This window comes from Phyllobates terribilis, unplaced genomic scaffold, assembly GCF_046119375.1.
Source record: "Phyllobates terribilis strain yellow unplaced genomic scaffold, ASM4611937v1 Scaffold_5__5_contigs__length_657084704, whole genome shotgun sequence".
Classification (NCBI taxonomy): domain Eukaryota; kingdom Metazoa; phylum Chordata; class Amphibia; order Anura; family Dendrobatidae; genus Phyllobates; species Phyllobates terribilis.
This window is the reverse complement of record NW_027362765.1, coordinates 287065267-287137355: the sequence shown is the minus strand read 5'-3', so window position 1 is coordinate 287137355 and position 72089 is coordinate 287065267. Positions and strand designations below refer to the sequence as shown.

The 72089-nt window shown below is 45.6% G+C and overlaps 1 protein-coding gene across 1 annotated transcript; it reads left to right on the top strand.

The window, feature by feature from the left end:
- Positions 1-33087: 33087 nt before the first annotated feature.
- On the top strand, positions 33088-46479 carry P4HB (prolyl 4-hydroxylase subunit beta). Its single transcript, XM_073684207.1, has 11 exons — positions 33088-33323; positions 37828-38034; positions 38233-38366; positions 41024-41161; positions 44633-44737; positions 44869-44994; positions 45084-45284; positions 45407-45527; positions 45608-45789; positions 45894-45977; positions 46059-46479. Exons 1-11 carry the CDS (start codon positions 33122-33124, stop codon positions 46128-46130), a joined length of 1572 nt encoding a protein of 523 aa, XP_073540308.1. The 5' UTR covers positions 33088-33121; the 3' UTR covers positions 46131-46479.
- The last annotated feature ends 25610 nt before the right edge of the window (positions 46480-72089 follow it).

The following is a 72089-nucleotide window of genomic DNA, read 5'->3' as shown; positions in this document are numbered from 1 at the left end:
CCTTTTTTGAGACTGCAAAGGGGGGGCAACCTCACACACGTGCCTTGCATGGCTCCATTCGTCAACCTGGTGGTACAGCAATTTTTCTGCCACTATCCCAGCCTGGATCTGCTGCTGTAGAAAGCATGGTCGCTGTGTGCTCATTTCCTCCGTTCTCACCCCGCGGATCATTGACTTGCATCGCTACAGAGGCCTTTGGCACTACAAATTAACTGGTTGACATGAGATGTGCTGACACGGTGGAATTCCACTCTGCACATGTTGCAGCGACTGTGGCAACAGCGACAAGCCCTGACACAGTATCTCATGCTGCGTAGCCTGGGCCAACGCAGTACGAATGTGATGCAAATCACGTTTGTGGAGTGGGCACAGATTAAGGACCTCTGCACCCTTCTGCACTGTTTCGAAATGGCTACTAAGATGGTAAACGCTGACAACGCAGTCATCAGCATCACTATTCCAGTCATGTATGTGCTGGAGCACACTTTGCATAGTCTGCGGGAGGAGGTGGTGGTCTCAGAGGAAGAGGAGGAAGCAGAGGAGGATGCAGAAGGGATAACAATATCTATAAGTTCCAGACTGTCGTTGCACAGGTGGGTGCCAAGGGAGAGTGGATTACAGCGATCGAGGGGGGCTTGTCGTAGCAGACAAACTGTTAGTGAAGGTACAGGAGCCGAGGAAAAAATGGAGGAGGATGAGGAGGAAGAGGTGATGGGCACACTTCAGGGGATGAAGGGGATAATGATTCCCTCTGTGTTGTCCATGGTTGGTGGTAGGGGACGGAGGAATCAAGCTTCAGTGTTACCCTGCCACCAACACACCATGGGCTTGGACATCATGGAAGAGCCCGACACATGAGCGCCTTCTTGCTGAATATCTGCAACATGATCCCTGTATTGTTAGGATTCAAAATAGTGCTGACTACTAGATTGCCACTCTGTTAGATCCACGGTACAAGAGTAAATTTTGCCAGATGCTTCCTGCCCTGGAAAGGGACACACTGTCACGGGTGTGTCAGAAGTGACAGACAGTTGCCCTGCAGTTGGTTGCAAGAGATCTCTACGTTAGGCATTACATACTTCTTCTTAGAGGCTGTCTTTAGGACCCAGCGGCTACCTCTCTCTGGCTAATTAACACCCTGGCCTGGGTGTATAAATACCTGCTGTGTTTCAGAGGGAGGTGCCGGTGATATTCATTACTACTTGTGAAGGCTTTAGCACGAGCAGTACTTCGTCGTCTCTGGGGCTTGAGGACGTGTGCGCATTTATCTGGAATCGTCAAAAGCTAAGCTAAGCAATTTCCCCGTTTGTTTACCCTTGTTGCCTATAGTGTTTAGTGGAGATCGACTAGTGCTCATCTCCTCCCTTCCCTAGCCTTAGCCATACGCCAGCGGAAAGACAGGGTGAGGCACGCGTGCGACGATTGGTGAAGAGCCAATACAGGGACGTTAGGGGAGACAGGGTGACGCTAGATCAACCTAAGAGGTCTCCACTTCCCCCCTTTCCCTAGAGTCTGGGCTCCCTTTCCCCCTTCCCTTTGTGTTGCACTAAGTCTTTCCCACACTTTGCGTGACACATGCACATGCTGGAGTCCCGAAACACGCTTTTAGACAACCTTAAGAGTGGTTTTCTCCAAGACAGCAGTGAGGCACACAGTGTGCATTGCAGTTGTAGACTTCCAACCCAGGGAACGTCAATTTAGTCAACGAAAAAACATTAACAGCAGCAGTGTAAGTGGCCGAAGCAATTTCTGTGAGTCGTTTCACACATTTTTTACACCAGCACAACAGAGTACAAGTCTGAAATGTAGTGAAGGACTGGAGAGGATGGTGCAGGAGTATCTCGAGCTCAATATCAATGCCATCAGGGACAATTTGGACCCGTTTACCTTTTAGTCTTCAAAAATGGAAGACTGGCCTGAGCTCGCCTGTTACAACTTAGAGGTTTTATCATGCCCGGCAGCCAGTGTTCTCTCTGAACGTGTGACTATAACAGGTCACAGACACTGCTGCTGACGCTGCTCCTGAATACAGAGAGATTTTAGCTAGTTAGATAGGCGGTTGCTTCTAAGTCAGATAGTTTAGGTAGCTAGTGTCCTGTGTGGCTGTGAAATCAACAATCCAGCAGATGTTTTTTTTTCTTGTGGCATTACTGAGGTCCACGCAAAGACTGCAGGGCACATGTCATAGAAGTCTGTTGTGCGCTGCTTCTATTGTGCTCCATGCACGAGTACACCTTTAAAAATCTATTTTTTTCAGTTGCTAACGTGATACAGCAAGGCATAGTAGCTCACCTTGTCATTTTGTGGGGGTTAAATTCAGCTGTATGAAGAGTAAAAAAAACTATTTTGTTTCTGTGAGTAATGCCAGCATGCCAAAGGTTACCTTGTCATTTTGTGGCGTTGAAATTCAGCTGTATGCAGAGTAAAAAAATCTATTTTTTTCAGTTGCTAACGTAATACACCAAGCCATATCTCACCTTGTCATTTAGTGACGCTGAAATTCAGCTGTGTGCAGAGCTGTTAGAGTAAAAAAAATCTATTTTTTTCAGTTGCTAACATGATACAGCAAGCCATATCTTACCTTGTCATTTTGTCACAGTGAAATTCAATTGCATGCCCTGCTCATGTACAGTAAACAAATCTATTTTTTTCTGCGACAAACGTGATACAGCAGGCTAGATCTGAGTTTGAAATTGTTTGGAGCATATCTTGTATGTTATACAGGCCTCACCCACACTAAAAAAATACTTTCTTCTGTTACTAATGTGATACAGTATGCGAGATCTCAGTTTGAAATTGTTTGGAGCATATCTTGTATGTTATACAGGCCTCATCCACACACACAAAAATATTTTCTTCTGTTACTAATGTGATACAGTAGGGGAGATCTGTTTGAAATTGTTTGGAGCATATCTTGTACAGGTATGTTATACAGGCCTCATCCACACACACACAAAAATATTTTCTTCTGTTACTAATGTGACAGTAGGGGAGATCTCAGTTTGAAATTGGCGCATATCTTGTATGTTGTACAGGCCATATTCACACTAAAAAAATACGTTCTTCTGTGACTACAGTAGGGGAGATCTCACCTTGTCATTTAGTGCCACTGAAATTCAGCTGTGTGCAGAGCTGTTGCAGAGTAAAATAAACTATTTTTTCAGTTGCTAACATGATACAACAAGCCATATTTCACATTGTCATTTAGTGCCACGAAAATTCAGGTGTGTGCAGCGCTGGTGCAGAGTAAAAAACCTAATTTTTTGTGGCTAATAGCGTGCTCTTTCCACACTATCTGAGCAACATGAGTGGGAAAAAGAGAGGTCGTGGTGGAAGGGGGAATAGGTTTGGTGTTCAAGGTATACGTGGGGTAGGTGGTAATGTTAGTGAAAGCACTAGTGAACCAACACCGTCACGTCCTATCCAAAGACAACTGACAACTTGTTACTGGACGGGCTACTCCACTCCCTTTCTTTGCAAGCCGCACAGCGGTACACCTTGTTGATGAGGGCCAGAAAGAGCAGGTGCTCCAGTGGATGGCAAGCGCTGATGCAAGTGGCCTCTCCCCCTCTTCCTCTACCTCAACATCACACACAGTACAGTCCACAGAGGTGGCACCCCAATTACCCTTGCTTCCCCCCACATCACAACTGTCCAACCGCCCAACTGACTGTAGGGAACCACAGATGGGTGAGTCTGCAGAACTGTTCACACATTGTATGCCATGGGCATCAGAAGTGTACACCAAAGATTCACAGAGTTAATAGGAGGAAAGCATCTGCACCGATGACCAAATTTTTTTTAGGTTGGATTCGGGGCAGGACTCAGATACCTGAGGCTCACACGGTCTGTACTGTGCTGTCAGGGCAAGAAGAGGAGAAGGGTGACTCTCAGGACGAGGAATGGGATAACACATTGGATGATAATAAGGTTGTAGATTCCACTTGGTGTGAACCCAAAGGCACGCAGTTGAGTAGCTTATCTGAGGAGGTGGAGGAAGATGAGGAGGTTACGTTGCATCCTACGGCACAGACACGGAGTGATGTAAGCACGAGGAGCACTGCATCCTTAGCTACAACTGTGACTGTGGCTAGCAGTGGTCACGGGTCTGCAGCTCGCAGGGGTGGCAAGGGTTGCTTAGCCTGGGCCTTTTTTGACACTGCAAAAGATGAGCCAACTCACGTTATCTGCAAACTTCGCAAGAAAAAACTCAGTAGAGGGAAAAAGTGCAATAATTTGACTACTACATGCATGAACCTTCAACATGCGTTACTCTGGCAATCTCACTGCGATAAAATGCGTATCAGCGGACCTCAAGTACCACCAGCCGCCCCATCAACCGAATCTGCTGCTTCTTCCTCCTCTGTTACCATGCCAAATATTGTCACCCAGGTCTCCAACCGCAGAACCTCTGGTTCTTTACCCGCTCCAGTCAGGCTGACAGAGTGCCCGTCAGCTGTAATGGAAGTGGACATGCCTGCTGTGTTTGTTTCACCAAGCACACCACATCTTTTGATCGAGGGGGGCTGGTTATACCAGACAAACTGTTAGTGAAGGTGAAAGAGCCGAGGAACAAATGGAGGAGGAAGAGGTGATTTGTGAGCAACAGTCAGAAGATGAAGAGGATAATCATCCCCTCTCTGTTGTTCGTGGTTGGCAGGGGGGGATGGAGGAAACAAGCATCAGTGTTACCCAGCCTCCAACACAGCATGGGCTTGGACCTCATGGAAGAGCCCGACATATGAGTGCCTGCACTATCTGCAACATGATCCCCGTATTGTTAGGATTCAAAATAATGCTGACTACTGGGTTGTCACTCTGTTAGATCCACGTTTTAAGAGTAAATTTTGCCAGATGCTTCCTGCCCTGGAAAGGGACCCACGAATGATGGAGTATCGAGATAAGCTTTTACACAACCTTAAGAGAGGTTTTCCCCAAGACAGCAGAGAGGCACACAGTGTGCATAACAGCTGTAGACTTTCAACCTCTGGCATGTCAATTCATCAATGCCAAAACATTAGCAGCAGCAGCAGAGTAAGTGGCAGAAGCAATTTCTGTGAGTCCTTTCACATATTTTTTAGACCAGTTTGTGCACCAGAACAACAGAGTACAAGTCTGATACCTGGTGAATAACTGGAGAGGATGGTGCACGAGTATCTAGAGCTCAATATAAATACCATCAGGGAGGGTTTGGACCCATTTACATTTTGGTCTTCAAAAATGGATGAGTGGTCTTAGCTCACATGTCACGCCTTGGAGGTTTTATCATGCCCAGCAGCCAGCGTTCTCTCAGAACATGTCTTCAGCGCTGCTACTGGTGTCCTGATGGATAAGCGCAGCCGGTTGTCCCCTGAAAGTGTAGACCGCCTAACTTTCATCAAGATGAACAAGTCATGGATCTCCAAAGACTTTTGCACCCCAATCAGAGACTGTACAGACTAGGCAATGTTGTAGTTTTTAGTGTACTGCATTGATCTCACGTAATTGCCGTCTGTGATATCTTTAGCGTGGCCTCTGTGCCAGCTGTTGCTGCAGGTGTTAACACAAATTTTTGGAAATGTGAACACTCCTGGTTGGGTCTCCATCTGCTGTGTTGGCTGTAGTGGAAGAGGTGTCAGTCCTAATTATACTATTTGTGCTCTAGTGTAATTGATACCACTTCGGTGGTGTCTGCCACTAATTTTTGGAAATGTGGAGACTCCTGATTGGGTTGGCTGTAGTGGAAGAGGTGTCAGTCCTAATTATACTATTTGTACTGTAGCGAAATTGATGCCACTATGGTGGTGTCTGCCACTAATTTTTGGAAATGTGGAGACTCCTGATTGGGTTGGCTGTAGTGGAAGAGGTGTCAGTCCTAATTATACTATTTGTACTGTAGTGAAATTGATGCCACTACGGTGGTGTCTGCCACTAATTTTTGGAAATGTGGAGACTCCTGATTGGGTCTCTGTCTGCTGGGTTGGCTGTAGTGGAAGAGGTGTCGGTCCCCATTATACAACCCCTGGCAAAAATTATGGAATCACCAGACTCGGAGGATGTTCATTCAGTTGTTTAATGTTGTTGAAAAAAAGCAGATCACAGACATGGCACAAAACTAAAGTCATTTCAAATGGCAACTTTAGGGCTTTAAGAAACACTAAAAGAAATCAAGATAAAAAATGTGGTACTCAGTAAGGGTAATTTTTTTCAGACCAAGCAGAGGGAAAAAATTATGGAATCACTCAATTCTGAGGAAAAAATTATGGAGTCACCCTGTAAATTTTCATTTCCAAAACTAACACCTGCATCAAATTAGATCTGCTCATTAGTTTGCATCTAAAAAGGAGCGACCACACCTTGGAGAGCTGTTGCACCAAGTGGACTGACATGAATCATGGCTCCAACACGAGAGATGTCAATTGAAACAAAGGAGAGGATTATCAATCTCTTAAAAGAAGGTAAATCATCACCAATGTTGCAAAAGATGTTGGTTGTTCACAGTCAGCTGTGTCTAAAATCTGGACCAAATACAAACAACATGGGAAGGTTGTTAAAGGCAAACATATTGGTAGACCAAGGAAGACATCAAAGCGTCAAGATTGGAAACTTAAAGCAATATTTCTCCAAAACATGAAATGCACAACAAAACAAATGAGGAATGAATGGGGGGAAACTGGAGTCAATGTCTGTGACCAAACTGTAAGAAACCGCCTAAAGGAAATGGGATTTACATACAGAAAAGCAAAACAAAAGCCATCATTAACACCTAAACAGAAAAAAACAAGGTTACAATGGGCTAAGGAAAAGCAATCGTGGACTGTGGATGACTGGATGAAAGTCATATTCAGTGATGAATCGCAAATCTGCATTGGGCAAGGTGATGATGCAAGAACTTTTGTTCGGTGCTGTTCCAATGAGATTTATAAAGATGACGGCATGAAGGGGTCCCCTGTTGGTATTTGATTATTTATGGCAGTAAGATTGATATAGTACTACACAATTATTAAAACATCAAGGGCATTTGATTATAGGGGACTGATTATAAGAGATTATTTCATGGTGTATTCCAGTATAGTGTATTACTTTGTTGTACCACTTGTGAATATATATCTACAACTTCTTATGCAATACCTTATGCTCTACTATGTGGAGCTGGTTATGTATGGTTCATACTGGCTGTATTTATATTTTACCCCCATGTATGCTTATGATTATTATCCCTAAATAAACTTTGTTAAATTTTCATATACATTTGAAGGCCTAATGATCATTGTTTTTCTGTTTTTGATTGATATTTTGGACAGTTTTCTTATCCCATCAATTGAAAGGATGTTTGGAGATGATGACATCATTTTTCAAGATGATAATGCATCCTGCCATAGAGCAAAAACTGTGAAAACATTCCTTGAAAGAAGACACATAAGGTCAATGTCATGGCCTGCAAATAGTCCGGATCTCAATCCAATTAAAATCTTTGGTGTTAGTTGAAGAAAATGGTCCATGACAAGGCTCCAACCTGCAAAGCTGATCTGGCAACAGCAATCAGAGAAAGTTGGAGCCTGATTGATGAAGAGTACTGTTTGTCGCTCATTAAGTCAGAGACTGCAAGCTGTTATTAAAGCCAGAGGTGGTGCAACATAATACTAGTGATGTATTGAAGTGTTCTTTTGTGTGTTTGTTTTTCATGATTCCATAATTTTTTCCTCAGAATTGAGTGATTACATAATTTTTTCCCTCTGCTTGGTCTGAAAAAAAATTACCCTTACTCAGTACAACATTTTTTATCTTGATTTCTTTTAATGTTTCTTAAAGCCCTAAAGTTGCCATTTGAAATGACTTTAGTTTTGTGCCATGTCTGTGATCTGCTTTTTTTCAACAACATTAAATAACTGAATGAACATCCTCCGAGCCCGGTGATTCCATAATTTTTGCCAGGGGTTGTAATATTTCTACTCTAGTGAAATTGTTGTCACTTTGGTGGTGTCAACCCCTAATTTAGGGAAATGTGAACACTCTTGATTGGGTCTCCATCTGCCTGGTTGGCTGTAGTGGTAGAGGTGTCAGTCCTAATTATACTATTTGTACTCTGGTGAAATTGATGCCACTTTGGTAGTGTCAGCCTTTAATTTTTGGAAATGGGGAGACTCCTGGTTGGGTCTCCTTCATGTGTGTTGCCTGTAGCAGTAGGCCTCCCAAACCGGCAGGCCTCCACTTACTTTCAGTCAACTACCCGTGTTACTATCCTTAAATATTTGTACCAATACTAATCTATTGTGACAAAGTCACTGGCAAAGTACTCGAGAGGAGATATGTAGCACTGAGATTGTTAGCTCCAGTAATTAAACTTTGGAAAAAGGTTCCAGCACACAAGGGGTTAATCAACCATCTTGAGTGCTAGGGTGACTGAACACCTGTAGAGAGGGAGGAGGTCAGAGGATAAAATCCCAGTATTTAAAACATTTGGTGTGGGGTGGGCATGGAGGTGAAAGCTTTGAGCTATTTTGGTCATATGAAGAAAAGACAAACCTGGGACTGGTTGTTCCTGATGCAGGTGGTTACACGTAGCAACAAGGACTGTGCCATACGTTATGGTTAAGTTTTGTTTTTCTTGTTAGGCCAGGAAGACCGTGTTTGTTTTTGATAACATTTCTGTAGTTTATGCAGTGCTCTTAGTAAACTCAGCAGAAGATTTAAAGAGACAATGTTCCTGTGTACCTCTATGTGTAACCAAGTGAGTTGATCTACCACACTATGAAGATGATTTTTCTGCCATCTGAATGTGGCTGAGCATAAAAGCAAGTTGAGCTGCTGCATGTGGTATCAGGGCTCCCAGCACAGCAGACCTACACCGATCCCTCACCCACCTCGTCTTTTGAAGTTCAATTCAAAGCTGAAAATGCAGGCCCAGACCCTGATACCTCATGCATGGCCCATGGATGATTGCTGCAGTGCCATTATAAAATTTGTACTGTGGGTTAATTGAGGCCATTTTCCTGGTGTCTGCCCCTAATTTGATGTGTTTTGGCAGCTTTTCGGCCCGTTTGAAGGTGTTGTGTATGCGTTTGGTTTTGCCGCCCATTGAATCAAATGGCGTTCGGCAATGTTTGGTGAATATTCGACGAATAAATCGACGAATATTGCAAAATCGGCAATCGTAATCCGAACCGAATAGTGAAATATTCGTTCATCTCTAACAACCACCAGCAGTGTCGCTAAGCATCTCCATCCCATCGCTTGGAAGCGTTCAGCTGTCCATCCCCCAAACACTTGAGAGAAAGAGGAAGTACCCCACTACCTATCCATGAGCAATGATCCCGAATACCAGCATTTCAAAATTCCTGGCATTTGAAATGCTGCCATTCCGGCTGGTGGAGACAGACCCTTTTAAAAGACTTATGGCGGTGGCTGTCCCACAGTACGTGGCTCCAAGACGCCGCTACTTTTCTAGGCGGGCCATCCCTACCCTGCACGAACATGTTGCGGACAAAATCAGGTGTGCACTGCGCAACGCCATTAGTGGTAAGGTCCACATAACCAACGATACGTAGGCCAGTAATCACGGCCAGGAACGTTGTATCTCCCAAACTGCCCACTGGGTAAATGTAGTGGCAGCTGGGCCTGAGGAGGAAAGCGTTTTGGCGCATGTCATAGCACCGCTGAGGATTGCTGAATGTTTCTCTCTCCATGTTGCCTCCTCATCCGGTCAGCATAACACCTGCTTGACCAACTTCAGCACAGCCAGAAGGAAATGACAGCAGGCTGTTCTGAAACTCATCTGTTTGGGGAAAAATCCCACACCGTGCAGGAGCTATGGACGGGCCTCAAACAACAGACCGATGAGTGGTTGATGCCGCTGAACCTCAAGCCCAGCCAGGTGGTGTGTGATAACGGGCAAAATTTTGTAGCAGCTCTGGGCCTAGCCGGTTTGACTCACATCCCTTGCCTGAATTTGGTGATGCAGAGTTCCTGAAAAATGAATCCGAGATATCTGAGCTGCTACAGAAAGTGCAGGCCGTTTGTGCACGCTTTCAGCGTTCTCACACTGCTGCTGCTCGCTTATCTGCTCTGCAGCGTCACTTCTGCCCTCCGGCTCACCACTTCATATGTGACATACCCACAAGCTGGAACTCCACCTTGCATATGCTGGAGATACTGCGAGCAGCAGGCAATAGTGAAGTTTCAGCTGCAGCATGCATGGGTGAGTCACTCTGCGAAACAACAGCACTTCACCAACAATGAGTGGGCCTCCATGAGGGATGTGTGTGCTGTGTTGCACTGCTTCGAGTACTCTACAAACATGGCTAGCGCTGAAGACGCCATCATCAGCGTTACTATCCCACTTCTATGCCTCCTCGAAGAAACGCTTCAGGCTATGATGGATGAGGTGGTGGCACAGGAGGAAGAGTAACAAGGAACTTTCACACCATATCAGGCCAGTCGTCCACACATGGCATGGAGGGTGGCCAGGTGCATAACTGTTTAGCTAGGGATGCGTTGCAGCCTTTCAACAAGCTTTATTGAGTGTCTGAACACTAAAACGGATTTCCGGGAGAAGTCCGTGGTTTGAGTTCAGCATCGGACGTTAGGTTTCCGGTACAAACCCCGAACTTTAGAGTTCGGGTTCGCTCATCTCTACTAGTAAACCACTACAACAGCTGAAGCTAACCACTGGCCCTGAACTGCCTGCCATGCAGCAACAGTTTTTCTTTCAGCCTTTATTCTATTACCAGGGCCGTTAAAAATGTAATCATCATTTGCTTAGATAACAATTAGCAAATAATCCTCTTTAAGAGAACTAGCAAGTCATGTCTCACAATGATAAAAAAAACAGAAGTTACACAAATTTCCTGTCAGTTTTACTATTTAACACTGGCATCGTTTGCTTTTTCTGGATTTTTTTTTTTTACAGATAAAGCTGCCTTGTTACAAATTGAACAGAAAAATATTGTATCATTCCACACATTGCAAATGGAAAAGCCGTTTTTTAATAGAAGAGTACAGACATGTCTGGTCAGATGCTCCCATATAATTATGTTAGATGGGGAACATCTACAGGTAAAAAAAGCACGTGTTTTTAGTGCGTTTATGCTTCGGAAATGCACTAAAAAGCATGCAATCTACACAACTGTATCAATAAAATGTTGTCAAAACCAAATGCCAGGGAGTATAAAAAACAAAGCTGCTTTATTTAAAACATGATGTACCAAAAAGAGACGAAAACTGCAGTGTCAAAAAATGCACTAAAAATGCATATAAACAAACGCAAAATTGGTGCAGAAATTCTCTCTTTAATGCTGCATTCATGTTTCTTACTTTTTTTAATCTTGGCAAAACAAAGCGATTGCTGTGAAAAACTTGATGCAACTGCAACATGTGAATGCAGCTAGACAGGCCTATAATTGGAAAATGAGTGTATTAGGACTGTCCATTCCTGATTATCGGCCTAAGTGGGACTTTACTATTTGGGGATAGAAAATAATATATATTTTCCAGTTTAATTTGCATGTAACAATAGGTTACTGCATTACTGTAGTTTTGTAAGTTCTTTAATAGATGAAATAGTGAAACTAGACATATGTCTTTCCTTACAGGTGGTGAGCACTTTTGAACAATTGGTGGGGATTTCAGGACCTGGACCCCTATCCAGCTGCAGGATATTTTGGTGCCTATTACATATTAAAAAACTTTTTAAAAAGTGTAGGTAAACTTAACTCAACATCACACTTTTCCGTTATTGCGCTTTTGCATTTTTCCTCGCCTTCTTCCAAGAGCCATAGCTTTTTTGTTGGATGAATTGTACTTTTGAATGACACCATCCATTTTATCATGTGATGTAATTCCATGTGTGGCGTTTTTTTAATTTTGTTTTTACAGAGTTGATTATACTGTAAAAATAACCTGGCAATATGATTCTCTGGGTCAGTATGATTACTGTGCTGCCAAACTTGCATAGTTTTTCTTTTTTTAATTTAACATGGAAAAACAGAGGGTGGGACAGTGCCGCTTGACCACACCAGGGTGCGCCATCGGCCTAATCAGCATATTTGATTAACTTCAGTTTCTGCTAAATAAAGGCAGCAATTAAAACACGAAGGCCAAATTCAGATATCCATGAATCCTTTACATGTTCTCTGTGTTTTTCATGAATACAACACTTACCTATTATATTCTTTTGGGGTGTTCACATAACCATTTTTTTTTTCGGCGGATCGAGTTTCAGAGGAAAGCATACCTGGCGGTAATTGCGCAGCCAGACTATGAATCACGCTGCCTGTTGTTTGGGCAGCATTAATTTAGTCACAGGTTCCATTCAAAGGGACTGCTGCCCTATTCTACTTGGACCCTTACCAATAATATCTACCAATAATATTAAGGGCCTTTTCAAAGGATAAAATATCAATTTTAAAAGGCTGGATAACCCCTCTAAAATGTAACTGTCATTGTACAATATTTAACACTGCAATTAGCTGCCAATTGGTGGAGCTTTGGGTGCTGAGACCCAAACCAATCACACTATTCTTCTATGCAGACTGCACACAAGAGTGGTGTACAGGCTTAATAGTAAGTTTATGGGTTTATTAACCCCTTTCTGACATGATACGTACTAATACGTATCTGTGCCCTGGGCTTTATGGACCAGATACTTATTAGTACACATCAGCGATTCCGCCCGCACACAGGCTGTGCGGGCGGAATCGCCGCCGGGTGTCAGCTGATTGTCACAGCTGACACCCCGTGCTATGTGCAGGGGGCGGTCCCGCACCGCTCTCAGCACGCTAACCCCCAAAATGATGCGATCGAAGTCGATCGCAGCATTCCGGTGGCAAGAGGAGGTAAGTGCCGGTACTCACCTCCTCTCCAGTGCCCCACGGTGTCTGTGGCCGGGTCCCGTGGTTGTCATGTGACCCGGATGTCATCATGACGACATCCGGATCACCTGACACCAGGCAGATACTTTGATCATGCGCAGCGCACGATGACAGTATCTTCTCCCTCTGCAGCGCTAACAGCCTGTAGAGTACAGGGATGCTGCTTGCATTCCTGTGCTACACAGGAGATCAGAAAGTAAAAAGTGAAAGTCCCATAGTGGGACAACGTGTAAAAGTTAAAAAAGAATCAGAAAGTGAAAAAAATAAACATTTAAAAAAAAAAAAAAAATCCCCAAAAAATAAAAATATATTTTACCCATCAATAAATATTATGAAAAAAAAACCCAAAACAACAAAACAATAAAGGTACACATATTTGGTATCGCTGCGCCCGGAACGACCTGACCTATAAAACTGTCCCATTAGTTAACCCCTTTAGCGAACACAGTAAAAAAATAAATAAATAAAAAACAAAGCAAAAAATGGTACCAATAAAAACGTTAACTTGTCCTGCAAAAAACAAGCCGTCACATGACTCTGTCGGCCGAAATATGGAAAAATTATAGCTCTCAAAATATGGCGATGCAAAAACTAGTCTTTGCAAAAAAAAAGCGTCTTTTAGTGTGTGACAGCTGTCAATCATAAAAAAACAATATGAATCTGGTATCTTTGTAATCGCACCGGCCCAAAGAATAAAGTCGTCTAATCACTTATACGGCACGAGGAAAGGCGTAAAAAACAGACTCTAGGGTTAGGATTGTGCTAGGGTTAGAGTTGTTTATTTTTCAAAAGTAAAGAAAAAAAAATGACGATATGGCGTCTAGTGTTGAGCGCAAGTGCTCGATACTTGAGTTTGCAACGGGTGCTCGGATATGCAGTATAGCGAGTGCTTGAGTGACATGCTCGAGTCTCCGCCCCATATGTTTTGCAGCTGTTATACAGCCAAAAAAAACTGGCGGGGATTACCTGCCATGCGCGAGCGATCCCCGCATGTTTTTTTTTGGGTGTCTAACAACCGTGAAACATTCAGGGCGGGGACTCGAGCATCTGCGATAGATGGTGCATACCTGAGTACCCGATGTAAACTCATGTAGCGAGCACTTGCACTCAAGACTAATGACAACTTATTCAATATGACGACCTAATGTTATCAATTTCTGTGTCGTACCTCTGGGTTCAAAATGTTCACTATACCCCTTGATAAAATCCTTGAGGGGTCTAGTTTCCAAAATGTGGTCACTTGTGGAGGGTTTCCAGTGTTTAGGCACATCAGGGGCTCCCCAAACGCAATATGGCATCCGCTAATTATTCAAGCAAATTTTGCGTTCAAAAAGTCACACAGTGCTCCTTCCCTTCTGAGCTCTGCCGTGCAACCAAACCCTGTATTTTCCCCACATATGGGGTATCGGCGTACTCAGGAGAAATGGCACAAAAGTTTTTGGGGTCCAGTTTCTCCTCTTACCGTTGTGAAAATAAAAAAAATGGGGCTAAAACATCATTTTTGTGGAAAAAGTTAGATTTTTTTATTTTCACAGCTCCATATAATAAACTTCTGTGAAGCACCTGGGGGTTCAGGGTGCTCACCACACATCTAGATAAGTTCCCTGAGGGGTCTAGTTTCCAAAATGGTGTCACTTGTGGGGGGGTTTCCACTGTTTAGGCACATCAGGGGCTCTCCAAATGTTACATGGCATCCGCTAATTATTCAAGCAAATTTTACATTAAAAAAGTCAAATGGCGCTCCTTCCCTTCTGAACCCTGCTGTGCGCCCAAACAGTAGTTTGCCCCCACATATGGGGCTATTGGCATGCTCAGGAGAAATTGCACAACAAATTTTGGGGTCCATTTTTTCCTGTTAATGTGGCACCCCAGGGGTCTGGTTTCCACAGTAACGGCAATGTTATGTCTGAGAGCAGGTGGGAGGTCTCTTGGTCAGGAATCCTATGCATGCCACACCTCCTGCCCAGTCCTGGGAGGGGAAGAACTTCCCCTAGATAAACCTGGGGCTGAGGCAGGGTTAGAGAGTTCAGAGGGAGAGTGCAGCCAGGAGGGCTGACAGGGAGCTGTGGCTCCGGCTGGGCCCAGCTCCTGGGCCATGCCAGAAGTAGAGACAGAGAAGAGAAGCAGCTATGGGAAGAAACAACAGGAGCTCTGTGGGAGCAGTGTTACAAGGAGTCAGGGGCTGGCAGCTGCAGAGCTCGCCCTGACTGAGAAGATTTCTTACCGGACCCAGAGTCCGAGGCTGTGGGGACTAACTCCTACCCAGCAGCAGAATCCGTCAGGCAGGGGATTTCAGGTCCTCTGGCCAAGAAACCCGAAGGCACGGTCACACGCATGGGACCAGCACCGCCGTTGTGGAGCGGAAGCTACTAGAAGGCCCCGAGTCACCGGCCATACGGTTGAGCACCACACGGTACACTCAGGGACGTGGGCTACTTATACCCGCCTCTAGCAAGGTAGCCAGAAGAGTACAGTTAGTTTGGGAGGCCTACAACTCCGCCTGGCCAGGGGAGATCCCATCTGCTCAAGGACTGACCCGGCCCCAATCGCTAGCCAGTACTCCGGGAGGGTCTATCGTTGTCACCAGTAAAGACCCTGAACTACACCGTACCGTCTCTGAGTGGTTCCTGCTACCCCCATCTTCCACATCGGCTGCCCTGAGGCCATACCCCTCCCGTTGGGGGTTATACCATCCACGCTGCACCATCCTTCCACCGGCCTCAGCGGTCTGCCCAGCAGCGGCAGCTCCATAGCTGCATTCAACGGGTGGCGTAGTCGTACAACATCTACCGCTAATACAGCGCCACTTAGTCTGACTCCCTGGGCACGGACCGGATCACCGCCACGAGACTACAACCCTCAAGAGATCCGACTCCGGGTAAGCTCCCGCATGCGCAACGCAGCGCGACACAGGCCCAGGGGCGCGTCAACTTTTGGCGTAGTCGGCAGGATTTCGTGCCCGCAACCACCGGGTACTGCGTGCCTGAAAAAGACTGTTCAAACTTACCTGTGGTGAAGATTCCCGCCATCCGGCGCCATCTTCCGCTTCCTTCCCGCCATCGGTGGAGTTTTCCCGCCATCCGGCGCCATCTTCAGCCTTCTTCCCGCCATACGTGGAGTTTTCCCGCCATTGGACGCCATCTTGAGGACGCCGCGCGGGAAGAAGAGGGGCGTGGACTCCGAAAGCGCGCGAGAACTGAAGCCCCGCCTCACGTCCGGACGTTGCGTAAGGTCCTGGAAGGAGCCCAGCAGACGCCGACGTCACAGGAGCGCGACGGAAGGTCCTCAACCCTGACGATTCACTGCGGAGCCGCGGCCTACGGAAAAGGATCATCGCAAGGTAGGCCACGGTCCACTAGGGGGGAGAAGGATGCCGGATACGGAGGAGAGCTTCACCGCTTCAACCCCCGCCAGCGCCACCGCTGTTGCGGTCATGCCTTTCACCATGCCCTATATCCCGGGGGCAGCCTGGCTACCCCAATACTCAGGGGAGTCACATACCCTGCATGACTTTAGAGAAAAGCTGGATAGCCTCTTCCAGGTGTACCCCCTCACAGAGGAGCAAAAAGTGAGCATCCTGGTGGCCCAATTAACCGGGGCAGCCCAAAGGGAGGTAAAGTCCTGGCCACCTCGGAGGAGGACTGTCGCAGAGATACTAACCCAGCTAACCGAGGAGGAGCTGCAGTACTACCAATACGAGGAAAGCCAAGAGGACCCGGACGGGTCTGAGGACTACCCTCAGGAGGGAGCACAAAGAGGACATAGCTACTGAAGGGAAGTAGCGTGAATAAAGAGCTGTAAATAGTTACCCGTAAGGGTACAAGGACTGCTGCTAATTAAAATATGGTCCCCGTTGGGATTAGTGAATTGTTCCCCATGTGCCCCTATCTTAAACCAGGCTGAGGACTGTGAGCAGCCATTCCTTATCCCCACTGGCCGAGGACTGAGAGCGGCCATATCCTGTAAATAATTATGTGTTTCTAGTAATTTATGGGAGTCTTTGGTGGATTTACCGGGAATCCTTTGTACATGGTTGGAGCGTAACCCAGGAATGGACTAAAGACTGTTAAGGACTCGGGGCAGGACAGACCCCTACCTGGTTACGTCTCCCTGTTTTGGTGAAATGGACACCTTGCTTTTCTTCAAAGACTGCACCCGGTTGCGGACACGCCGTAACCATCTTTATGTGTTTTTCTTATTGTATTATTATTGTTTATACCTTGTTATGTTTTTCTAAAAATATGTTTAGTCCCGGAGTACTAAATTTCACTAGGGGGGAATGTGGCACCCCAGGGGTCTGGTTTCCACAGTAACGGCAATGTTATGTCTGAGAGCAGGTGGGAGGTCTCTTGGTCAGGAATCCTATGCATGCCACACCTCCTGCCCAGTCCTGGGAGGGGAAGAACTTCCCCTAGATAAACCTGGGGCTGAGGCAGGGTTAGAGAGTTCAGAGGGAGAGTGCAGCCAGGAGGGCTGACAGGGAGCTGTGGCTCCGGCTGGGCCCAGCTCCTGGGCCATGCCAGAAGTAGAGACAGAGAAGAGAAGCAGCTATGGGAAGAAACAACAGGAGCTCTGTGGGAGCAGTGTTACAAGGAGTCAGGGGCTGGCAGCTGCAGAGCTCGCCCTGACTGAGAAGATTTCTTACCGGACCCGGAGTCCGAGGCTGTGGGGACTAACTCCTACCCAGCAGCAGAATCCGTCAGGCAGGGGATTTCAGGTCCTCTGGCCAAGAAACCCGAAGGCACGGTCACACGCATGGGACCAGCACCGCCGTCGTGGAGCGGAAGCTACTAGAAGGCCCCGAGTCACCGGCCATACGGGTGAGCACCACACGGTACACTCAGGGACGTGGGCTACTTATACCCGCCTCTAGCAAGGTAGCCAGAAGAGTACAGTTAGTTTGGGAGGCCTACAACTCCGCCTGGCCAGGGGAGATCCCATCTGCTCAAGGACTGACCCGGCCCCAATCGCTAGCCAGTACTCCGGGAGGGTCCATCGTTGTCACCAGTAAAGACCCTGAACTACACCGTACCGTCTCTGAGTGGTTCCTGCTACCCCCATCTTCCACATCGGCTGCCCTGAGGCCATACCCCTCCCGTTGGGGGTTATACCATCCACGCTGCACCATCCTTCCACCGGCCTCAGCGGTCTGCCCTGCAGCGGCAGCTCCATAGCTGCATTCAACGGGTGGCGTAGTCGTACAACATCTACCGCTAATACAGCGCCACTTAGTCTGACTCCCTGGGCACGGACCGGATCACCGCCACGAGACTACAACCCTCAAGAGATCCGGCTCCGGGTAAGCTCCCGCATGCGCAACGCAGCGCGACACAGGCCCAGAGGCGCGTCATTACCCTTGCGAATATAAAAAAATTGGGGTCTAAAGTAACATTTTTGTGAAAAAAGTTAAATGCTCATTTTTTTCTTCTACTTTCCAAAAATTCCTGTGAAGCACCTGAAGGGTTAATAAACTTCTTGAATGTGGTTGTGAGCACCTTGAGGGGTGCAGTTTTTAGAATGGTGTCACTTTTGGGTATTTTCTGTCATAAAGGCCCCACAAAGTCACTTCAAATGTGCTGTGGTCCCTAAAAAAAAAGGTTTTGTAATTTTTTTTGGACAAATGAGAAATCGTTGGTCAACTTTTAACCCTTATAACTTCCTAACCAAAAAAAATGTTTGTTCCAAAATTGTGCTGATGTAAAGTAGACATGTGGGAAATGTTATTTATTAACTATTTTGTGTAACATCTCTGATTTAAGGGCATAAAAATTCAAAGTTTGGAAATTTTCAAAATCTTCGCCAAATTTCTGATTTTTTCACAAATAAACAAACGCAAGTGATATCAAAGAAATTTTGCCACTATCATGAAGTACAATATGTCACAAAAAACAATCTCAGAATCAGTGAGATCCGTTGAAGCGTTCTAGAGGTATTACCTCATAAAGTGACAGTGGTCACAATTGTAAAAATTGGCCCGGTCATTAATGTGCAAACCACCCTCGGGGGTAAAGGGGTTAACCGTCCGGTGAGAAAGAGTGGACAGACCCCAAGACTTACTATTGAACCCGTACACTGCACTGTGTGCACATTACATACGTGTGATCGGTGGAGGTCTCTGGGCCTGGACCCCTATCTGCAGTGTCTATTATATATAAATTTGCATAAACAACATTTACATTTTAATATTTTTGTGTGGACACATGTGGAGCAATGAGTGAAGCTGGGGGTTACATGGTATTCTATAGGACACACTACATACGTGGCATAAATTTATATTTGACACTTTGAGGTGTCAATGTATAAACCACAGTTTTCTATGGGACACTGAGAGATACTGAATTAGTGTGCTATTCTGTGGATCGTTTTAGGACACTTTCAGTATATTTTTTACTGAAAGGCTTTTTGTGATACTTTTACGCACATTACATAGCGCTATGTGGTTTCGGAGTAGCATCTGTATTTCACTAATATTGTGAGGGGGAAAAAAACAATTATAGCAATATTACTTCTGCAGCACAGCAGACACCTTGGGTAACAGCAAGATGGCACTATTAAAAGAGGCAGAAGGATGGAGGGGGGGTTGTAAAGAGGGTGTGGATGTGCATGGAAAACATTCAAGCAAAGATTTCTGTGTTGCTAACTCTGCAGAGATAAGACATAATGGAAAGCAATCATCATGGCAGCACAGAAAAGATGGAGGTGACAGGTTCCCATAATAAAATATATAACCAAGAGTCACTGGATTAAAATGGAACCTGTCACTTTGAGAAATGCCATTTACCTTCAGACATAGGGTTAATCTTCAGGTAAATGCTGCCCAGCTGCCTTAGGGGTCTTTCACAGGTCTAGATATTTCCGATACTGGAAAAACAGCGCCAGAGATATCCGTGTGTATGATACGTGTGCCGCATCAGTATCACACGTACCGGCGCCTGGGAATCAGTGTACAGTTAGCACTGTTCCTAAGAGCCGGATACTGAATGCTGCCCTCATCATGGTCTCCTGTCGACACTGCAATCAGCGCCAGCAGGCGACAATGCTGAGTGTAGTATTTTGCTCATACTGTGTCCAAAACATGTAAAAATAAAATAAAAATAACCTTAGACTTACCTGTCCGAAGATGAAATAAGTGTCCCAGGCTGCAATTCATCTGACCGCACACGCTGAGAAGCAAAGGAGAATTATTTGCTCCAGCGAGTGGGCCCCTGACCTGCGCTGTGCTCACCGAGCGCTGTCCTGTTACTTAGTGAACTCTGCACAGTTTAGGGGCCCGCTCGCTGCAGCGAATCATTTTGCTCTGCTCCTGAGTGTGTGCGGTCAGATGGATTACAGCCTGGGACACTTATTTCATCTTTGGACAGGTGAGTATAAGAATTTTCTTATTTTATTCTTATTTTTACAGGTTTTGGACACAGCAGGGGCAACATACTACTCTCAACATTGTCCCTGCTGGCGCTGAACGCAGCGCTGGCAGGGGACAATGAGGGCAGCATTCAGCACCCGGCGCTTGGGTACACCGCTATCTCTACCACTGATTCCCACGCCGCCAGTACATGTCACACGGCTGACACACGGTCATCCATCTGTGATCAGTGTGCACATATGCTGTGGGTAAAAAACGGACATGTCAGCGTGTTTTGCTCACGGACACATGGTCCGTGTGCACCCATTCATTTGAATGGGTCTACGTGTATCCAGTACGTGTGGAAACAGACACCACACGTACTCGAAACACGGAAGTGTGAAATACCCCTTAGTGAAAGTGTAGCTATTGGGCGAAACTTATTCCCTCCTGGGAGCCGCCTGCTTTCAGTTATGAGGGCAAGTATGGGTGATTAGTCATTCCGTCTGTTAGCAAGCCCTGGCAACTTGATTGACAGCCAGCTCTGCAGCGCATCTGTTTAGCTGTCAAATTGTTAACGCTTCCTATTACTGTATATGCATTGGTTGTTTAGTGCTGTGTATAAAGTGATCGAGAAGACAGAGATGGTAATAAACCATCTTTGCCTTAACTATGGTGAGTCCGGCTGTATTTGACTGCCAGTTCTCCACTCTCACAGATACATGATCACGTGCATATGCTCTACAATGCAGTAACGTTTTAGAACTGCAGAATAAAATGGGGACCGCTTGTACGTTAAACGTAGTTAATGACCAATTGTCATAATTGCTCAATAATGGGTGAATCATGATTATAAATGCTGAATGTAAATGTGTCTTTAATGGGATTTATTTCTGCATACCTAGTCTAACGTGAACTGATCAGACTTACACCTAATATTTATTCACAGACAACCTGCAAAAAAAAAGTTGACTATTCCAAGGGCTGGACTTATAGTAGTCTCCGACAGTGTGACAGTCTCCCAGACGAAAACCTACAAATTTGGAGGTTACACTTAAGCTGTTATCACAAACTCGTGCGGAGTATAATAATTTTATTTAATTAGCAAGAACATTTTTCCCACAAATTCATGGAGCACATGTACAGACAATATCAGACATTACAGAGTAACACATTAATCTACAGTTACAGGAGGAGTGAGTGCCCTGCTCACAAGCTTACAATCTATGAGAAAATAGAGGAGACACTAAAGGTAAAAAGTTCTTGTCATGTCTGGTTCAGCCATGATTATAATAAATAGGGGTGTTCATGTAAAGCTGCATGATCTATTCATCAGTCAGTATCTGTCCAGATACGAAGTGCTATTGATTGCATGGAGAGAATGGCAACAGATGATGTACAAAATAGGACCATGGCTGCTGCTTTCAGGATACATTGGAGAGGGGAGAGTTTAGTAAGAAGGAATCCAACCAGTAGAGAGTTGCATTAGACCAGAAAAGAATGAATGAGAATGAAATAAAGGGTATGTGCACACAACATCTTTTTAACTCGGGCAAACTTGCCAACTTGTTTAAGTGGAACCCCCTTCAGGAAACGCAGGTGCTTTTAAAATGCTACAAAAGATGCCAGGCGTTTTCTATCAGTCTTTTGGAGCTCCTCACAGACCTTTAGTTTTTCGCATCTTCCAAGCAGAAAGTGCCAGAAGAATGGTCAGGTCACTTTTTTTAACCACTTTGCATATTTTGAAACCTGAAGAAATTAAAAGACGTTCAAGAGACTAAACGCCAAGTCATTTTGACATAGATATACATATACTCAATCTATTGAGCGTTTTAGAGCACTTTTCCAGGCAGAATTCTTAGCAGACCCGCTTGGAAAAGATGTAGGGTGAGTATTTTGATGTAAAAAAAAAAAGCTTTGAAAACTTTGGAGCAACTAGAGGCAGCACTAAAATTTGGAAACTTTTTAGAGGTCACCCCTGAGGAAGCTAACTATTGTTAGTGACATGCATGGGGATTCCCACCTACTAGCAGCACTCTTCATGTCCCTCCCTACTTTATGCCAAATATATCCTCCTTTAGATGCCATATTTGATAACAACTCACTTTGCTTTGTATGGCTTAGTGTGTTTTTTTGCAGGAATTATTCTTATCACATTTGTTTTATTAGGTTTACCATTTATCTTTATTACAATTCATTCTATTGGATTAATCATTCCGCATTTTATATACAGTGGTACATCTCTTGCATTTTATATATTATGGTATTTGTTTAACCTCCAAATGTCGTACAGTCATGTAATATGTCGGGTCCCTGACTTTGATGTGAGCTCACAAGCCAATCCCTTATCTTTCCTGGTAGATGATGGCTTAATTATTTAGCCATCATCTGCCTCTAACAGTCATGGGTGGAGCGGACCTCCGCCTTCGGCTGTTAACCCCTTCACGACCTTGGGATTTTCTGGTTTTCTGTTTTTTGCTCCCCTTCTTCCCAGAGCCATAACTTTTTTATTTTTTGTCAATATAGCCATATGAGGGCTTGTTTTTTGCGGGACGAGTTGAACTTTTGAACAACACCATTGATTTGACCATACAGTGTACTGGAAAACGGGGAAAAAAATCCAAGTGCGGTGCAATTGCAAAAAAAAAAGGTGCCACAATTGTTTTGTTTTTTTACCATGTTCACTAAATGCTAAAATGAACCTGCCATTATGTTTCTCCAGGTCATTATGAGTTCATAGATACCAAACATGTATAGGTTATTCTTTATTTAAGTAGTGAAAAAAATCCAAGGTTTGTAAAAAAAAATAAATAAAAATTGAGCCATTTTCCGAGACCTGTAGAGTCTCCATTTCTTGGGATATGGGTGAGGTCTTATTTTTTGCAAGACAAGCTGATGTTTTATTGATACCATTTGGGGGTAAATACAATGTTTTGTTATTGCGTTTTATTGCAATGTTGCAGCGAACAAAAAAACTTAAATTTGGCGTTATGTTTTTTCTCGTTACCGATCAGATTATTTTTATAATTTGATAGATTGGGCGTTTCTTAAAGCAGCGATACCAAATATGTGTATTTTTTTATTGTTTTATTTTGAATGGGGCAAAAGGGGGGTGATTTGAACTTTATATTTTTTTTAATTTTTAAAACAGTTTTCTTCTACTTTTTGCTTTAATAGTCCCCTTAAGAGATTTGAAGCTGCCATCGTCTGATCGCTTGTGTTACACATAGCAGGGCTTCAGCCTTGTTTTGTGCAGCAGAAATCTTCATCTTCTATGTACGCCAGCCGTGGGCCGGCGTTCATATCAGATCTGCAATGACATGCCCAGGAGGTCTTCTGCATACCTCTGGTTGTAATGCCAACCCATCGGTGCCCCGCAGTCATGAGACAGATGCGCCAATGGGCGGAGTTTGAAATGTGCTTCTGGGGTGATCATGTTAAATGCCTCTGTCAGAGATTGACAGCAGCATTTAATATGTTAACAGCCGCGACTGTTAGGGGCACATGATAGCTGATTGAATCAGCTGTCACGTGCCGGAAAAGATGCAAGCTCAGCGCCGGATCCCGCATCAAATGCCGGGACACGAGCTATGATGTACCTATACGTCATAGGTCGTGAAGGGGTTAACCTGTTAAATGCCGTTGTCTGACATTTAATGTGCGCCAATTTCCATGACACCGACTCCCTCATACATAGCTCATGATTAAGTGTTAAATTTACTGTAGCACAAGATTCATCTCAGCTAAAAGTCTAGACCCTTAGATCAGGAACAGGACAGACATTTATAGGACATTTCATAAGTTTCCCAAATTCTTGTGAAAAAAATATTCCCCACAAACTGCATTGAACTACTGTACCCAATTTATTATATATTTTAGAAGTTGGAATCGGTCCATTTTATACCACCTCCGATTCTAACTCCACTAAAATGGACACCGACTCCACAGCCCTGCTGCACAGTGGGGAAAATAAGTCTTTGATACACTGCCGATTTTGCAAGTCTGGAGAGGTCTGTAATTTTTATCGTAGGTACACTTCAACTATGAGAGCCAGAATCTAAAAATAAAAACCAGAACATCACATTGTATGATTTTTAAATAATTAAATTGCATGAAATAAGTATTTGATCACCTACCAACCAACAAGAATTCTGGCTCTCACAGACCTGTTAGTTTTCCTTTAAGAAGCCCTCCTACTCTGCACTCATTACCTGTATTAATTGCACCTGTTTGAACTCGTTACCTGTATAAAAGACACCTGTCTACACAATCAATCACACTCCAACCTCTCCACCATAGCCAAGACCAAAGAGCTGTCTAAGGACACCAGGGACAAAATTGTAGACCTGCACAAGCATGGGATGGGCTACAGGACAATAGGCAAGCAGCTTGGTGTGAAGGCAACAACTGTTGGCACAATTCTTAGAAAATGGAAGAAACACAAGATGACTGTCTTCCTCGGTCTGAGGCTCCATGCAGGATCTTGCCTAGTGGGGTAAGGATGATTTGCGCGCTTTGTTTCCCTCTGGCCCCGTTTGGCTGCGTACTGCGCCACAGCCTTGCAAGCGACTGTGAGTCACTGAGACTTCCGCTCCGGCTGGCAGTACGCAGCCAAGCCTCTGGAAAACAGACTTTATAAAACCAGATTTCTCTGCAATCAGACCTCTGCTATGGACCATACAGGTAAGTATAGATTTACTTTTCTATCACCTGTATGCCCATAGTAGAGGTCTGATATCGCCCAGGGGGTGACAGATTCCCTTTAAAGACTTATTTTCCCCACTGTTTAGTACAAGTGATGGGATGATTGCAGGTTCAAGTCCCCTAAGGAAACTAACAAATATAATGAAAAGTGAATTTTTTTTTTTAAATATGAAAAAACAACAGTTTAAATCACCCACTTTTTGCCCCATTAAAAATATAGCATTTAAAAAAAGACATTTATTTGGTATCACTACGTCTGTAAAAGTCTGATCTATCAAAGTTAGTGTTGAGCCAGTATGTTCGTTTAACCCTTTCGCCGAGTATACTCGGCCGAGCACTGAGTATTTATAGACTGCTCGGGCTTTAATTTTTCGTCGCTCCGTGAACATGATTTGCAACTGTTTGACAGATTTAATACATGTGAGGAATGCTGGAAAAACAGGCATTCCTCACATGTATTAAATCTGTCACACAGTTGCAAATCATGTTCATGGAGCGACGAAAACTTATACTCAGTGAAAGGGTTAAACGAACATACTCGCTCAACACTAATCAAAATACAAAATAAATTAATCCGATCGGTAAACAGGGTAATGAGAAAAAAATCAAAACACCAGAATTACCTTTTTTGCCAGTCACAACAGTGCAATAAAATGCAATAAGAGGCAATCAAAATATCATATCTACCCCAAAATGGTATCAGTAAAAAAGGCAGCTCAGGACGCAAAAAACAAGCCCTCACATAGCCCCAGATCCTGGCTGTGACCTGCGGTAACCTTACTTACGTCAGCGCTCGTCACTGCAGCTGGAAATACTGAATGCTTGAATGTGGCCTAAAACTAAGGAGGGAGTGAAAAGTGTCAGTCGTTTTGGATTGTCAGATAGTGGTGTGATGAGGGTGATGACATAGGCCTGTTTGGTCAGAGTTATATATTTTGAGCATAAACTTATAGCGGATGAAGTCTTCTACTGAATGTGATTTTCTCCACTGATGTTTGGCACACCTAGAACCTCACTGTAGATAACAGAGCAGTATGAGCCAGGGTTAGCATTGTCTGTGTCAGGGTGTTCTGCGTGCACTTTTCAGTGTTTTATTATAATGTATGAAAACCAAGTCAGGACATGAGAAGGAGAAGAGGGGGCCAATGATGGCTGCAAATTCGTCATAAGTTGCTGGGTATTGATGGATTTCTGTATATGTGGTATTTTAATAATGAAGAAGGTTGTGGTCAGAGAGCGGGAGAGGGGAGTTCGTAAAGTTATACACTGAGCAGGGGCATAAGAAGACCAGGTCCAGTGTGTTCCCGTATTCATGTGTGGGAGAGTTTGTGATCTTTAGGAGAGAGGAGATACAGATAGAGGAGTGGCAGACGTGGAGATTGGATTACCAATGGAGATGTTAAAGGAGTCGTCCAAAAAAAATTAACATTTTACTGGTGGCTAAAAAAAATAAAAAATAAAGTAAACAATGAACTAAGCTATGCTCACCTACTGATGTTGACTTGGATTCATTGCAAGCGGCTCCATGATCTGCATTTACACCATTTAGTGCGGCAGCAGGATTGGTGGGACCTGTGACTGGCTGCCGTGGTCAGTTGAAGTCACAGATGATTGCCAGGGCTGTGGAGTTGGTGAGCCATACCTCCGACTCCTCAACACGGCCTCACTACTGAGCATGTACATAAAGTGCAGCACAGATTCATCTTAACTGAAAGTCTAGACCAGATCTGGGCAACGTGCGGCCCGCGGGCCACATCTGGCTGTTCCAGTCCGGCCCGCGGACCGAGACAGCCGAAGGGCTGATAACAGTGGCCCACGGGCCGCACTGCACCGCACGCCGTCACCGCTCGCCGTCACTGCCCGCCTGCACACCGTCACCGCTGTCTCAATCCGTGGTCTCAATCCGCGGTGAATGCATTGGTGGAGGAGGGGCCGCCACTTCCCTCTTCCACCAATCAGCGTTAGAAACAGCTGACACAATGGCATCAGCCAGCACACTGTGGAGAGTCAGTGCATCAGAGACAGGAGCGTAGGGAAACGGGGAGTGAAGTAAGTATATGCTGGACACAGGGGGGGCTTTAATGCTGGACACAGGGACGGCTTTGCTTTGATGCTGGACACAGGGGGGCTCTCTCATGCTGGACACAGGGGGGCTCTCATGCTGGACATAGTGGGGGGCTCTCATGCTGGACACAGGGAGGGTCTCATGCTGGACACAGGGGGGGCTCTCATGCTGGACACAGGGGGCTCTCATGCTGGACACAGGGGGGGCTCTCATGCTGGACACAGGGGGGTCTCATGCTGGACACAGGGGGGACTCTCATGCTGGACACAGGGGGGACTCTCATGCTGGACACAGGGGGGACTCTCATGCTGGACACAGGGGGGACTCTCATGCTGGACACAGGGAGGGCTGTCATGCTGGACACAGGGTGGCTCTCATGCTGGACACAGGGGGGGCTCTCATGCTGGACACAGGGGGGGCTCTCATGCTGGACACAGGGGGGGCTCTCATGCTGGACACTAGGGAGGGCTGTCATGCTGGACACTAGGGAGGGCTGTCATGCTGGACACATGGGGGCTCTCATGCTGGACATAGGGGGGCTCTCATGCTGGACATAGGGGGGCTCTCATGCTGGACACTAGGGAGGGTTGTCATGCTGGACACAGAGGGGCTCTCATGCTGGACACAGAGGGGCTCTCATGCTGGACACAGGGGGGACTCTCATGCTGGACACAGGGGGGGCTCTCATGCTGGACACTAGGGAGGGCTGTCATGCTGGACACAGAGGGGCTCTCATGCTGGACACAGGGGGGGCTCTCATGCTGGACATAGGGGGGCTCTCATGCTGGACACTAGGGAGGGTTGTCATGCTGGACACAGAGGGGCTCTCATGCTGGACACTAGGGAGGGCTGTCAGGCTGGACACTAGGGAGGGCTCTCATGCTGGACATGGGGGGCTTTAATGCTAGACACTGGGGGGCTTTAATGCTGGACACTGGGGGGCTGTCATGCTGGACACTTGGAAGGGCTGTCATGCTGGACATGAGGAGGCTCTCGAGCTCTCATACTGGACATGGGGGGGTGGGTGGTGCACATGCTGGACTTGGGAGGGCTGTGTGGGGCTCATGCTGGACATGGGGGGCTGTGTATGGCTCATGCTGGACACGGGAGGGCTGTGTGGGGCTCATGCTGGACATGGGGGGCTTTGTGGGGCTCATGCTGGACATGGGGAGGCTGTGTGGGGCTCATGCTCATGTTAATATTAATATTGAGCAGAATTAATTTCAGCCTATTGGTTCGGCCCTCCCCAACAGTCACGGTCTCTCATGTGGCCCCTCGGGAAAATTAATTGCCCACCCCTGGTCTAGACCCTTAGATCAGGAACAGGACAGACATTTATAGGATACTTCATAACTTTCCCAAATTCTTATGAAAAAATATTCACCACAAACTGCATTGTACTACTGTACCCAATTTATTATATACACTGCTCAAAAAAATAAAGGGAACACTCAAATAACACATCCTAGATCTGAATGAATGAAATATTCTCATTGAATACTTTGTTCTGTACAAAGTTGAATGTGCTGACAACAAAATCACACAAAAATCATCAATGGAAATCAAATTTATTAACCAATGGAGGCCTGGATTTGGAGTCACCCCGAAAATTAAAGTGGAAAAACACACTACAGGCTGATCCAACTTTGATGTAATGTCCTTAAAACAAGTCAAAATGAGGCTCAGTATTGTGTGTGGCCTCCACGTTCCTGTATGACCTCCCTACAACGCCTGGGCATGCTCCTGATGAGGTTGCGGATGGTCTCCTGTGGGATCTCCTCCCAGACCTGGACTAAAGCATCCGCCAACGCCGGGACAGTCTGTGGTGCAACGTGACGTTGGTGGATGGAGCGAGACATGATGTCCCAGATGTGCTCAATCGGAGTCAGGTCTGGGGAGCAAGCGGGCCAGTCCATAGCTTCAATGCCTTCATCTTGCAGGAACTGCTGACACACTCCAGCCACATGAGGTCTGGCATTGTCCTGCATTAGGAGGAACCCAGGGCCAACCGCACCAGCATATAGTCTCACAAGGGGTCTGAGGATCTCATCTCGGTACCTAAATGCAGTCAGGCTACCTCTGGCGAGCACATGGAGGGCTGTGCGGCCCTCCAAAGAAATGCCACCCCACACCATTACTGACCCACTGTCAAACCAGTCATGCTGAAGGATGTTGCAGGCAGCAGATTGCTCTCCACAGAGTCTCCAGACTCTGTCACGTCTGTCACATATGCTCAGTGTGAACCTGCTTTCATCTGTGAAGAGCACAGGGCGCCAGTGGCACTTTGCCAATCCTGGTGTTCTGTGGCAAATGCCAAGCGTCCTGCACAGTGTTGGGCTGTGAGCACAACCCCATCTGTGGACGTCGGGCCCTCATACCACCCTCATGGAGTCAGTTTCTAACCGTTTGTGCAGACACATGCACATTTGTGGCCTGTTGGAGGTCATTTTGCAGGGCTCTGGCAGTGCTCCTCCTGTTCCTCCTTGCACAAAGGCGGAGGTAGTGGTCCTGCTGCTGGGTTGTTGCCCTCCTACGGCCCCCTCCACGTCTCCTGGTGTACTGGCCTGTCTCCTGGTAGCGCCTCCAGCCTCTGGACTCTACGCTGACAGACACAGCAAACCTTCTTGCCACAGCTCGCATTGATGTGCCATCCTGGATGAGCTGCACTACCTGAGCAACTTCTGTGGGTTGTAGAGTCTGTCTCAAGCTACCACGAGTGTGAAAGCACAACCAACATTCAAAAGTGACCAAAACATCAGCCAAAAAGCATTGGTACTGAGATGTGGTCCCCAACACTCCTTTATTGAGGGTGTCTTGATAATTGACAATATTTTCCATCTATTGTCTATTCCATTTGCACAACAGCATGTGAAATTGATTGCCAATCAGTGTTGCTTCCTAAGTGGACAATTTGATTTCACAGAAGTTTGATATACATGGAGTTATATTCTGTTGTTTAAGTGTTCCCTTTATTTTTTTGAGCAGTGTATTTTAGGAGTGGGTCCGTTTTATACCGACTCCACCAGAACGGACTCCGACTCCACAGCCCTAGATGATGCGCTGCAGAAACCTCCTGACCATGGCAGCCAATCACAGGTCCTGCTGCAGCTTTGAATGGCGACAACGTCCTGCTGCTGCTGTAACAGCAGATTACGGAGCGGTCTGCCCAGGATGCGGATAAGTGGAAGTAGGGAAGTATCAAGCAAGTTTCTGGGTTGTTTTATTATTTACCAGGTCAATGGTAACATTTTCATTTTGCCCAAACAACCCATTTGAAGTCCACCATGATGAGGGGGGGGGGATATGGGAGTTAGGCTATGTGCCCACGTTGCGGACCTGAAGCATATTTTTTACGCTTCTCCCTGGCGGGAAAATCACATGCGGATATTACATGCAGTTTTCCCGCCAGGTAGAAGCGTTTGTGAGGCGTCTTTGCATGCATTTCCGCATGAGGGTTATCAAGCACTTCTCCAAGCATCACTTGGAAAAGTGCTTGACAACTTGTTCAGAATGGTAAAAAATAAAAAAATAAACTTTATACTCGCCTTCTGATGCATTCTTTGCCCCATCCGGAGGCTTGAGCGGCTCACGCTGTTGTGTGCAGGACCTGCGGTGACGTCATTGAGTCATGTGGTGGGTCACATGACTCAATGACGTGGCAGGTCCTTCAGACAACAGCGCGACGGAGGGAAAACATCAGAAGATAAGTATAAACTTTATTTTATTCTTTTTTTTACAGGTTCTTTGGTACCCAGGTCTGGATGAGAGTCTCCTCTCATCCAGACTTGGGTACCGTCCGCACATTGATTCCGCTGCGCTTCCGCAAAATTAATGAACATGCTGCGGATTTTTGACCGCAGCATATACGCTGCGGAAAAATCCGCAGCATGGGCATTGCGGAATGCCATTGGGGACCATGGGGTGCGGATATACATGCGTTTTTCAAGCGTTTACGCTGCGGAAATTCCGCAGCATATACGCTTGAAAAATGCTACGTGGGCACACAGCCTTACAGGACAGAAAGTGCAGGTGCAACATTGCAAAGTGATTGTTGAAGGTTTGCCCAGATTGGCCGTCACACGTGGCCTGTGCCCCCCCCCCCACACTGCAGGAACGTTCTTCACAATGTGGTTTTGTTTCTTTGGCGATGTATCATTGATAAAACACGCTGGGAAGAAGCGACTGGACTCAGAAGGAAGTGGGGTAGTAAACTTGAGTCCCCCTCTATGGTTACAGACACCACAGTGCTGCTGCTCTATTCCCTCCGTGGTTACAGGCACCACAGTGCTGATGCACTATTCCCTCCGTGGTTACAGGCACCACAGTGCTGATGCACTATTCCCTCCGTGGTTACAGGCACCACAGTGCTGCTGCACTATTCCCTCCGTGGTTACAGGCACCACAGTGCTGCTGCACTATTCCCTCCGTGGTTACAGGCACAACAGTCCTGCTGCACTATTCCCTCCACCGTTACAGGCGCCACAGTGCAGCTGCACTATTCCCTCCACGGTTACAGGCGCCACAGTGCAGCTGCACTATTTCCTCCACGGTTACAGGCACCACGGTGAAGCTGCACTATTCCCTTCATGGTTACAGGCACCACAGTTCAGCTGCACTATTCCCTCCACAGTTACAGGCACCACAGTGCTGCACTATTCCCTCCACAGTTACAGGCACCACAGTGCTGCTGCACTATTTCCTTCACGGTTACAGGCACCACAGTGCAGCACTATTCCCTCCACAGTTACAGGCACCACAGTGCTGCACTATTCCCTCCACAGTTACAGGCACCACAGTGCTGCACTATTCCCTCCACAGTTACAGGCACCACAGTGCTGCTGCACTATTCCCTTCACGGTTACAGGCACCACAGTGCTGCACTATTACCTCCACGGTTACAGGCACCACAGTGCTGCACTATTCCCTCCACAGTTACAGGCACCGCAGTGCTGCACTATTCCCTCCACAGTTACAGGCACCGCAGTGCTGCACTATTCCCTCCATAGTTACAGGCACCACAGTGAAGCTGCACTATTTCCTCCACGGTTACAGGCACCACAGTGCTGCACTATTCCCTCCACAGTTACAGGCACCACAGTGCTGCACTATTCCCTCCACAGTTACAGGCACCACAGTGCTGCACTATTCCCTCCACAGTTACAGGCACCACAGTGCTGCACTATTCCCTCCACGGTTACAGGCGCCACAGTGCTGCTGAACTATTCCCTTCACGGTTACAGGCGCCACAGTGCTACTGCACTATTCCCTCCACGGTTACAGGCGCCACAGTGAAGCTGCACTATTTCCTCCACGGTTACAGGCACCACAGTGCAGCTGCACTATTTCCTCCATGGTTACAGGTGCCACAGTGAAGCTGCACTATTCCCTCCACGGTTACAGGCGCCACAGTGAAGCTGCACTATTCCCTCCACGGTTACAGGCGCCACAGTGAAGCTGCACTATTTCCTCCATGGTTACAGGCGCCACAGTGCTGCTTCACTATTCCCTCCGTGGTTACAGGCACCACAGTGAAGCTGCACTATTTCCTCCATGGTTACAGGCACCACAGTGCTGCTGCACTATTCCCTCCATGGTTACAGGCACCACAGTGAAGCTGCACTATTCCCTCCATGGTTACAGGCACCACAGTGAAGCTGCACTATTCCCTCCATGGTTACAGGCACCACAGTGCTGCTGCACTATTCCCTCCATGGTTACAGGCACCACAGTGCTGCTGCACTAGTCCCTCCACGGTTACAGGCGCCACAGTGCTGCTGCACTAGTCCCTCCACGGCTACAGGCGCCACAGTGCTGCTGCACTATTTCCTCCACTCAGGTACTTCTCTATGGCGGCAGATACAGACCATGACGTGTCAGACCGGGAATAGGAGAAGGAGGGGGCTGCGGCCGAGCAGATGCTCCCCGGGTCACGTCCATGCAGCTGGGGGAAGGGGTGAGGACTGGAGGGAGGGGAGACTCAGCAGCAACAAGTCGCAGTCAGCTGCACTACGCGCGCCTACCTCAGCAGCGCGTCCTCCCCTGCAGGGATGATTGACGCCGCACTCAGCCAATCACAGAACTTCCCGCCTCCCACGTCCGACGTCCTGTGCAGCGGCCCAGTCAGAACGCACCACGAGCAGCAGAGCCGGTGATATAAAGCGCATGCGCGGAGAGCGGCCCTCACAGCGCCACGTCCCGTACACCGGATCCGTCATGTTGCCTTCTGCAGTACTTGTAGCGGTCTCCGCCTTGCTCGGTGCCTTTCTGACCCGGGCAGACATCCCCGAAGAAAACGACGTGTTGGTGCTGAAGAAGGACACGTTTGACAAGGCGCTGGAGAACGATTACTTGCTGGTGGAGTTCTGTGAGTGAGCTGAGGGGTTGTGGAGCGCCGTGTGCACTGGGTGGGACGTAGGGTGCTGCGGGGGGATGGGGTGTAATCTCCCGTCACTTGCAGGACAGCACCCCCTAATTAGGGGGCACACCTGGGCGGGACACGGCAGGTCCACGTCCTGCCAGTGACTGACAGCGGGTTCAGCCAGTCAGCTTAGTCCTTCCGCAGCGTCCTCCAATCAGGGAGTGGAGGGTGGAGCCTGAAGTTTGGTTGACGTGTACTTAGTAGTGAGACTTGTCATCCTCACTGGGAGTGACGTCTGGACTTTAGTCTGGGGTCAGAGCTGGTACTGGGGGCTGCCATGGCTGTCTGTGGGCCTGCACCCCTTCCCACTTATGCCATGCCTGGGGCACATGATGCCACCTGTGGGGCTTCATGCAGATTGTCCTTTAATTTTGTGTCCCATTAATAGACTGTCTGCACATCATGCTGGAGCCCTGCGCTTGGGATATATGTAGGGAAGGCTACATGGGGAGATAGATAGATATAGATATATATATATATATTACTCTAGAATATGCCAAGACTGTCCTGTCAGAGGTGTATTCCAACTGCCACCTGTGACAGTGCACAGCTGAATTCTAGCATTGACTGCTGGTGTGGTCTTTCATCGTGGCTGGTACACAACCAATGGTTCCAAATGGTGATACTGTGGGAATTGGTAGAGGCTTCCATGGAGGTGACTTCTTCTGGGCAGGGTCTATGTCACAAGGTCTGGATGGGTGGCTTAACCAGCAGTCCATTAAGTGAATCCATCCAGTGACTTGCTGACCTTCCAGGTTTCCTTGTCTGTCTAGTTGTCACTTTCACATGCATGTTAGTATGGCTTATTTCCGTGTGTGACTGTTGGATTGCAGTTTGCCTTCTTGTGACTGCTGTCATGGCTGCTGTGACTTGTTAGTTCAAGATGTTTCTATTTCCACATTCGTCCCGTGGTAGAATTTACTTTGCTATGCTGCTTAAGAGTAAACCAGCCAGATATCAGTACCTCAAGGTTAGAACATTAAAGGGGTTTTCCCACAAACAAGTTCTTTTTAATCAATAGTTCTTGGAATGATAACTTCCACAATTGAATGAATGTATTTTAATAAAATGTTCCTGTGCTGAGATAATCTTATAAATGTGCCCCTGCTGTGTACTGTGTAATGACTGTCTGACCGTGCAGGAACATGGTCTGATCATACCACATCTCCTGGGCAGGGGAGGAAACAAGAGTGTACAGACTTTCAGTCGGGGATCGCAAATGATTCTTTCTTTGAAGTAAAACTTTGTTTAAAAACAGGAAAAAATGTTTTACCTCACAGAATCCTCTGCGATCCCATGCTATAATGTCTGTATACTCTTTTGCTTCCTTCCCTGCCCAGGAGCTTTGGTATGATCAGACCAGGTTCCTGCACGGTCAGACACAGCCATTACGCAGTACATAGCAGGGGCACATTTATAAGATTAAATAAAATGTTCCTGCGCTGAAATAAACACATCCAATTGTGCAGGTTATTCCAAGACCTATTGGTTAAAATGAACTTTCGTTCATGGGAAATCCCCTTTAAGAGCTCAATTGTCCATACAAACTGATCCTTTAGCTTAGTGCGCAGACCCTTGTATATAAGGGTATCTGAAAGCTGTTTATAGCTTTGCAGCAAGTGAACATAGCCTAGATGTAGTGTGACTCGAGGATTTGCCTGCCATCTTAGGGTATGTGCGCACGATCAGTGTCTGCTGCGGATTGGACACAGAGTAAGTGTGCTGCGTGCAATCTGCAGCAGCCAGATGTTACAGCATAGTGGATGGGATTTATACAATCCCATGCCCACTACGCGTCTGCAGCACCCCTGCGGAAATAGACATGCGGTGCGTCTTTCCAGACCTCGGCATGTCTATTTCCTCCTGTGGGTCCACATGCGGGCTTTACCCACAGACCTAATCTCTATGGGGAAAGCCTGCCTGTGAGGGAGGGGGGGGGGGGCTGGAGGCAGCTTCTCCGCAGCCTTGGGGCTGCAGTCGGCTGTGGATCGTCTGCACATACCCTTATAATTGGATATATGTTTAAAAGGAATGTCGGCACAGAATGACCAAGTACATGTGCTCTGTGCATCATGGTTTGTGGCCAAACATTGATATACACCTACTGTATTTTATTTATTAAGCCAGAGCTGATGGGTAGGTGTATTTAAATGACTGTGCCTGCCTGTACTTGGGTTGAACTGTCATTCTGTGCTGCGGAGTCCCTTTAAATGTGTTAACTTGTGAGTGCGTTTCTTGTACTACATGTCAGTGTTCTGCTGCACAGCAACTATTCCCTGCATGGAAATAATAGGAAGCTGCGCAGCACTCCTCTGGGGTGGGTGATCGAGTAGGATTCCACTCTGAATATTCATGGAGTTACTGGTCACAGTATGGATAAATAAATTGGTGACCTTACTTACTGTGAATATTCTAGATTAGTATCAGGTTTTCACATGGTCTAGAATGTAGACTGTTCAAACTACACTGTTCTCACAGGCTGTAGTTCCAAGTGAGCCTTATTATAAGCCAAGTTTATGGCAGTAAAGTATGCTGTGGCTAAGCTGGAGTAGCACATAAATGGATGCGCTAATCTAGGGATTACAACCTGTGGCTCAAGCTGCTGCAAAACTTAACTCAATGGGTTCAGATGATGCAAAAAGCATGGTGCCTGTAATCTCCAGAGCACTACTATGAAGCTGCAGGCCAGGTGTTCACAATCTGCAGTGCTTCCAGGGAATGTCACCCCCCCCCCCCCTCCCCTGGGTGATATCAGACCCCTACTATGGCCATACGGGGTATAGAAAAGTAAATCTATACATACCTGTATGGCCCATAGCAGAGGTTTAATTTCAGAGAAAAGCGCTTTATTTAATTATTTTTTCCATTGGCACAAAGCACAGGCAGATGGGGCCGGGATGAAGCAAAGTGTGCTCTGTGAGCATGCCCAGGAAGTCAGAGCACAGTGCAGCCCTGTGATGTGCAGGGGAGGGGGGGATATGCTAATTAAGCAGAGAGGTGGGGATTTAGGGGAATAATAAGCAGATAGGTGGGGAATTGCTTGGCGTCCCCTGGATGCCAAGCCTGTGGAATAGAGAATTGATTAAATTGCTTTTCTCTGCAATCTGACCTCTGCTATGGGGCCATACAGGTAATTATAGATTTACTTTTCTATACCCTGTATGGCCATAGAGGTCTGATATCGCCTGGGGGGGGGTTGACAGATTCCCTTTAATAGAACATGATGTCTAAGTTTCTGTTGGTTTCATTCATAAGGTACAGCAAAGCACTAGTTGGCTCCATAGACTCCTATAGGTGCTGTATTACCACTTGGTACAATTAGGCACTTGTATGGAGCCATAATATCAGTGTGTGCATGTGGACAAATGCAGTACTTCGGTTCCAAATGTGCATGCACATCTGTCATTCCATTAACACTACTAGTTGAGGTCTTGCAACTGGGGCTTCTCATTTTGGTGGTCCCTGAGGTCTAGCACTTTTCATCTATCCAGTGGATTGGTAACAAAATACTTTAGCCTGTAATATACTTTTTAAAGGACTGGATACCATGTGTTCTGCAGAAGTGGCTGTAAGGGTATGTGCACACTATCAGTGTTCACTGCAGATTGGACGCAGCGCTAGTGCGTTACAGCATAGTGGATGGGATTTATACAAATCTCATGTCCACTATGCCGTTGCAGCACACTTGTGGAAATTGACATGCGGCACGTCTTTCTAGACCAGAGCATGTCAATTTCTCATGTGGGTCTACATGCTGGCTTTCCCCATAGACCTAATCTCTATGAAGAAAGTCTGCAGGTGAAGAGGCGGGGGGGGGGGGGGGCTGGCACTCATTTGCATAATGAGCGTTAGCCGGAGACAACTTTTCCGCAGCCTCAGGGCTGCAGCCGGCTCCGGATGGTCTGCACATACCCTAAAAGTTTCCTAACTTTATTTTCCATTGAAGCAGTTCCTGGAGCACTTTTTTAGAACAGGTCTTTCAGGTAAATGTGTAGAATGTAGGGGAAGTTATAATAAGTAAACTACTCAGGAAACGCACAGATAAGTCTAAACTATCCTCCACCCAGATGTGGGCCACAATGGGCCCAGAACACAACCAACAGCTAATGCTGTAGCCTAAGCACTATTTGTGGCCTAGTGATCTGTGGTATGCTGCTTCCCTTAGGAATACAGACTAGTTGTGCACAGCTGTCTTTCCTTTTTTTAGGACTAGGCATTAAAATAAAGCCATCTTCAGCAATGTCCGCTCTGTAATGCTCTTAATGAGTGTTTAATGTGGGCATGTCTGCCTGAACTCTGGTTCTCTGCCATGGTGGCATTAATGAAACAATTCATGGGAGGATATGAACTATTTGGATGGCTCATTTTCCTATGACACTGATTTGAGTGTTGGTGATCAAGAATTAACAAATGTTACTTAAAAAATATATATTAAAATATATTATTACAGATGCTCCTTGGTGTGGGCATTGCAAAGCTCTTGCTCCAGAATATGAGAAGGCTGCTAAGAAACTAAAAGAGGAAGGTTCAACAATCAGATTGGCCAAAGTAGATGCTACAGAAGAGTCAGAGTTGGCACAAGAGTTTGGTGTTCGAGGATATCCAACAATCAAGTTTTTTAAAAATGGAGACAAGTCTTCACCCAGAGAATATTCAGGTACAGTCTCTACCTCTTTCATGTGGGGTGTTCTTCAATAAAGCCAGGGGTTCTTTTATACACACAACAAAGTACTTGATATTGTAGACAACAACTTTGTGTGTTGTGGGGTGGGGGGGACGGGACCATAGCATTAAAATCTCTGCAGCTGGCTTCAACCTTGCAGTGTGAGTGAATCTCTCCTTGTTCTCTTTACAGCTGGCCGGGAGGCTGCAGACTTTATCAACTGGCTGAAGAAACGCACTGGTCCAGCCGCTACTACCCTGGCAGATGATGCAGCTGTTGCTGCTTTAGTGGAGTCCAGTGATGTTGCAGTTATTGGTTTCTTTAAGGTAAACTTAACTTCTCTCCTCACTAATGTCCAGCGTATCTTTAGGAATGATTGTGTTGCAAGTCAGAGGATTTGGCCGTTCCATTCTACAAACTGTGGATGACCAATCAATAGTCTTCTACACCATTAAAATGGCCTTACTTCCAGTAGTGACCATAAATTATTGCATCACTTGCTCTAAAGGGATTGCGATGGGGGGCTGTGCAATTAGGGTTCTATATTAACCATCCTTGCATCTTTAGCGATGGTTGTAGATTGGCTTTAGATTGCAATCATATTGCATGCATAGCTTATAATAGGAGGGAGGGGGGAGACGCAACCTTTGAACATAACTTGGTGGTGGGTAGACTCAACCTAGGGTAACCAAGTCTTATGTTGTCATTCTGTATAGACTGCGTAAGCACTCAGCTCATACCAGGGCTGTGGAGGGAGTTGTTGTCCATTTTGGTGGAGTCGGAATAAAATGGACCAACTCCTAAAATGTATAATAAATTGGGTACAATAGTTCAGTGCAGTTTGTAGGGAATATTTTTTTTCTTAAGGATTTGGGAAAGTTATGAAATGTCCTATTCCTGATCTAAGGGTCTAGACTTTTAGCGGAGATGAATCTGTGCTACAGTAAATTTATTACTTAAACATGAGCCATATATGAGGGAGTCGGAGTCACTGAAATTGAGGAGTTGGAGGTTTGGCTTACTGACTCCACAACCCTGGCTCATACAACACTGCCTGCAGTCCGGTTTTATCTGTTAAGCAAAAAAATCTTAACAATGATTTGCTGTAATCCATGTACAGTTGCATCCTGTGGATGGCATGGGTTCAGGACTTGGTGTCTGCTGTATAATCTGGGATTGAACATGACTCCGATCTCAGTTGTGTAACTTCTTGTATACAGTGGTTGCACTTAAGAGATGAAGCAGAAGACTGACCTGCAGCACAACAATCCAGTTGCAGGGTGCAAATGTGATGTCATGCTTAATAGACTTACAAGGACTGACTGGTGTCCTATCTTGACTGGAGGAGGGGTGGATTTGGCTGTCAGTTGGAGTGTTAAAAAAAACAAAAACCTTTTTCCCTCTCCCAAAAGTAGGGGGTTAAGAACATGTTGCTACACAGTGCCCTCCAAGATGCTACTTTTCAGCAGCAGAAGTGGTATTAAGAGGTTGGACTTTACCACTAGTTTACATGGTGCTTGATTACATGGCGCTGGCATTTTTCATGCTGGTCTTGACATGTGCAGGTGTCACACTTCTGATTTCAAGAGGTCTTAATGAATCAGGAGTGTCGAACTGGTTTAAGGATTGTCAGGAGTGGGGTATGCCACACACCCATCTATCTCCAGTTCCACCCACTAGTCAGAGCTGGGTGATTATGGCATAACGCCATAAGTCACAACTTTAGTGCAGCCTCATTGCGACAAAATGACTCTTCATAAAAATTGTGGCGTAAAAACCTTTTGAAGGCTTTGCACCTGGCCTGGTGAATGAAGGGGCAGCCATTACGTGCAGTCAGTGCGGGGGGCACTGTTACAGCTGCCACTAGTCAGAGCAGGGACTGAAACTGTACTGACATTACCCCTATGACGAAGCTGAACGCTGCCAGGGGAATAAAGTTAATTTCTTCCTGGCAGCGGGGCTCTGTCAGAACACTAGCAACCTGCAGCTTAACCTCACATCTGCAGGTTGTGTTATCTTGCATGATGGGTTCCCTTAAAAGATGTATCGCTGAAATGCTGGTGTTAGCGCATGTACCAAAGACTATCATAGTTAATGGCTGCTGGGGACTGAGTGAGCTGCACTTGAGACTAGTCAAACTGCTCCATGGAGTGAAGGATCTCTACATACATATCCAGGGAGAAACCTGTCAATGCAGGGCTGTGGGCAGGGAAAAACTTCTGAAACCTGCCTGACCAACCAGACATGTTTGGCTCTGTTCCCAACAGCAATTAAATGGTAACTGAAATGCTGCAGTGTTTCCGAGACCTTTATGTGGCTGAAATCCTACAGGCAGCATGTACCAGCTGTCGGGCTCCCTTTTTAAAATTTACCATATATACCCAAGTATAAGCCAACGTACCTAACTTTACCACAAAAAACTGGGAAATTTATTGACTAGAGTATAAGCCTAGAGTGGGAAATGCAGCAGCTACTGGTAAATTTCCCTATCCTGGTAAGCATGGCCTCCTCATTCCTCCACCCCCAGCATCACTGTCATGCGCTCTCAGACACTGATGTGAGCTGCCAGCATATTCACTCCTCTCCACGCTGGGACTGTGTGTGGAGAAGAATGAATATGCATTCTCTTTAGTAGGGGGCAGGAGCAGCACCTCAGCGCTCCTCTGTGCCCGCTACTAAAGAGATGAATATTCCCTCTTCTCCATGCCCATGGGAGTGGAGAAGAGGGAATATTCATTTACCTTTAGCAGCGGGCACACGTGGTAGCTGCAGCGGCTGCTGCAAGTGCCCCGCTCCTCTGCTGCAGCAACGGGATCTCTATATACCGGAGTCTAAGCCAAGGGGGGGCTTTTTCAGCACAAAAAATTGTGGTGAAAAACTGCTTATACTCGCGTATATACGGTATGCTATTTCGACCTTCCTGATTGTTGGTTGAGGTTTAGCATGTCTCTGCAGTTTACTTTTTTTTTTCTCTTCTGCACAGGACCCAGAGTCTGATCTAGCCAAGGCATTCCAGCAGGCTGCAGAGACTGTGGATGATATTCCATTTGGTATCACTTCCAGTGATGCTGCATTCTCAAAGTATGAACTTGATAAGGACAATATTGTTCTTTTTAAGAAGGTGAGTATGTCATGTGATCTAAAACTGTTGGATACTAGACTAATGCAATGTGTTACTTGCATGAATTCATATCTAAAGTAAACCACTTAGAACATCTGCATCTAACAAATCTCAGGTTCTGAAAAATCAATCACTCTCTCAAATGCTTTTGTTTGGCATAATTAGATCGGCTTCTTCACATTTCCTGGCAAATGCCAAGTGCTTGCAACTTCTCCTGTGATTTCCCCTGGCACATGGGCTAGCTGCATAGTCTAGCCGGACATTGGGAAATCCAGTGGCTTTGTATTGTTGCTGATCTAGTTTGCCCTCTAGCTGGGTGATCTTAAGTTGTACATGAACCCCTTAACAACATTGGACGTACTAATACGCGTCTGTGCTCTGGGACTTGAGAGCCAGACCCGTATTAGTATGTCATCGCGCGCGCACACAGGCTGTGCGGGCGCGATCGCCGCTGGGTGTCAGCTGTGACAATGTGCAGGGAGCGGTCCCGCACCGCTCCCCACATATTAACCCCCGCAATGCTTCGATCGAAGTCGATCGCAGCATTGCGGTGGCGAGGGGAGGTGATCGCAGAAACTCTCCTCCTCTTCCAGCCTCCAGCGCTGTCTGCCGCTGCTTCCAGGATGTCGTCATGACAACCCGATGTCGTCATGACAACCCGATGTCGTCATGACAACCCGATGTCGTCATGACAACCCGATGTCGTCATGACAACCCGATGTCGTCATGACAACCCGATGTCGTCATGACAACCCGATGTCGTCATGACAACACCCAGGTCACCAGACAGCAGGAAGATTTTTTTGGACATGCGCATTGTATCTCCAAACTATCTTCTCCCTGTCCAGCGCTGACAGCCTGCATGGCACAGGGATGGTGCTGCATTCCTGTGCCATGCAGGCGATCAGAGAAAAAAAAAGTGAGAGTCCCATAGTGGGACAAAGTAAAGTATAAAAACTGTCAAGTAAATAAAAAAAAAAAATTGTAAAAAAATAATCCACCAAAAATAATATGTACCCATCAATAAATATTTTTATAAAAAAATACCAAAAAAACAAAAGTACACATTTGGTATCGCCGCGTCCGGAACAACCGGACTATAAAAAATAACAATGCTTTATCATACCGCCAAAAAAATAACACGCGATCAAAAAGACTAATATTAATAAAAATGGTACCGCTGAAAACGTCATCTCGTCCCGCAAAAAACAAACAATACAGCTCCATCAGCCGAAAAATAAAAGTTATAGCTCTCAGAATAAAGCTATGATAAAAAAAAAAATTTCTATAGAATTGCTTTTATGTAAAAGTGCAAAACATAGAAAAACTATATAAATGTGGTACCGCTGTAAACGTACTGACCCAAAGAATAAAGCTACCTGATCAATTTCACCACACACGGAACAGAATAAAAAATACCAATTCCTGAATTGTTTTTTGTTTATTCTGCCTCCTAAAAATCGGAATAGAAAGCGATCAAAAAATGTCACGTGCCTAAAAATGGCACCAATAACAACATCAACTCATTCTGCAAAAAAACAAGCCGTCACATGACTGTCTGCCAAAATCTGGAAATTATAGCTCTCAAAATATGGCGCTGCAAAAACTAGAATTTACAAAAAATGCATCTTTTAGTGTGTGACAGCTGTCAATCATAAAAACCCCATATGATTCTGGTATCGCTGTAATCGCACTGACCCAAAGAATAAAGTCGTCTAATCACTTATACCGCACGAGGAACGGCGTAAAAAATAAACTCTGGGGTTAGGGTTGTGATGGGGTTGGGATTTTTTTTCAAAAGTAAGAAAAAAAGATGACTATATGGCAACTAGTGTTGTGCGCAAGTGCTCGCTACTTGAGTTTGCATCGGGTGCTCTGGTATGCATTGAGTATTGTGGGTATTTGAGTGACATGCTCGAGTCTCCGCCCCATATACTTCACGGCCAAAAAAACTTTGCGGGGATTGCCTGCCATGCACGAGCTATCCCTGCATGTTTTTTTTTGGGTGTCTAATAACCGTGAAACATGCGGGACAGGGACTCGAGCATGTCACTCGAGCACACGCAGTACATGGTGCATACCTGAGTACCCGATTCAAACTCAAGTAGCGAGCACTTGCGCTCAAGACTAATGACAACTTATTCAATATGATGACCTAATGTTATCAATTTCTGTGTCGTACCTCTGGGTTCAAAATGTTCACTATACCCCTTAATAAAATTTTTGAGGGGTATAGTTTCCAAAATGGGGTCACTTGTGGGGGAGCTCCAATGTTTAGGCACATCAGGGGCTCCCCAAACGCAATATGGCATCCGCTAATTATTCAAGCAAATTTTGCGTTCAAAAAGTCACACAGTGCTCCTTCCCTTCTGAGCTCTGCCGTGCAACCAAACCCTGTATTTTCCCCACATATGGGGTATCGGCGTACTCAGGAGAAATGGCACAAAAGTTTTTGGGGTCCAGTTTCTGGACCCCAAATGCAACATGGCGTCCGCTAATTATTCAAGCAAATTTTACAATCAAAGTCAAATGGCGCTCCTTCCCTGCCGTGCGCCCAAACAGTGGTTTTTCCCCACATATGGGGTATCTGCGTGCCCAGGGGAAATTGCACAACAAATTTTGGGGTCCATTTTTTCTTGTTACCCCTGTGAAAATAAAAAAATTGGGTCTAAAGTAACCTTTTTGTGAAAAAAGTTAAATGTTCGTTTTTTTCTTCCACATTCAAAAAATTCCTGTGAAGCACCTGAAGGGTTAATAAAGTTCTTGAATGTGGTTTTGAGCACCTTGAGGGGTGCAGTTTTTAGAATGGTGTCACTTTTGGGTATTTTCTGTCATCAAGACCCCTAAAAAAAAAAAAATGGTTTTGTAAATTTTGTTGGAAAAATGAGAAATTGCTGGTCAACTTTTAACCCTTATAGCTCCCTAATAAAAAAAAAAAAAAATTTGGGTTCCAAAATTGTGTGGATGTAAAGTAGACATGTGGGAAATGTTATTTATTAACTATTTTGTGTGACATATCTCTTAAGGGCATAAAAATTTAAATTTTGGAAATTGCTAAATTTTCGCCAAATTTCAGTTTTTTTTCACAAATAAACGCAAGCGATATCGAAGAAATTTTACCAAAATAATGAAGTACAACATGTCACGAAAAAACATTCTCAGAATCAGGGGGATCCGTTGAAGCGTTCCAGAGTAATTACCTCATAAAGTGACAGTGGTCAGAATTGTAAAAATTGGCCTGGTCATTAACATGCAAACCACCCTCGGGGGTTAAGGGGTTAAACAACGTCTTTGCTTATTTCCACTCACTCCCCTGTGATCATACCAGTTGAACACCACCATGTCATTGATAACATTGGCATCTCTTGCCTTCTAATAACTTCTTGATCAACTAGTCTCTTTAGAAATTGACAAGCTTAAGTTCCTTAATGCTGGCATTCTTCTCTAACAAGTTATTTTTCATCTCTTCAGTTTGATGAAGGCAGGAATAACTATGCAGGGGAAGCGACAAAGGAACACGTCTTGAACTTCATAAAATCCAACCAGCTGCCTTTAGTCATTGAGTTTACTGAACAAGTAAGAGAAATGTCTAAACTTAATTTGCTTGGATATCAAGCTTCAGTTTCTGGCTTATAATCTGGCACACAATTTGTGGTCTAGGTATAAAATCTATTTTCTCCTGGTTATCTAAATTTCTTTTTCTCTAGACTGCACCAAAGATCTTCGGTGGAGAGATAAAGACCCACATTCTGTTGTTCCTGCCAAAGAGTGCATCTGACTACCAAGACAAACTGGACAACTTTAAGAAGGCAGCCACAAGCTTCAAGGGAAAGGTATGCACATGTGGGCACATGGGTACACAATGCTCAAATAACCTTGTTCTATTTGAGAATTTGTTTAATGGTTGTGGTTTCTTTCTCAGATACTCTTCATCTTCATTGATAGTGATCATACTGACAACCAACGTATTCTGGAGTTCTTTGGTTTGAAAAAGGAAGAATGTCCCGCTGTTCGATTGATCACTTTGGAAGAGGAGATGACCAAATACAAGCCAGAGACTGATGACCTTTCAGCTGATAAAATCAAGGACTTCTGTGACCGTTTCTTGGATGGAAAAGTCAAAGTAAGATCTGCTCTTGAATCATAGTTACTTCATCTGTAAAAGCCCCCCTTTTGGTGGTTATCGTTGCTCGATGTGATTTATTCCCAATTCATGTTAATTTGGATGTTTTGTTCCCTTCATAGCCCCATCTTATGAGCCAAGATGTCCCTGATGACTGGGATAAAAATCCAGTGAAAGTGTTGGTTGGGAAAAACTTTGAAGAAGTAGCTTTTGATGAGGAGAAGAGTGTATTTATTGAATTCTGTGAGTACAGGATTCCTACTCCATTCCTCTTAGATTTTGGTATACATGCCTAAAATGATGCCGACTGCTCTTCTATTCAGATGCTCCCTGGTGTGGCCACTGCAAGCAGCTGGCACCAATCTGGGACCAATTGGGGGAGAAGTTCAAGGACAACAAGAATATTGTCATTGCAAAAATGGATTCCACAGCCAATGAGATTGAAGCTGTGAAGATACACAGCTTCCCCACCCTGAAATACTTCCCAGCTGGAACAGATAAAAAGGTAGTTAATTATCCCTCCCTTCCCCCTCCCCCACCATCCTTTTACACCTTTGTGTTTAAGTAGCACACTAACTAGTTTATATTTGCTAAAATCTGTTCCACTAGGTTGTTGACTACAATGGGGAGAGAACATTAGATGGATTTTCAAACTTCTTGACAAGTGGTGGACAGGATGGAGCAGCTGATGAGGTGAGATTGCCTATACAGTCTGGCTTGTGTGTATTCTGCATGTTGTCACAATGACTATGCTTTTTCTTGTACAACTTGCAGGATCTGGAAGAGGCAGATGAGCCAGATCTAGAAGATGACGAAGATGACCAACACAAGAAGGATGAATTATAAGGATCATAAAGGTTTAATACTGTAACAACCAGAAGACACTAAGAGTGGAGGGGGATCAACAACTTCTAGGAATGTATTAATTGTCAGCGCTCTGAAAAAATCCAGGGAAACTGTATCTGAATCTGTACATTGGGGTCTTTATTTGGGGGAGGGGGGACTTTGGCCTTGTGTTTTGTTTGACAGCTTTTTGGTTTCTTTTTTTCTTCTCCTTTCAGTAATTTGCCCTGATGTAAGTTTGGCACTCTGCTTCCTGTATTGTGTTGTCCTGTCATATCTATTTTTTTTTTTCTTAATTGCTATTCTGTAAATGGAACGAATACAAATCTGCATGACAGGTGACCTGAACAAAGGGCTGTCCTCCACCCCCTTCCACCTGAATTTCAGCCACTCTTAGATGAGAGTAAATGGGGCTGTGTATATGCAGTAATGTCTCCTCACTTCCAGCACCTTTTTCATGCTGCCCCCTCAATGGTCCTAGGTGTCTGTGGCAGCTTTCAGTATTTGATGCAGTGTGAAGGCCTCCCTGGTAAAAAGCTCCAAGTGGATACAGCCCCCCACCGGTACTTTAATACATTAATGCCATTTGAGTTTTGTCCTGTCTTATGGGACCCTAGCCTCTGAGATTGCAACATATGACACACTTATTTTTATTTTTTTTGGGTTTGTCACTAAAGGTTTGAAATGTCTAATCTGAAAGCATTCCATCATATTTAAGTTGGGGCATGTTGGCCAAATAAAATTTTAATAAAAAATGTTAGACTATTTGTCTCTTCTCTTGCAGTATGTGGTAGCCTTGTCGGTTCCAATTTTTTTTTTTTTTTTTACACCTATGGTGACACTTAATTTTGAGCTCCATAGACTGCACTGATGCTGCAGTTAAAGCAGTGTTCAGACATGTGAATATTACAACCTAAGAAACATACTTTCTCTGAAGAGTGTCGGAGTCCAGGGGGTGGGTGAGGGCCAGCACATGACAAATGAGTGTAACTTCAGGAGGTGGGTCAGCAAACTTGTGCTTCATCAATACCCAGTTTCATCTACTTTTCCACATGGAAGTGTCCTGGGCAAGAAATATAAACTACTCTTAAATGGACTAATCCAGAGAAGGGGCAGTGTCAGATTTTCAAAGTGCAGAGCAGGCTATGAGAAATGGTACATAAAACTGGGAATCAGACAATGCCTGAATGGTTAACCCCTCCACAACAGTTACAATTCTGTTTTGTTTATTCCTCACCTTCTTCCCAGAGCCATAACTTGTGTGGGGGTTTTTTGTTTTTTTTGTGGGAATTGCTTTTACAGTGTATATCTTGGGGTAATTGACCTTGCAATATGACACAACTCTTAATTTTCACTGTTAATATCTGTTCTCTTGGGTGACTTGAAGCTGCCACTGTCTGATTTCTTGTACTGTACATAGCGATGCCACAGCATTGCTGCATAAAGTAAAAATTATTTCCTTTCAAGCCCCACTACTGGCTGTGTAACTAAAAGCAGGCATCTTCATAACAAAGTTCATGCCACTGGCAATTAGGGGCAGGTTCTGGCTGTAATACACAGCCATTATCTGCCAAGTATGAGGTGGGCTCACTCCATGAGACCACTGTATACACTTGCTTCCTACTTGCACTATACATGTATGGCAGATGACATGAAGTGGTCAAAGGACACCAGCATTGGTAATTCTAGTAAATCAATAGTACGCAAATAAACTTTCAAGTTATATTATCAGAGAAACCTTTCTGCACCGTGACTGATCTTTCATATCAATATGTGGATGAAATCTGTAGTCAGTGAAGAGACTTCTGTTACTGATCTTATTGGTAGCAACTACACTTTCCTATGAAGATTGGAGGGGGAGGGTCCTAGAGACTGAACCCACCCCTCCAATCTGCAAAGTGATTAACATTATATCAAATCCGGGGGGCTTATCCTAACACTAGTATCTTTCTTCTTAACTTTGGAGGTTGGTCCCCTGTTCAACAAAGCCTGTGCCATAGACTTCAATTACTTCTTATTAAACATGTGACCTAATACAGAAGTATCAAAAGTACCACCCCTTAGTAAGGAAATATACTTGTCCTGAGTCAATGTAAACAATTGATAATGAAAACAAATTAGCACATATTAATCATTAAAAGATATTCTACTGAACATTCTTGGATATTGGAAAATCTCCAGAAAAATATTCCATAAATTACTCATCCTGAGCTAATGTAAATAATTAGTACAAAGAATATTAGTGAAGCACACAGTCATCAGATTGTTGTAGATCCATCCCTAGATATTAATCCTTCCGGACAAGTTTCCCCTGCAATAAATGAGGTTCAGCAGGAGAGCAACTATTTAGACACACTAATAGAGCACATGTAGATCGAGCCAGTTTAAGGTGGATGTCATGGTGATGTCATACATTGCTACACAACATTAAGCAATGAAAAAAAAATATAATTTTCCCCTTCTCCCATGACAACACCACCTGAGAGTGTATCCACCCACCAAGGACAAGAACCTACTGAATAAAAAGGCGGTACCTCTCTTACGCGTCAGTTTTGGTTCCTGTCCTTGATGGGAGCCTCTCTAGGTGGTGCCTCGCCTACCGGAGCGTGGATCTCGGGCTCGATGCATCCTGGAGGCCGTGAAGATGCAGCAGATGGGTCCTCTGTTCCCAGCCCCATCTTGCTGATGCCTGGGTCTGCATGCGGGTGGGGCGCCTTCCGGGGTTCTCTCCCGCGTGGGCCGGGTCCTGCGGCCGGGCTGCGCACGCACGGAGGTCTGTGGTTGGGCCCGCCAGCAGTTCCTTTCGGAAGAGGAAATATAATCGGATCAAATTTTCCAGAGACCAAAGTAGTTGGAGAGACAGGAAGCCGAATAACAGAGGCTTCGTGTTCGGGGGTCCATTCTCTGAGAATAAAAAAAGCCCCTAAGTGATGGGCCTCCCCAGGTAGCAGGAAGGTTGTCCCACTTCCTTCCCGCCTGGGAAAAGATCTTGTCCAGCGCCTGGATTTAAGTGATAATCGGGAGGGGGCTGAAGTTGGAGTTCAAAACCATTCCCAGGGACACCATCAGGATTTCAGCCCGCAGAGGCCTAAGAGAACAGATGGCCCTGCAGCAGGAAGTACTCACTCTGGTTGTGAAGGGGGTTCTAGTAGAAACACCAATACCCGTGCAAGGGAGAGGGTTTTACTCAACTCTCTTCCTAATAAAGAAACCGGATGGCTCCTTCAGAACCATTGTCAACTTGAAGAAGCTGAACGACCATTTAATTTACAGGCGATTCAAGATAGGGTCTATAAAATCGGCCATAAAGATGTTGTTCCCAGAGTGTTACATGTTCGTCCTTGATTTGAAGGACACTTCCTACCATGTCCCAATCTTTCCTGCACACCAACAGATCCTGAGGGTAGCTGTACAGTTCGGCAAGCACATAAGGCATTTTCAGTTTGCAGCTCTTCCCTTTGGCATCTCCATGGCTCCAAGGGTTTTCACAAAGATTATCCTGGAAGTCACACCGCATCTAAGGGAGAAGGATATCCTAGTCATCCCTTACCTGGACGATTTTTTAGTGGTGGGCAGATCAAAACAACTCTGGCCACGGGCTCTGGCGGAAGTCATGGCCAGTCTAAATGGCCTGGGATGGATTTTAAATTTAGAAAAATCGAGACTAGAACCAAAAAAAGGTTCAGTCCTTTTTGGGTCTCATTTTAGACTCAGAAAACAAGACTAGTCTTCTGCCAGAGGACAAGAAATTGAAGATCAGTTCCCTCATCTCACACGTAATCAACAATCCATCCATGACCCTGAGAAATGCAATGTCTTTATTGGGTACGATGACATCTTGTATCCCAGCAGTACAGTGGGCCCAGTTACATTCCAGACGTCTACAGCAGGAGATCCTGACAGACAGACGGCTCAGAGGTCACCTGGATGGAAGAATATCCCTTTCAAGTTTGGTAATCAACTCGCTGGATTGGTGGATGAATTCGGTAAATCTATCTCTGGGGGTTCCTTGGTCTTTCCAGGTGTCAGATACGATTACGACAGACGCAAGCGCAGAAGGCTGGGGAGCTCACCTGGGAGATCATTCAATACAGGGCCTCTGGTCAGACAGCGAGACGGGTCTCTCCTCCAAAATGAGCGAGCTGTTGGCAGTCAGAAACGCGGTAGTAGAGTTCAGTTCTCTTCTTCGGGGTCAACACATTCGGATAATGTCGGACAACCAAACGACAGTCGCCTATATCAATCGTCAGGAGGGAACAAGATCCCTTCCTCTGATGTTAGTGACGGATCAGATCCTTCATTTTGCGGAAAGTCATCTATTCACGCTCTCGGCGCAGCATATAAGAGGAGAAGAGAACGTAAGAGCCGATTTTCTAAGTCTGCACATCTTGAAACGAGGAGAATGGGAATTGAATCCAGCGGTGTTCCAGCAGATTGTCGGCCGATGGGGACAACCTCAGATAGATCTGTTTGCAAACAAACACAATCGGAAAACCAAAATCTTTTGCTCCCTGAATCCAAAGGAGAAGCCTTTTGCGGTGGACGCGCTGCATATTCCCTGGAACTTTACCATGGCCTATGCCTTTCCCCCTCCTAATGCTGATTCCTACTATCCTGAGAAAGATCCGAGAAGAACAGGCGAGGGTTATATTGATCGCCCCGTTTTCACCCAAGAGACCATGGTTCAATTGGATGAAGAGAATGTCCCAAGCAGAACCAAGGGTCCTTCCGGACACCCCAGATCTCCTCAGGCAGTGCCCAGTCTTCCATCCCCAAAGATCGGGCCTGCATTTGACGGCCTGGATTTTGAAAGGTCACTACTAACACAGGAGGGGTTTTCTCCAGGTCTAGTTGCTACTCTACTGGTGAGTAGGAAGCCGGTGACTACTAGGATCTATGGCAGAACCTTGGCTAAATTTCTGTCTACCTCGGGTCAGTCCGCCAAAGGGAGGGTTCCTATTGGGGCCATCCTGGAGTTCCTTCAGAAGGGCTTAAGCATGGGGTTAGCCACCAGTACCCTTAAGGTACAAGTGTCAGCTCTGGGGGCACTATATAGTTGCGACTTGGCAGCAAATAGGTGGATCATCAGATTCATTAAAGCTTGCAGTAGATCTAGACCCATTCCTACTCCAAGGATGCCTCCTTGGGACCTTAATCTGGTTTTAGAGGCGCTAACCAAGCCTCCCTTTGAGCCCTTAGAGAACGTTTCGGAGAAAATTCTCACCTTGAAAACAGTCATGCTGGTAGCTCTAACATCAGCTCATAGGGTTAGTGATCTGCACGCGCTGTCAGTAAACCATCCGTTCACTCAAGTGTGTATGGATAGAGTAACCTTAAGACCAGACCCGGCCTATCTTCCAAAAGTAGCCTCTAAATTCCATAGGACACAAGTAATTACTCTCCCTTCCTTCTATCCTGATCCTAGAGATTCTGAGGAACAAAGGCTTCACACTTTAGATGTAAAGAGGGTATTAGTCCAGTATTTGGAGGTGACGAAGGCCTGGAGGAAAAGTGATGCCTTATTCATCTCATTTCAGGGGGCTATGAAAGGGCTTTAGGTTACAAGGTGGACCATAGCTAGGTGGGTCAGGGACACCATTGGTTTAGCGTACTCTTCTAGCAATCTGCCAGTTCCAGAGAACCTGAAGGCCCACTCCACCAGGGCTGTAGCTGCTTCCTGGGCTGAAAAGGTGGATGTGCCCATCGACATTATATGTAAGGCGGCAACTTGGTCATCCCCCTCTACATTCTACAAGCATTACCATCTTGACCTTTCCTCTTCTACTGATCTGTCCTTTGGGAGGAAGGTGTTGCAAGCGGTGATCCCTCCTGGTGTCTGATTTCTCTAAATCTCTCAGGTGGTGCTGTCATGGGAGAAGGGGAAAAGATCCTAGTTACTTACCGGTAATGGAATTTTACAGAGCCCATGACAGCACCCTATTAATTCCTCCCCCTCTATCACTTATGGTATGCACTTCTAAGGGTGTTTTTATAAAGAAATGTTTTGGTGGTAGTTGTGTACTAACCTATTTTTTGGAGGCCCCCTTATGCTCAAACAAAAACTGATGCGGAAGAGAGGTACCGCCTTTTTATTCAGTAGGTTCCTGTCTTTGGTGGGCGGATACCCTCTCTCAGGTGGTGCTGTCATGGGCTCTGTAAAATCCCGTTACCGGTAAGTAACTAGGACTTTTTAGAATGTTGTGCTATATACGGACTCCAAGGAAATGAAAATTTCAGGTCAATTTTCCATTGATTGTCTTTAGGCAGCACATGAAAGGGACTTCGGCTATGGTCACATGTCCAGTAATGATCCATTAGAATGGATCCAGAAGAAATCCTTTAGGAAAAAAGTTGAGCTGACACAACTTTTTAGTCCGTCATTGACTAACTGATCTCTGCCAGATCCGTTTTTTTACTCAGTGAAGTCAATGGGCAATGGATCCGTTAATGCAGCACCCGTTTTCGTCTATTTCTAAAAGCCAGCAAGGTTGACTGAATTTGAACATGAAAAACATATGGGATGATGGTGCTGAGCTGAATACTGGTTTGTCCTATGGCCCAAGCTTCTATTAAGGGTGTCTAAAGACCCAATATTTCATAGCTTGTTGGATCGGGATGTTCATCATGGATGACAGATGAGACACCTTCTAGCGGAGTTTTTCTATTCATTCCTCTAAGTTGGTGTCATTTTTATGTAAATAAAAACCTAGATATTTCATTCTAGTGGAAGGAATCTGATGCAGGTTTTTGAGCCTCCCTAAGAACCTGGGATTGTCAAAAGATTTCAAGGTTATTTCCAGGTGATGGAGCAGGATTTCCTTGGACAGTGCCTTGAACAACCAGTCATTAAGGTAGAGACAGACAAAAATTCTCATTAGGGGCTACTGTGATTCCAAAAGGAAGGCAGGTGAACTGGAAATGAACAACCTGGCGTTGAAGATGCACAGTTTTATGGAAATATTTTCTGTGAAATTTTAATACCCGTACATCAGGGTATGTGTCCTACAGATCTATTCTTCCTGGGAAATCTTCTTAAATTAAATTTATCACCAAATGTATAGAGTGAACTTTTTCTTTACAAGAAATTGGTTGATGTAGGTCAGGTTTATAATCAACCACAACATTCCTCCTGAATCAGTAGGGACTGTGATAGTTCATGATAGACCTGGGTGAAAGAGGGAACTTCTTCCAGAGCATCTTTTTTTCAAAAATTCTTGGGCCAAATGGAAAACTACAGGATTCTTTAGATTGTCTATTATAAAATGGTCTTTTGGAATGGAGTCCAATACTATGACGTAGCCATGAAGGATCATAGAGGCTACCCACTCATCGAAGGAAGTCCGCAACCAATGAGAGGCAAAATTCTCTTCTCCATACATGGAAATTGCTGAGGTATGCATTAAAGATCCGTTGTTTTTTTCTAAGAGTAAGACTTTTTTTAAGCAGAACTTGAACCCTGTTTAGACCTGAACTCTGCTGTTTTTTAGCTGTGTGACAATTGCTCTGGAATTCAGAAGATCTTTTGAAGCAATTGTGAGAAGATCTGAAGTTGGGGTCCTCAAGGAACATGGAAAAAAAGTACCACTTGGCCTTAGAAAAGTTAACTCATTATATGCCAATGCTTTGATTGCTCATATCTCCACAACGAAGAAGCGAAATTAAAAAGAAAACAAAACATATTTTATTACGCTCTGCAGACACTTACATTGTGTGTCCACTTCAACATGAAAATTTGGTGAAAGATCCTTTTTAATTAATTTAGGAACTCCGCCATTATTCAATAAATAATTATCCTCCTGATTATCATCTGAGCTGTCAGAAAGTAATTCACAATCATACAACGGCATTACATCAGTGGAAGACTGGGAGAGTTGTGGTGATAAAGCTCTTTTTTCTTTTTAGCAGACTTGGAGCTTTTAAATTCCTGGAAGGTATCAGATAGCTGACATGTAAGCCAGGAAAGGAACCCTATTGCTCCAGTCTGGAAGGAATTATCCTCAGCAGGCATACAAGAAGCACATCTATTAAACTTTTCCATTCGTCTGCCAAAGGTTCCTGACATTCCATGCATATATTATGTTTGGACTTTCTCTTTCTTTTTCAGGAGAAGGAACATGAAATACTGCTAAAGAATAAAGAGGGCTGTCAGCTTTACCAAATACCTTGAGGATTTGAGGACCCGGCTGCCTGGCAGAGAGTAATGTCCCCGCCAAATTACTGAGCTCTAAAGTAGTGATAATGAGCAATAATTTACAATCTCGTGTATGCTCAGTGTAACACCGCACTGCACGGGCTTAGCAAGCATGCACATGCGTATTACCGTAAATGTGAATCCTCACATCTTGCACACTGTGAGGATCCTCTGAGAGCAGTGGTCATGTGACTGCAAGTATGCAATATGCATACTCCCAGCCACATTACAACTAGACTGTTTCCAGCCTCGCTCAATACACTTTCATTGAGAGAGGCCGCGCCCATCTAGTCCGAATGTGCCCGGGAGTATGCGTATCATATACTTGCAATCACATGACCGCTGCTCAGAGCATCGGGGAATCCTCACGATGTGAGGATTCATATATCTCTCTAGTCACAGAGTAACAGCAGACTTCTAGGTTAAGACCGGACAACCCCTTTAAGTTGCAGCCATCTTAGGACTCATAGTCTCTGGTGTATGATTAGCTTTTCCACCACAGCGGCCATCTTGGAACACCTCCATGAAACCTGTACACCCAATGCTTGTACAGGGCTGCTGTTAGATCAGAACCTAAGTATGCCGTTCAGAAATAGAATGTCCACCCTGCTGCTAATCAATATGTTTCTTCTATCTGCAGATGAAATTACATTAACCCTTTCCTGTGCTGCCTAAGGATGATTAGGTAGTACATTATATATAGGGTAAATTTGCCCAGTCAGGAAGGTCTTGGCAGTCAACCACAGTGCTGGGACAGGAGGAAGAGATGAAACTGAAAATTGATGAAGCACAAGCCTACTCAACCTCCCTTCATCATGTTTAAGGAGATCTGTCCGGTTCAACCCTCCTAAGCTGTCTATATGGGCATACAGGTCATAGAGAGTTGAATAAAATGATACCTTATTATCTGAGATCTGATGTCTTATTTCAGAGAATCTTATTTGGATTGTATCTGATATACCAACACAAAGTAGCAAGTATTTGTCAAGTGTAAAGTAATTGATAAACAGGTTTCTAACTATTTTAATAATGTAAATCTGAAAATTGTGATGTGCTTTTGCATTCAGCCACCTTTCACTGCAATTACTGCTCAAAGTCTTTTAGGGTATGTCACTACCAGCTTTGCACATGTATAGGCTGTAGCTCAGTGAAATTGGATGATGAACGGCAATTTTCAAGTCTTCCCACAGATTCTCAATGGCATTTAGGTCTCAACTGTGACTGGGCCATTCAGACAAATGAATATGCTTTGATCTAAATCTGTCCATTGTAGCTCTGGCAGTATGTTTAGGGTCACTGTCCTGCTGGAAGGTGAACCTACGCCCCAGTCTCAAGTCTTTTGCAGCCTCTAACGGGTTTTCCTCCAGGATTGCACTGTATTTAGCTTCATCCATCTTCCCAACAACTCTGATCAGCTTTCCTGCCCCTGCTGAAGAAAAGCATCCCCGCACCAGGATGCAGTGTTAGTTTTCTGCCATACATTGCATTTTGTATTTAGCCCAAAAAGTTCTACTTTGGTCTCATCTGACCAGAGCCCCTTCTTCCACATGCTAGCTGTGTCCCCTACATGGCTTTTTGCAAATGGCAAAGTGGACTTCTTATAACCTACTTTCAAAAATGCCTTTCTTCTTGCCACTCCTCCTTAAAGGCCAGATCTGTGGAGTATACGACTAATAGTTGTCCTGTGGACAGATTCTGCCACCTGAGCTGTGGATCTCTGCACCTCCTCCAGAGTAATCCATGGGCCTCTTGGCTTTCTCTCTAATTAGTTCTCTTCTTGCTTGGGATGTCAGTTTAGGTGGACGGCCATGTCTTGGTAGGTTTACAGTTGTGCCATACTCCATTCTTGGATGATGGATTGAACAGTGCACCGTTCAGGCTTGGGCTATTTTTTTATAACCTAACCCTACTTTATGCTTCTCCATAACTTTATCCCTGACCTGTCTGATGTGTTCCTTGGTTTTCATGGCGTTGTTTAACTCCTAATGTTCTCAAACAAACCTCTGAGGCCTTCACAGAACAGCTGTAGTTGCGGAGAATAAATTACACACATGTGGACTCAATTTACTAATTATGTGACTTCTGGAGGCAATTGCTGAATGCAAATGCACAAGTTTTAGATTTATATTTTTAAAATAATTAGAACACCATGTATCATTTCTTTTACACTTCACAAATACTTGCTACTTTGTGTTTGTATATCACATGAAATCACACACAATGAGGAACAGCCGCCACTGAAGATCTCTTGCTGAAACTTTGCCTCTTTTTCTTGTCTTGGCTGACACACACACACTGCTGATAACCTTCCTCTGATGGGTCTTTTCTTCTTTCTTGCTCACTAACAACTCACCACAAATCAGGAACTCACACACAAGTCCCTACCACTCCTCCCCACCTATGGGCCAGCCCTGTAGTTAACTCTGTCATCCCTGACTAACAGGAACTGCAGCCTCCAGGAGGATACAAAACATGTAATACAGTACATTTTTCACACATTAAACAACAGGGGTCTTCAAAGGGGTGCCATCTTCTCCACCTTTACAATAGTCTGGTGTTCATAATGTAAAGACATCTTATTACACTGGCTGAAACCATTGTGCTGTTTTTGTTATATTATTGAATGGAATCTCATCTACATTCAAAGCGTTTATAGGGCTATTCCCAAATTGTTCATTTGTCATAACTAATGATATGCTACAAATTTCTAATAGATGTAAGGCCTATACATCTGATGAATTGAGTGCCCCTCTGAACCAACTCTGGGAACGCTGTACCATCCAGGCAGAGAATGGAGAGTTGTCTGGGTATGGGTTCTGCACTCACTTTTCATGTCTTTTGGGTGATATAATTTGCTAAGTTCCCATGACAGTGCATATAGAGTGGTGTGCTCATACAAGGCTACCGCTATATTATTTGCTACCGGTTAATCTAATATTATGGGCGTCACTAATAGGCTGTATGCCAGACACTCTGCACTGTGTGACCAGCGCCCTATAGAAGCCTATTTTGGGTGCAATATTAATACTAAGCAATCACCCCCTTCATGAATTGGTAGGTTGTGAGTGTTTGTCTCATCAGTATTTTGTACCTGTGTTACCGCCATCTTTATTAGGCCACGGCCCCGCTATCAGTATTTGGTCAGTATTTTTTCTCAGGCGTGGGAGCCAAAACCAGGAGTGGGTGATAAATGCAGAATTGGTGACTTGTCTCTATTATACCTTTTCTCTGATTGTTCCTCACCTGGTTTTGGCTCCCACTCCTGAGAAAAAATACTGACCAAATACTGATAGTGGGGCCATGGCCTTATAAGGGTTTTCTGCATCCTGAGACCTGGGCAGGTAAATACTGTGGCCCTTTTTTTTACTGAGTTAATTCTTACATTTTTGGGGGAATTTTAATTCCTCTTTTTGTGGCTTTGTTTTTAATTTTACTGCCAGTTGATTGGAAAAGTGGGCGGGAAGCACACATCTGTGGACACGCACTAAATAGGGACTACCCTTTCCCTTTAAATAACTGAACACATTGAACATACACTTCTTGCTACCTATCCGCTATACCAAACCACTGACTTCTCAGATCAGCTGTTTATACAAAAGTTTACAAAAATGGCACCAGAAACCATCATATTTTAACAAGCTTCTGAAAGATCGCCTCTCAAAAACTTCCATCACTTGGCAATGGTGGCCACTGACATCTGCGTATGTGCAGAAGTGTCACATTACTGGTAAAAAAAAAACCAAACAATATCTATGAACAGAGAAAAAGACAAAACTCGAATTAGTATAAAGCCATGCTCCCTTGTAGCATGAACTCTGCGTCTTTGTGCACAAAATCTGCATTCAACAGTTTAAGCAAACTGGATGTAATTTTGAGAAGACTCATGCCCACTGTGTTTAAAGATATTGTTGAACTGTGCACTTTTTGTTGTGTTTTTCTTTCCTCTAGGCTTTTATGGGGAACCTCTAAAACGCATGTAAAAATGCATCAAATCTGCACCAAAAACGCATGAAAAGAGGGAAAACGCAGCAAAATGTGACAATCAGCACATTGCTATGGTCTATTTTGGTGTCAACTATTGGAGAAAAAACTGCGGGAAAAAATATATTTGCATGTGAGAACATGGTCTAAAATAAGATATCTATCTGCAAAGTTACTAATGGAGTTATTTGTTTCTTCTACCTTCAGGAGAGTACTGCTCCCCAGCACAGAAATGGTGATCTCCTCATGATTGACAGTTCGAAACAGCAGCTTGGCTGCGCCAGTAGTCTGAACTGTGCTCTCTCTAATGCAAGCAGAGAGAGATTCTGCAGCTTCAAAGGAGTGCGGAGACTCTGAAGCTGGCTGGATCCCGACAGCTTCAGAGCAGCACTTGCAAGCAAAAACATTCAAATGTGCACTCCTTGACTTGGAAACCAACCACCTCTGATAGACTGCATAATTGACTGGTAACTTAGTCAACGAGCAGTAAAAACTCTAAAAAAAAAAAAAAAAAAGCACTCTTTAAAGTTTCATAATGGATTATTCAGCCATTCTGACATGGATTTTAAATGTAGATATACCAGACTTTTCAAGTCTAAAAGACAATCTTAATGATGGGCATGTAGGGATAAGATGCACCGAATTAGAAGCACGCCACTTAATGAATCGGGGCCACAACTTTTATTTTGTAATTTATCCTCTCCTTTGAGATGTTAGCATGTAAAGTTCAGGTTATTATTAATGATAAGTCCAAGGTGGCATTACCAGAGATTCTTCACTGGGGGTGTGTACTTCTTCCCCTGCATGAGTTTGACCAATCATAAAGCTAAAAGCAACATACAAAGGGAAAAATGAACACTCTCCCACAATACGTTAGAGCAGGTTTCTCCTCTTTAGTCATATAATGACAGACAGTTTAATCTGACTGCAGATCTGTGTCTACAAATTACAGGCAGTAGAGCAGAGATGAGTGTGATTGCGTACACTATTTTACGTTACATCTCATGACAGTAAGTGTGGCGGGAGGGGATACAACAGCTGACAGCACTGTCAAAGGAGAGCAGCTAAAAGTGTTTCTAATAAGATAAAGCTCAGCACTACTGTACAGCTCCTCTCTCCCACCCATCCACCTGCATACACACACTGACTGACGTGAGATGAAAGGTGTTTGTAACCACAATCATCTCTGCTCTACTAACAGCAGTTTGTAATCACACACAGCCCTGCAGTGAAACCAGTGAGGAGAGCGGACAGTCTGCCATTACATGTCTCACAAGGGGAGTCTGCTCCCCTCACTCATCTCACTGCAAAGCTGTATGTGATTACAGAAGAAGAGCATCAATGAGTGTGGTTATAAACACCTTTCAGCTTTCATCTCCCAGCAGTCACTATTGTGAGGTTGGCAGTTCTGCAGAGTTGAGCTTTGTCTCCTTACAAATGTGACGCTTCTTCTCGAAAAGCCCTTTTGTTTACCCTGGGAGATGGGGGACTCGGAGTCGGGTCCTGTGATGGAGAGATGGGGTGCAGCCGTGGCCCGGACCCGACCCGTGCTCAGGGCCGTCACATTAAAAAGGATGGTGTGGGCTTATTCGCATTGAGTGGCTGATTTATGACTACGCCACCTGTGGCACCTGGTGAAGGCCACCAGCGCCGCTGCAGTCCGCTGAGGCATGGTGTTATGGCGGCCAGAGTTATTACTACTCCCCACAGGTAGAGCAAGGCCTCAGGGCAGAGGGACAGGATGGAAGGGGTAGTAGTAGAGGGAGACGGGCGCCGCGTCGTGCGGTGTAGCGCAGAATAAACAGTCCAGAGGCCATAGGGGTGAACTTCCAAGGCTTTACTCACTTTAGAGTTGGCAGAAAGAAGGCGACTCCCTGCTCCTCACGGAGTCCTGCGGTCACCAGGGACAGGGGTCTGACAACCTCCGAGTAAGTCCTGCGTTCCGTTGGGACCCTACACCAGAGTGTTCCTGAACTACAGACCGAATCCTTTCCTGTCCGTGTGTGTGCGAATAGGCCAGGTCTCCCTCTGAGCTCCTCTCAGAACAAGGGCACGGGTGGCAGCTCCGCTCCGTCCGATACCCGGTGGGATCCTCAGGGCCTACCGGGCTTTCCCGACCAGGACATGGAATAGCAAGGTCGGGTGTCGGGGGCCGGTACCCCTCTTGCAGCCGGACTCCCTCTGAATATATCAGCATGGCGAGGACAGGTGGCGTACACCGCTCCGTCTGCATCCTGCCTGGGATCCATTTGCTATGGAGCCACACTCTTAAGCTCCGGGCCTTCTTGGTCCTGGTCCTTGACCGGGTCAAGACATTCCTTGTCTACAACCTACCCCTCGTCCCAAGGCCAGGGCACGAGGGCTGTGTCTCCATCCTATGCGGGCCCACACAGGATCCGCGTTAGGGTGGGAGATCACAGTCCACTCAGCAATTGACAGCATAGAGACAGTCAAAGAGCGATTGAAGGCAGTTAAAGAACCAAGACCAAAGATGGCTTTTTATTAAATATGAAATTTAAAGTGTAACTAACTTGTAAGTCCTCCACCCTCACCCACTAACTGGTTCCCCTAACTCTTGGTTCCCCAGTCTCCCTGTAACCAGGGGAGCAGCACCTTGTGCATTCTAGCCCCCTCTGGTGGAGAAATGTGGTGTTGGATGCAAAGGTTGGGTTACGACTATCACACTGTTCTTACCTCAGAGGAGGAACACTACACTCCATTAGAGAAGTGCAGCATCCCTGTGGCGGTCGAATCCTCAGGGGCGCCACACAAACACCTCTAGAGCTGTCCTCTCACAGTGCTGTCAGCTCTGCTGTATCCCATCCCCCCCACACTGAATGTTGTAAAATTTAAGCTAAAGAAATGTTAGTAATCACACTTATGTCTTCTCCCAGCACTTTGTAATCACACAGCTCTGCAGTCAAATCAGTGACAGCAGGCTATCTGTCATTACATGTCTCACACTGAAAAACCTGTTCTAAGCTTCTCTGGGGACGTTTTCTTATTTTCCCCATAAGTTGTGGCTGGCTTATGATTGATCATCTCATACAGGTGAAGAAGGACACGTCCCCAGAGACAAATCTTTGGTGATGCCCCCTTAGACCTAACATAAATTATAACCTAAAGTTTATAAGCTAACATGTCCTCAAAGGAAAGGAGAAATTAAAAAATAAAAACAACTTTTTATCTAGCTCTAAAACTGATACAACTAGTGAAAGGTCCTCTTTAAGTAATGTATGCAGTTAACCCTTCATGACTTGAGCATTTTCTCTTTTTGTGTTTTCGTTTTTTGCTCCCCTTCTTCCCAGAACCATAACTTTTTTACTTTTCGGTCAATATGGCCATGTGAGGGCTTATTTTTTGCAGGACAAGTTGTACTTTTGAACGACATCACTGGTTTTACCATATTGTGTACTGGAAAACGGGAAAAAAATTCCAAGTGCGGAGAAATTACAAAAAAAGTGCAATTCCACAGTTGTTTTTTTGTTGTTTTTTTTACCACGTTCACTGAATGCTAAAACTGACCTGCCATTATGATTCTCCAGGTCATTGCGAGTTCGTAGATACCAAACATGTATAGGTTCTTTTTTATTATATTTCGTGATCTGGGGCCGGGTGAGGGCTTATTTTTTGCGTGCCGAACTGACGTTTTTATTGATACTATTTTGGGGTAAATATGATCTTTTGATCACCCGTTATTGCATTTTATTGCAATGTTGCGGCGACCAAAAAATGTAATTCTGGCATTTAGAATTTTTTCTCATTACACCGTTTTTACTGTTTTATTTTGAATGGGGCAAAAGGGGGGTGATTTAAACTTTTATATATATTTTTAAAAACATTTTTTTTTTACACTTTTTGCTTGCTTCAATAGTCTCCATGGGAGACTTGAAGCTGCACTTGTCTGATCTCCTGTGCTACACACAGATTTGCTCACTTGCTATGAGTGCCGACCGCTGGGTGGCGCTCATAGCAATTTGGCAGTGACAACCACAGGGGTCTCCTGCAGATCCTGGGTTGTAATGCTGACCCATCGGTGACCCGCGATCATGTAACGGGGGTTGCCGATGGGCGGGGCCAATGACGCGCTTCCCGGAAGCGCAAGTTACATGCCGCTGTCAGAGATTGACAGCTGCATTTAACTGGCTAACAGTCGCGGATGGATCGCGGCTGTTGCGGGCACATGTCAGCTGTATAGATCAGCTGACATGTGCCTGGAAAGGTGCGGGCTCAGTGCCGGAGCCCACACCAAACGGGGATCTGACGTGGGGCGTTCAATTACGCTCCACGTCAGAAAGAGGTTAATATTGTGAAATTTGTTGACAAAATAAAGCAGGACCTTAATACTTGATAGTTCAAAACATATTGATTCCTCCGGAGGAATGATACAATCCAGTCACTCATATTTACAAAGATGGGGTGCCATTTCATTGTGTCTATAGAATAAACTGCTAATGAATTAAAACTCTAGAAAATTAATATACATTTACATCTGTGTAATCCTAATTTTTTATTGGATAGCACACACACCCATTATGTACGTCTTATTCTGATCTCCAACATCAGATCAGAATATGGCATACTTTGAGTTTTACTGATTTTATTCTTGGATCCGTAATTTTCACGGATGTGTGAATGGATCTGGGTCCGAATGTTGTCTGATTTTTTTTTTGAAAGCCCGAGATCGTGCTTTCTTCACCCAAGTGCACGGAAACATGTGACAGTGGCACAAAAGAAACTGTACAAGGATGCAGTCTATCGCAGCCCACTGTGAAAGGAGGAGGGCCCCCGAGAAACCATTCCCTATCCCTTCGAGCCAGAAGGCCACAGCAAGGGACCGGGACTAGTGGCTCCAATTTGCCAAAGCTCAGAGAAAGCCCAAATCATGCTCCCAGGTGTATGTGTGTCCTGGAAGGTGGTACTCACTAAAGGTATGGAAAGAGGAAGGCAAACCTACTCAATGTGTCTGGGAGATGCTCACCCATTTCATCATCCAGTGAGACCTTATTACAAAAATACAATGTGTAGTCTGAAGTATAAAACAGAGATGATTATATGGGATGAAGAAAGCCATGAGCGGAATTAATATACAGAGGATAAATCCTGCCAAAGGCATAGGTATTACGGCCAAGGCTATACTTACTTTTTCCAGATAGGGAAATCTGTGAAATTCTTGTTTAATAAATTATTTAAAAGTCAATGTGTAAATTGTGCTTTGTTCAGTTATGTCATCTGTTTATGTACAGTCAAGATGAAGATCAAAAGTTGATAATTCTGCATACACTAAAGCAGTAATGCCTACCATATTGAACTGCGCTAAAAAAGTGATTAGGTGAGAAAAACCTCCTTACCTGTGTGCGGTGTATGATAGTAGCGATCCAATGTAGGTAGTGGATAATGAAGGATGCGTGGAGTCCTGTGAATTGGATCTGCGCTAAGCTTGCTAAAAGAACGATGCTTGGTATGGTGCCCGTCACGTCTCTACCAACATCTGTTAAAAAAAAGCTGCCGCGTCTTGCAGATGCGTAATGTTACTCAAGGCAGTATAGACCCTCCTCAGGAAAAAGGGGAGCGCTTTCTAATCCAACGCGTTTTTGCGGTTACGACCCCCTTCATCAGGGATTACATCTGCTGTCTATGGTAATGCTTATATAGGCAAGCACCTCCATTAATTGGTCCGGAATGTAATTGATGATTAAAAGGCAAAAAGATCTATCTCGCTGTTAAGACCTATTGGTTTTAATGTGAAAATCCACCTACTTCCAGCTCTCGACATTTGCTGTGTGAAATCTTCTCCTCTCCAATGTTTATCCACTTTTTCTACAACCCAAAACAAATTTCCCATTCTTTTCCCATTATGTGCCACATTATAATGCTGTGGTAATGGATGCCCTGTGAATTGTGTTTTGATATTATAGATATTATAGATATCTTCTTTTAATCTCACCTTAGGTCTGCCCATATAGTACTTTTGGCATGGGCATTTTATGCAATATATTACTCCTTTAGTGTAACATGTTATATGTGTTTTTATGGTTGTACATATTTTTTCTTCTGAAGTTTCAAATGTATATGTTGGTTCATAATTTCCTGTTGCCTTGCACATTGCACAGTTTTTACAGGGGAAGAAACCTTTTTCCCGCCCCTGACTACATGTTGTGTATTTCTATCTTATTATTGTTGGTGATATTTTACTAGCCAAATTACGGGCTCTTCTAAATATGAAGCTGGGTCTGGGCGGAATGAGTTCCCCTGTTATTTTGTCCATCTGTAACAAAGGGCAATGTTTTTCCACAATATGTTTAAGGAATAAAAATCATCTACAAGATGATTCTTCAGGGGAGTCTAGTTACAGTGGTGGGAAACCAACCCACCATCTCTGCACCATGTGACCGCTATTCACTCTCCTATAACCTCCATTCGACCGCATAGGAGAGTGACCAGTGGTGACATGGTGCAAAGATGGTGGGTTGGTTTCCCACCACAGTAACTAGACTCCCCTGAAGAATCATCTTGTAGAGGAAACGCATTGGAAGCAGAGCACCTTATCCAAAATCATCCCCTGGTTAGAACATGGTACCATGAGGACTGTGTTTAAGGGCCATTTCAGACCTGGATATCTGATTCTGGAGCCATAAACGGGGTGAGACCGTTCCAATCTCTTTGCGCTTAATGTTGTTCATGTATATTGGAGTTTATACATGCACCCTTCCATAGGGATTGTTTTTCTTTCATTATTCATGTTTATCTACCTACATAAGAGCATTTGTGTTTTGGCACGTCAGTGTAATATACTGCCAGGGAGAGTTTTTCCTTTTTGTCGGTCAGTTTAAAGGACGTGGATATACTGTATGCTTTCTAGTATACAGTGGTGGCCAAAAGTATTGGCACCCCTGCAATTCTGTCAGATAATACTCAGTTTCTTCCTGAAAATGATTGCAATCACAAATTCGTTGGTATTATTATCTTCATTTAATTTGTCTTCAATGAAAAAACACAAAAAGAATTGTCCTAAAGCCAAATTGGATACAATTCCACACCAAACCTAAAAAAGGGGGTGGACAAAAGTATTGGCACTGCTTGAAAAATCATGTGATGCTTCTCTAATTCGTGTAATTAACAGCACCTGTAACTTACCTGTGGCACCTAACAGGTGTTGGCAATAACTAAATCACACTTGCAGCCAGTTAACATGGATTAAAGTTGACTCAACCTCTGTCCTGTGTTCTTGTGTGTACCACATTGAGCATGGAAAAAAGAAAGAAGACCAAAGAACTGTCTGAGGACTTGAGAAACCAAATTGTGAGGAAGCATGAGCAATCTCAAGGCTACAAGTCCATCTCCAAAGACCTGAATGTTCCTGTGTCTTCCGTGCGCAGTGTCATCAAGAAGTTTAAAGCCCATGGCACTGTGGCTAACCTCCCTAGATGTGGACGGAAAAGAAAAATTGACGAGAGATTTCGACGCAAGATTGTGCGGATGGTGGATAAAGAACCTCGACTAACATCCAAACAAGTTCAAGCTGCCCTGCAGTCCGAGGGTACAACAGTGTCAACCCGTACTATCCGTCGGCATCTGAATGAAAAGGGACTGTATGGTAGGATACCCAGGAAGACCCCACTTCTTACCCCGAGACATAAAAAAGCCAGGCTGGAGTTTGCCAAAACTTACCTGAGAAAGCATAAAACGTTTTGGAAGAATGTTCTCTGGTCAGATGAGACAAAAGTAGAGCTTTTTGGGAAAAAGCATCAACATAGAGTGTACAGGAAAAAAAAAAAGAGGCATTCAAAGAAAAGAACACGGTCCCTACAGTCAAACATGGCGGAGGTTCCCTGATGTTTTGGGGTTGCTTTGCTGCCTCTGGCACTGGACTGCTTGACCGTGTGCATGGCATTATGAAGTCTGAAGACTACCAACAAATTTTGCTGCATAATGTAGGGCCCAGTGTGAGAAAGCTGGGTCTCCCTCAGAGGTCATGGGTCTTCCAGCAGGACAATGACCCAAAACACACTTCCAAAAGCACTATAAAATGGTTTGAGAGAAAGGACTGGAGACTTCTAAGGTGGCCAGCAATGAGTCCAGACCTGAATCCCATAGAACACCTGTGGAGAGATCTCAAAATGGCAGTTTGGAGAAGGCACCCTTCAAATATCAGGGACCTGGAGCAGTTTGCCAAAGAAGAATGGTCTACAATTCCAGCAGAGCATTGTAAGAAACTCATTGATGGTTACCGGAAGCGTTTGTTCGCAGTTATTTTGGCTAAAGGTTGTGCAACCAAGTATTAGGCTGAGGGTGCCAATACTTTTGTCTGGCCCATTTTTGGAGTTTTGTGTGAAATGATCAATGATTTTATTTTTGCTTCATTCTGTTTTGTGTTTTTTCCTTGCAAGCAAATTAAATGAAGATAATAATACCAAAGAATTTGTGATTGCAATCATTTTCAGGAAGAAACTGAGTATTATCTGACAGAATTGCAGGGGTGCCAATACTTTTGGCCACCACTGTAGGTATCACAAACATGTATGTGTTGTTTTGCACTGTCTATTTACACTTTAACGTCTGTTTGGACTGGTTTTATACATTTTTTTTAGTTTTTTGATGGCATATCTACTTTTATTCTCTGGGAAGACAGGGAGCAAAAAACGAAAAAGCAAAATGGAAAGAAACCAAGGTCACGAAGAGGTTAAAGGGGAAAAAGTGATAGTTCTAGTGCAAGCTCTTTTTCATAGTGCCTACCATATTATTATTCTACTGTCCATATTGGTATAGCCGTGATTGGCTGCAGCAGTTTGCTATGACTGCTAAAGCACATTCACATGGGTAGCGTACAAACCAGGGAGACAATATACCTGAACCTTATAGAACCCTGGTCAGATTAGGAAAATCCTTTCTCTGCCCCTGGTCTGTCCCTGCCTGACTGCGGAGATTGGCACCCTAAGATAACGCAATGGCGCCCCCACTTGACGGTGGCTTACCCTGAAAGTCCTTAGCAGCTGCTAGTATCACTAGAGTAGCAATTCCCTAAGGAGAAAAGGAATCGCACATAAAACAACTACAACCAACACAAACCACAGCAAAGTGAAGCCAACAAAGACTATCAGCTGTAAAAAGGAATTCAAATCATCAGTATAATAGAAGGGGCGTTAAGCTGAACTATCATACAAATGGTGCATTACAATTTGTTTTATGGTTTTATGATATTGTGGCGCCCCTGAGGGTTCGACCGCCACAGGGATGCTGCACCTCTCTAATGGAGTGTAGTGTTCCTCCTCTGAGGTAAGAACAGTGTGATGGTCAGGACCCCACCTCCACATCCAACACCACACTTCTCCCACCAGAGGGAGCTAGAATGCACTAGGTGCTGCCCAGGGGTGGATTAAGAGTAGCTAGGGCCCCGGGCAGTTTAGAAAGCGCGCCCCCCCCACACACACACACACCTGTAAGACATGTCACATGATCCCCTGTGATAGATCATGTGATAGTTCACGTGAAATATATATTAATTATAATAATTTTTTTTAGGCTGTGTGCCCACTATGCGTTTTTTAAGCGTTTCCGCAGCGGCAATTCCGCTGCAGAAACGCTTAAAAAATGCTTGGTAGAAGGTCTGCCATGTTACCCAATGATAATCCGCATGTGCTGTGCACATGCTCCGGAAATTTCCACTGCGGATTATCATTGCGGAAAAATCCACAGCACAACCAATTATTTTGCGGAAGCGCCGTGTTTTCGCCGCCATTGACTTGCATTGGAACACATGGAATCCGCATCACTGCATCTGTATATGCGGATTCCATGCGTTTCAATGTGCGGATGGTACCCGGGTTTGGAGAAGAGGAGACTCTCCTCTGGTCCCGGGTACCATAGAACCTGTAAAAAAAGAATAAAATAAAAAATAAATATTATATTTACCTTCTGATGGCCCCCGGTGTCTTTATCCGATGCGTCCTGGCTTGCCGGCAGCTCGCGATGGTCTGGAAAGGACCTGCCGTGACGTCATTTAGTCATGTGATGGGTCATGCGACCGCTGATGTCAGATGGTAAGTATATATTTAATTTTTTTTTTTTACCATTCTTTTACGGTCACACTATATAAATCCATGCTGGTTGCATGGATTTATATAGTGTGACCAAGTTGTCAAGCACTTTCCAAGTAATGCTAAAATCGCTTGGAAAGCGCTTGTCAACCCGAATGCGGAAATGCATGTGAAGAACGCTTCACTTCCGCTTGTCCCTGGCAGGAAAAACGCATGTAAGATCCGCATGAGTTTTTTCTGCCAGGGAGATGCAGAAACGCTTAGGAAAAATCCGAAGCATTTACGCATCGTGGGCACATAGCCTTACATTAATTGTATGATTCAATATTGAGCACACATAGCCATCTATACACAGCAGGAGGGCGGACGAAGCCATCTATACACAGCAGGAGGCCGCACGGTGCCATCTATACACAGCGGGAGGCCGCACGGCGCCATCTATACACAGCGGGAGGCCGCACGGCGCTATCTATACACAGCGGAAGGCCGCACGTAGCCATCTATACACAGCGGGAGGCCGCACGGTGCCATCAATACACAGCGGGAGGCCGCACGGCGCCATCTATACACAGCGGGAGGCCGCACGGCGCTATCTATACACAGCGGGAGGCCGCACGTAGCCATCTATACACAGCGGGAGGCCGCACGGTGCCATCAATACACAGCGGGAGGCCGCACGTAGTCATCTATACACAGCAGGAGGCCGCACGTAGCCATCAATACACAGCAGGAGGCCGCACGTAGCCATCTATACACAGCTGGAGGCCGCACGTAGCCATCTATACACAGCTGAAGGCCACACGGTGCCATCAATACACAGCGGGAGGCCGCACGTAGTCATCTATAGACAGCAGGAGGCCGCACGTAGCCATCTATACACAGCAGGAGGCCGCATGTAGCCATCTATACACAGCAGGAGGCCGCACATAGCCATCTATACACAGCAGGAGGCCGCACATAGCCATCTATACACAGCTGGAGGCCGCACGTAGCCATCTATACACAGCAGGAGGCTGCACGTAGCCATCTATACACAGCTGGAGGACGCACGTAGCCATCTATACACAGCAGGATGCCGCATGTAGCCATCTATACATAGCGGGAGGCCGCACGTAGCATCTATGCACAGCGGGAGGCCGCACGGTGCCCCCCCCAGAGACAGCGGGAGGCCACACGCAGTCACGCACACACAAACATATACAGACATATACATACACGCATAAACACATTTGAAACACAAAAATACATATAAACAGACATCACATAATGATATCTGCCTGCACACACACACTCACTCAATCACACACATACACTCTCACACACTCTCACACACACTCACACACACTCACACACACTCACCATCCCCCGGCTCCAGTCCTCCTGCTCCTCTCCAGTGTAGCAGTGCAAGCCGGGCGCGCACTGCGTGACGTCACAGCTAGGAGACACGGCCGCGCACAGGGCCGTGTCTCCTAGCTGTGACGCGGCTGGGTCAGCACAGGGAAGATAACAGCTGCAGTGCTGGCCCGGCCGAAGAAGAAGTAGCGGCCGTGCGCCGCTGCTGGGGGAGCGGTCCGGGAGCCCCCCCGCCACTGTCTGCCGGTATGTGCCGCGGCGCCGCACATATAATAAGGGCAATATGGCCATAGACTCCCTGGTGCCCCGGGCCCCCTGGAGGCCCGGCGCCCTGGTCGGCAGCCCAGATTGCCCTCATTATAATCCGCTTATGGTGCTGCCCCTCCTGGTAATCGGGAGACTGGGGAACCAAGAGAAAGGGGAACCATTTAGTGGGTGAGGGTGGAGGACTCACATTTTAGTGACACTTAATAATTCATATTTAATACACAGCCATCTTGGCTCTTGGTTCTTTGACTGTTCCTTATCGTGACCTTCCTCCCTGAGCGTGGATCCTGTGTGGACCTGCAGAGGACAGGGACACGGCCCTCGTACCCCGGCTTTGGTTCAAGGGGCAGGCTGCAGATAATGTATGTCTCAGCCCGGTCAAGGACCATGACCAAGAAGGCCCGGAGCTTAGGAGTGTAGCTCCACCGCAAATGGATCCCAGGGAGGATGCAGACGGAGCGGTATACGCCACCTGTCCTCGCCAACCTGATATATTCAGAGGGATTCCGGCTGCAAGAGGGGTACCGGCCCCTGACACCCGACCTTGCTACTCCACGTCCTGGTCGGGAAAGCCCGGTAGGCCCTGAGGATCCCACCGGGTATCGGGAGGAGCGGAGCTGCCACCCGTACCCTTTTTCTGAGAGAAGTTCAGAGGGAGACCCGGCCTATCTACGCACACACAGACAGGAAAGGACCCGGTCTGAAGTCTAGGAACACTCGGGTGCGGGGTCCTGATTGAACGCTGGACTTACTCGGAGGTTGTCGGACCCCCCCCGTCTCTGGTGAGCGCAGAACTCCGCGAGGAGCAGGGAGACGCCTTCCTACTGCCATCTCCTTCGTGAGTAAAAACCCTGGAAGTTAACCCCTATGGCCTCCGGACTCTTTATTCTGCATTACACCGCGCTACGCAGCACCAGACCTCCTAGACTACTACCCCCGTCATCCTGTCCTTCTGCCCCGAGGCCCTGCTCCGCCTGTGGGGAGTAGCAACAATGTTGGCTGCCATAACACCGTGCCTCGGCGGACTGCAGCAGCGCTGGTGGCCTTCACCAGGTGCCACAGGTGGCGCAGTCGAGATCAGCCACTCAACCTGGATAAGCCCATACCATCTCTTTTGTTGTAGTGTGACGACCCTGGGCACGGAGCGGGTCCAGGCCACGGCTGCACCCCATCTTTACATCAAAGGACCCGACTCCGAGTCCCCCATCTCCCAGGGTAGGACTTACAGAAGGCGCGCGTGAGTCACACATAACTTGGCGTAGTCGGCAGGATCGTGTGCCCGCAGCAAAGGAAGGAATTACCCATTGCTACCGGGTACTGTGTGCCTTACACCTTAGACTGTCGTTTTCACTTAAAATGGCGCCCGCCCAAGAAGAACAGGCGCCATAATGCTGTGGAAAGATGGCCTTCTAATACCTCCCATCGTGCGCTGGGCTCCCGCATGGCGCCAAAAGTGCGGACCGCCCCTTCCATCAGAGACTCTCCGCGGGGTAATGCCCGTCAAACCGGATGGGCTGAAAGAAGGCGGGCCTGTCAGCATACCGCCCAGGAACCGCCCTGAAAGAGGAGGAAGAAGAAAAACAACAAGGTGCGGCCATTGCAGTTGGAGTTTGGCGACCTTCAGGAGCGGACATGGACGCTGCTGGAGCGCAGCAAACGGAGCCTTCCGAACCCGGCCCAGGTCCTTCCCCCGGCAGGGAGAGAAGCGGCACCAGACTTACAGCGGGAGATATAGCATTTCTCCACCAGGAAGCCCCGGGTCTTGCACGGAGACTGGATGAGGCCCAGAAGGCGGCGTCTGCTGCGTAGCGGGAAGACATGCTGCTGCGCATCCGGACCCGCCGCCAAGGAGCTGAAGCTCAAGGAGAAGCGGTGACAGAGGTCGCGAGCGGCCCAGAGGCGGGTGAGTGTACTACCCCTGCCCCGGCTACTGAACCTACCGTACCCATACTGGACCTCATGGCCGAATATCTCCTGCCCAGCGCGGTCACCTGGGAGCAGGTCTTTGCCCCGGAGCTGCAAGCTTCAGCTATAGGCGGAGACCTGCACTGCCGCTCAACTCCCGAATCGGAAGCGCCTGAGGCTGCGGGGGTGTCCACCGACCCCAACCCGGACTGGTCCGCACTTGTAGAG

Bases quoted from the DNA above. Each gene is read 5' to 3' on its own strand.
- P4HB (XM_073684207.1), top strand. From the start codon at position 33,122: ATGCGCGGAGAGCGGCCCTCACAGCGCCACGTCCCGTACACCGGATCC. The intron at 45,528-45,607 runs GTGAGTACAGGA...TCTTCTATTCAG, and splicing joins GAGTGTATTTATTGAATTCT to ATGCTCCCTGGTGTGGCCAC. The intron at 45,790-45,893 runs GTAGTTAATTAT...CTGTTCCACTAG, and splicing joins CAGCTGGAACAGATAAAAAG to GTTGTTGACTACAATGGGGA.